The sequence below is a fragment of the Tenrec ecaudatus genome, chromosome 6 (assembly GCF_050624435.1).
Source record: "Tenrec ecaudatus isolate mTenEca1 chromosome 6, mTenEca1.hap1, whole genome shotgun sequence".
Lineage (NCBI taxonomy): Eukaryota > Metazoa > Chordata > Mammalia > Afrosoricida > Tenrecidae > Tenrec > Tenrec ecaudatus.
The window spans coordinates 160,930,865-161,002,953 of record NC_134535.1 but is presented as its reverse complement, the minus strand read 5'-3'; the positions used below and the strand labels follow the sequence as shown (position 1 = coordinate 161,002,953).

Genomic DNA, 72,089 nt, shown 5'->3' with positions numbered 1-72,089 from the left:
CCACATTTTCTTTTACGAGTCCTACCCCCATCGTCAGCATGTCCTTCCCGCTTTGTCCCCATGCCTCCTCCCCCATTACTAACATAAAGCAGCATTTGAAGCTTTACAGGCCCCTTAGTAAGCTAGGCTAAGCACAAAGGAAATGAGTCTGTCTGCTTTTCCTGAATAATAGCACCTCTTTGTTTGGCTGAACATTTTCTTCTCAAATGTCATTCTCCTCTAACCCAGCGCCCACCAATCAGTGTTGGCCTTTTCTATTACCCTCGTTGGAATCTCAGATATAAAACAAATTCAAAACAGGAGGAAAAAGCAACACACAACAAAATGGTATTATGAGAGTTAAAACAGATAAAATCATTAGCCCCGCTGGGCTGATTAAACGTCTCTGCATCACAGATTCACTATCTTTAAACAAGCTTTCTTCTGATTCTGAACCTTTTCTTTTTTATTATTTTTTTAATTAAAAAAATTTTTTTGAACCTTTTCTATAAAAGGCAAGTTTGAAGGTTTAAGGAAAGAACTGGACCATCTATGATACAGAGTGGTAAATCAGAATTGGGGGAAGTGACTATAAAAATTACACAGCGCTGAGAGAAAGAATATGTATGCCTGAAGTTTTCCATCTATAAACCAACTTGTGTACACACTTGTATGTGTCAGTGTAACTGTGCTGTAGTTGTGTGCTCTTGTGTTGATTCTGACTGAAAGGAGCCCTACAGGATGGAGCGAAACTGTCCAATAGCATTGCCAGTCTTGATGGGTAGAGATCACCAGGACTTTTTGCCTTTGGTCACTGGTGAGTTCAAACTGCCCATCTTTTCGTTAGCAGCCCAATAACTCCTTGCTCATTACACCAGGGTTCTTTGTATGACCTTACTGGTTGCTAGAAATTTGAAGTACTGCAGGTCTGTCTAAATAAGAAAGGCTGGATGAACAATCTGGAGGTGAAAACAACAGGACCGACAGTTCCGGGGGGACATGGGAGAGGGGGAGGTGGGGAGAAGGAAGTGGTGGTAACCAATCCAGGGACAAGGGAAGAACAAGTGATCCAAATCGGTGGTGAGGAGGGTGTGGGGGCCCTGATAGGGCATGATCAAGGGTAATGTAACCAAGAGGAATTGCTGAAACCCTGGTGGGGACTGAGCATGATAGTGGGACAGGAGGGAAGTCAAGGGAAATAGAGGAAAGAGCTGGGAGGCAAAGGGCATTTATAGAGGTCTAGATAAAGACATGTACATATGTAAATATATTTATATATGAGGATGGGGAAATAGATCTATGTGCATATATTTATAGGTTTAGTACTAAGGTAGCAGAAGGACATTAGGCCTCCACTCAAGTACTCCCTCAATGAAAGAATACTTTCTTCTATTAAAGTGGCATTCTATGATGCTCACCTTCCTGACACAACCGTTGAAGACAAAACGGGTGCATAAGCAAATGTGGTGAAGAAAGCTGATGGTGCCCGGCTATCAAAAGAGATAGCATCTGGGGTCTTAAAAGCTTGAAGGTTAACAAGTGGCCATCTAGCTCAGAAGAAACAAAGCCAACATGGAAGAAGCACACCAGCCTGTGCAATCACGAGGTGTTGAAGGGATCAGGTATCAGCAGATCAAAAAATCATATCATTGTGATGAGAGGGGGAGTGCAGGGTGGAGACCCAAAGCCCATCTATAGGCAACTGTACCCTTACAGAAGGGTCTCAGGGAGGAGATGAGCCAGTCAGGGTGCAGTGTAGCAACAATGGAACATACAACTTTCATCTAGGTCCTAAATGCTTCCTCCCCCCACCCCACCAACCCACTATTATGATCCCAATTCTATCTTACAAATCCGGCTAAACCAGAGGATTTACACTGGTACAGATAGGAACTGGAAACACAGGGAATTCAGGTGGATGATCCCTTCAGGACCAGTGGTGAAAGTGGCAATACTGAGAGGGTGGAGGGAAGGTGAGGTGGAAAGGCGGAACCGATTACAAGGATCTACATATAACCTCCTCCCTGGGGGATGGACAACAGAAAAGTGGGTGAAGAGAGACATCGGACAGGGCAAGATGTGACAAAATAATAATTTATAAATTATCAAGAGTTCATGAGGGATGGGGAAGTGGGGAGGGAGGGGAAAAACGAGGAGCTGATGCCAGGGCCTTAAGTGAAGAGCAAATGTTTTGAGAATGATGTGGGCAATGGATGTACAAATGTGCTTTACACAATGGATGTATGTATGAATTGTGATAAGAGTTGTATGAGCCCCTAATAAAATGACTTAAATAAAGAAATAAAAAAATTAGAAGTACTTTAATAATGCGACTGTTCTGCCCACCCTCATTCTCACACTCACATTCCCCCAATCTTACCCTAAAGACTGCTCCATTCTTATGACCACAAGTCAACAACTAAAGGCAGCTTCTGGGAACTAGCTCCCTCTCTGATGAGTCTGTGTCTGTCCCAGCTAACCCTGAAAGTCTGCTTCATCGTTTCCAGCACTTCACTTAATAAAACTCTCCTTCTAGTCATTATTTCTCTAGTATTTCGCACAGGGACAGTGATGTTAGAGTAGAAATTCAATAACTGCTTCTGAATAAGTGAACAGAACAATAAGTTCCCAAGAGGCTGATCACCGGAATGGGATGGCCTACATAATTAATAAAATATTGATCACAAGGAATCAATATCTCTGGAGCCACACTGATATTCTAGATAATTGATCAGTTATTATCATAAGTTCCCAAAGGGCTGAGCACCTCTGCTTATACCATCAAACCTAGTTCCAGAGCTGCAACACTAAGGATACAATGACTTTTGAATGTTCAATTGAACTATAAAATTGTTGTTTGGGGCAAAAAGTTTCATAAGGGAATATATATATATGTGTGTGTGTATGTGTATATATATATATATATATATATATATATATATATATATATATATCCTATGACCTTCTGTATGGGTGGAGATTAATTCCCTATGCCACTTTTCTGTATTGTTTTACTCAAACTTATACAATTTTAATGCTTTTAAAATATGTATTTTGGAAGAAGGAAGGTGAGATGGAATGAAGATGGTTCTTAACTGAGGGCATCTTACTCCTTAACCTTCTTTCCTTCTAGCAAATGAAACATTTCCCCCTGTTTTATCAGGTAATGCAAGTTCAGTATCTCATTATTAAAAATATATAAAATACAAGAAAATTTTAAAAGAAAAGAATATTTTTAAGTACCTCAAAGCTGGCCACACAGAGACATTTAAGTACATGGACCTACACAGACTTCATTTCTTCCCTCTGCATCATTTTTAATAATCCATAACTGTTCATATGCTGGTGCGATCCCTATGCATCTTAAAGTATAATACAATCTTCCATTACACACGTCATAGATATCTGTTTTGGCTAAACAATATTCTTTCTAGTCGATCAACCATAATTAACCCCTTTCCTACCATTGCTTATTTATTGTTTTTAGTTGACCCGACAGCTTCGACTGATGATGACCTTATTTGTAACAGAATGAAAAGTTGCCCAGTCCTGGGCCACCTTCAAGGTTGTTGATATGTTCGAGTCGATTAGTGTCCCTGAATCTCAGTGCGATGCATGTTCTTTGGCCCCCATTTGACCAAGCATGAGGGCCTTTTCTAGCTTGGATCTTTCCTAATGATATGTCCAAGGGAAGGTGGGTTGGAGTGCTGCGAAAGTTCTTTGAAGGAACATTCTGACTGCGGTTCTTCTAAGACTCATTTGTTTATTCTTAGGCAGTCCAGGGTATATTGAATGCTCTTCACCAGTACCACAGCTCAAAAACATTTCCTCATTTGTCTTCCCTTTTCATTATCGAACTTGTGCATGCACATAAGGCAAGTAGAAGGTAAATTTTTATTTATTTATATTTATTTAGCCTCCGAAGATCTTTTTTTATTTAAGTTTCTTTTAATGTCCTGGTACTATAAACAACATAATATAACAGTAATGCTATTAATATCATCCTATATAAAACTCCTGTGTTTGTATGCATGCATTGTTTTATTTTGTAGAGGACAGATTCTCAAAAGTAGAATTATAATACTACAGAATATGCTATTTTTTGATATTTTGATTAAAAGATCATTTTATTGGGGGCTCTTGCAGCTCGTATAACAATCCTTACATCAATTAATCAAGCATATTTGTATATATGCTCCTATCATTATTTTCTAGACATTTACTTTTTATTGAACTATTGAAATCAGCTCCTCTTTTTCCCCTCCCCCACCCTGTGACCCCTTGATAAATTATAAATTATTATTATTTTCATATCTTAAACTGACTGCTGCCTTCCTTCTCCCATGGTTTCTGCTATTCGTCCCCCTGGAGGGGGTGGTGGTGGTGTGGTTATGTGTCAATCATTGCGATCAGTTCTCCCTTCCTCCTCTCCTCTCTTCACCTTCTCCCTACCCTTCTGGTATCACTACTCCCATTCCTGTTCCTGGATTCCGTGTGTTGGGAGCTCTTATCTGTACCTGTGCACATTCTCCAGTCTACAGTGAAAGGCAGGGCTGGAGTCATGATAGTGGGGGGTGAGGAAGCCTCAAGGAACCAGAGGAATACTGTGTGTTTCATCAGCGCTATCCCGTGCCCTGGTTGACTCATCCCCTCTCTCTGACCCCTCTATGAGGGGATGTCCCACATGGGCTTTGGGCTTCCACCCCACTCATTCTCAAGTGAATTCTAACCAATAGCAACCTTATCAGTCAGAGAGATAGGACAAGGCTCCTGTTGGCCTCACAGAGAGTGAGTGTCTCAGTAATACCGTATACACATAACTATTATATGTGTCTTACTATTATGTGTCAGACTGACTTATGCTTCCAAAAGGAAACTCCAGACATCAGCTTTGTTCAAAGTATTTTGTTCATGTAGCACATTTATTTCGCTCATGAAGTTCCAAGTATTTCGTCAAAGCATAAAAATAGTTATGAAGAATCGTGGCCTTTCATCAGAATGACCCCTGAAAAGAATGTTTCTTTCCAATACAGTCCTCGAGCTCTGGTAGCTGACACGCAGGTGTTGCAAACAGCCAAATTGATGGGCGCTAGCCCACATCTTGGGAAATCTGGCGCACAGCAAGTGGCTTACAAAGCAGTATGCCCGTGGATTTTCTTCCATGATTTGCTGTTTCGTTCACTGTGGTGACTCCTTTCCCATTTACCCCTTTTGCATTTCACTGGGCGTGCTTTGTTTAATGATTTTGATTGCTGTTACGCAGAGGACAGTTGTAGAGTTGATTTTATATCTTTGATACATGGCATGTAAGAGTATATCAGTAAAAGCTCAAAAAGTGATTTTCAAAAAGGCATCTTCTAGCCCCTTAGTGTGTCTAGTGAGTCATTTCCAACTGATAGTAATCTTAGGCCTTCCTGAGCTGTAATCTTTTTGGAGGGGCTCTGGTGGCACAGTGGCTAAAGCGCTGTTAACCCATGCGATTGTGCTACCATAAAGATTTGCAGCCTTGGAACCCCTATGGTGGCAGGTATGTGTTGTCCTGTAGGTCACTGTGAGCTGAAGTCAACTCCGTGGCCAAGCGTGGGATTAACCTTTTGGAAGCAGATCCCCTGGGGTTTCTCTGCAGAGCAGGCAGCCACCTTTCATTTAGCAGCCAACCACTCAACCATCATCATGAGCAGATTCTGAATCACAGGACACTATTGGTCAGGTTAGCGCTGCCCCCACAGGGTTTCTAAGGTTGTACATCTCTCTCCTGGGGAATGGCTGGTGCATTTGAATTGCCCACATTTTGGACAGCCGCCAAACATGGTGCCATATAAAAAATAAAAACTCAATTGCCTTTGACATGTAGTCACCCTATAGGACAGAGTTGAACTGCCCCTTAGGGTTTCTGGGCAAACATTTTTTTAAATTTAATTTTATTGGTGACCCTTACAGCTCTTATCACAATCCATACATATATCCATTGTGTCAAACACATCTGTACATATGTTGTCTTCATCTTTTTATTTTATTTCTACTTGAGCCCTTGGTAGCAGCTCGTTTTTTCCTCCCTCTTCTCTTTCCCCCGTATTCCCTTGATAATTTGTAAATTCTTCATTTTTTTCATGTCTTACACTGACCGCTATCTCCCTTCACCCACTTTTCTGCTATCTGTCCCCCTGGGAGGGGGGCATATATTGATTATTGTGATCAGTTTCCCCTTACTCCCCACCTTCCCTTACCCTCCTAGTATCACTGCTCCCCTTATTGGTCCCAAGGGGTTTATCTGTTCTGGATTCCCTGTGTTGCAAGCTCTTATCTGTACCAGTGTACATGCTGTGGTCTAGCCAGATTTGTAAGATAGAATTGGGGTCATGCTAGTAGGGGGTGGGGAAGTATTAAAGAACTAGAGGAAGTTTGTGTATTTCATTGATGCTACACTGCACCCCACTAGCTCGTCTCTTTCTTGTGGCCCTTCTGACAGGGGGTGAGAAGATGCTATTTTTAAAGATTTCTTGACCATACTGAACAATATTTAAGATAAAATACAAGTTTATTTTTTCACCAGCTCTCTTTTTTATTTGAGGAGATACTTTATAATGTGCCTTATTTTACTGTCTTGAAATTATAAGATAAAGGCATTTTCGTTCTATGTCCTAAGGAACGGCTGTCTCTTCTATTCTGACAGAGAGGAGGGTACATAATTACACTCCTCTCATTCCATCACTGCAACCCTGGTAGCCTAGTGGGTTACACAACCACAAAGTCAGCAGCTTGCAAGTACCAGTCACTGTGGGAGAAAGACAAGGATTCTACTCCTGCAAGGGCAGTCTACCTGTGTTGTAGGTTTGCTCCGAGTCATAAGTAAGTCGATGGCAGTGAGGGAGTCCCATCCCTGGAACTAGCTGACTGTTCAAAGTTGAATCAAGCTTAGCGATGTGGATAATGCCATTTTCAGGCCCTTCATCCGAATGGAGCACTGACTCAAATGAGAACAGGCAGCTACAAACATCTGTGAATAACTGGAACACGGAACGCATAGACTATGAATGCAGAACAACTGGAATTGCTAAAAATGAAACGGAACCCATACAGAATAATTTCTTAGGCATTAGTGAGCTGCAGGCTCGCTATGAGTCAGAATCTACTCAATGACAGTGAGTTTTGAGTGAACTGAAATGGATTGGTATTGGCCACTTTGAATTAGACAATCATACGGTTTCCTACACCAGGAATGACAGTTTCAAGAGGAATGATGTCACATCCATCACCAAAAAGAATACTTCAAGATTTATCATGAACTACGTTGCTGTCTATAATTGGATAAGATTTCTAAACCTACAAGAAAGACCAACTAATATCACTCTTACTCAGGTTGAAACACCAGCACTGGGCGGTGTTTCATTCTCTTGTGTACAAGGTCACTATGGATGGGAACTGGCCTGATGGCACTTAACAACAACAACAACAACAACAACCTTCCTCAGTCTAAAATTGTTCAAACATGCAATCAAGATGCACTGGTAATTACTGGTCACTGGAATTCAAAAGGCTGAAAACAAAGAAGAATCAGTTGGTCGAGGGAGAAAAGTCCTTAGCGATAGAAATGAAGCTGGAGATTTGATCAAGTTTTGCCAGCTCAATGACTTCTTCATTGGAAATACCTGTCTCAATAACATGAACACGTGGACATTACACAGAAATAAAATGGATTATATCTGTGGGAAAAGATGATAGACATGGCTCAATATCTTCAGCCAAATCAAGACCATGACCCAACCGTAGAACAGGACATCAATTTCTCATGTGAAATATCAGGTGAAGGCTGAAGAAAATGAAAATAAATTCACAAGAGTCAAATTATAACCTTGAATACATCCCACCTGAATTTAGAGATCATCTCAAGAACAGATTTGCTATACTGAACACGAATGACCAAAGACCAGGTGGGTTAGGGGGTGACATCAAGAGCATCATGCACGAAGAAAACAAAAGATCATTAGAAAGACAAGAAAGAAAGGGTCAAAGCAGATGTCATAAAAAGCTCTGAAATTTGCTCTTGAATGTCAAGTAGCTAAAGCATATGGAAGAAATGCTGAAGTAACCTTGCTGAACAGAATTTTCAAGGGACAGCTCCAGAAGACAAAATAAAGCATTATAATAAAATATGCAGAGACATTTTAATAAAATGTGTGGAGTGAGAAAATCGAAAGAAAAGAACAGGCTCGATCTGAAGGAACATAAGAAAAAACTCAAGCCTCAAGTTGAACGATTGAAGGATTCTACAGGCGAAATATTGAATGTTGCAGGAAGCATCGAAAGAAAATGGAAGGAATACACAGAGCCACTGTACCAAACAGGACTAGTCAATATTTAGTCATTTCAAGAGGTTGTGGATGATCCAGTGATAGTGAAGGAAGAAGTCCAAGCTGCACTGAAGGCAAAAACACAAAGCTGCAGGAATTGACAGAAAACAATCGAAATCTTTAAACCAGCTGAGGAAGAACTGGAAGCGCCCACTCGTCTGTACCAAGAAATCTGAAAGACAACTGCCTGGCCAGCTGACTTGGACGAGATGTATATTAAGTGTCCATTCTAAAGAAAGGTGACCTAATACGATGTGAAAAGTATTGAGCAATATCATTAATATAACATGCATGTAAAATTCTGCTGAAGAGAATTAAAAAACAGATGCAGCAGTACACTAATAGGGAACTGCCAAAAATTCAAGCTGGATCCAGAAGAGGATGTAGCACAAGGGGTATCATTGCTGGTGTCACATGGATCTTGGCTGAAAGTAGACAATATCAGAAAAATAGTTACTTGTGCTTTTTTGACTCTGCAAAGACATTCACCTGCGTAGATCATAAAAACCTATGGGAATATTGTGAACAATGGGAATTCTAGAACACTTAACGATGATCATGAAAAACATGCACATTGACTAAGAGAAAGTTACTTATGCAGAACAATGGGATTGTGCATTGTTTAAAATCAGGAAAGGTAGGAGGTCAGGGTCGTATTCTTTCATCATACTTGTGTTAGACAGGGTTCTCTAGAGAAACAAAACCAGATTGCTAATAATTATATATATATATATTTATACAGATAGATAGATAACACAAGAAATGGACAGTTAAATTATATACAGATAGATAGATGTATAATACAAGAAATGAACTGATAAATTATAAAGCAGTACAAATGGCTCAGTGCAACTCACTCCCGTGAGAGTTGTGAGGCACTGGCAGTCCTTCAAGTCTTAAGGGCCGCCAGGTCGTCCTCTGTAGAGAGAGAGCTAGGCTATCCCAGCACAGACAGCAAACAGCAAGGCAGGTCACCAACAATCAGTCGCCAGCTCAAGAGATGTAAATTCCAACTGTGTGGCGAAGCAGGTCTTGAAGGAAACTCAAATTACAGTGACACAGTCTATAGGTTAGGTGTCCCACAAGTAGTGTAGCTTGCAAATTGAGGCAAAGAACAAGCAAGGCAGCCACACACTGGTCCGATGATCAAAGAGCGAGAGACAAGAAAGGCGAGGCTCAACGAGCCATTTCTCTCTCTGCCCTTCAATTAATCCCACATGTGTTCATGGGCCAGGCTGGCACAATAAACTAACTACCTCAATACTTATTCAATGGGTAGGCTGAACAAATAACATGAAAAGCTGGACTATGTGAAGAAAAATGTGGTATTCGGATTGGAGGAAGGCTCATCAACAACCTTTGGTACACAGATGACACAATTTTAGTGCTGAAAGCCAAGAGAAGTTGAAGCACAGATTGACGAAGATAAAAGGCTACATACTTCAGTATGGATTACAACTCACTGCACAGAAAACAAAAATCCTCACAAGTGGACACCAGACAGCAACATTATAAACAGAAGAGATTGAGCTAATCAAGGATTTCATTTTACTTGCATTCATAATCAATGCTTATGGAAGCAACAAGCTATAAATCAGATGATGATATACTTTGGGTAAATCTGCTGCAGAACATCTATATAAAGTGTCAGAGAGCCAAGATGTCATTCTAAGGACTAAAGTGAGCCTGCCCCAAGCTATGGTATTTTTAATTGTTTCAAAAGCATATGAAGATTGGACAATGAAAAAGGCAGGTGTCCCCTGATGCGTTTAAAGATCGTAAGTCTTTACAGAAGTAAAAGCCTCATCTTTTTCTCCTTCAGAGTGGGCAGTTGCTTTTCATCTGCTGACATTGCAGTTAGCAGCCCAGCCTACGGCGACTCTGCACCAGGGCTCCCAGGGCAAAGAACGGATGCATTTCAATTATGGTGCTGGTCAAGCATATGGACTATATGCCCGATTTTCAGAAGAGCAAACAAAAGAGGCAAAGTTGGTGTGACATTTTGCATCTTTAGACATCTTATCAGGAGAGGACAGTCCAAAAGAAGACCACCTTGGCCGAGATTGACGGACACAGAGCTGCACCAATGACTTGATCAAAACAGTAATTTTGAGGATGGTGCAGGACTGGGTAGTATTTCGTTTCTGTGGTACACAGAGTCAGTAGGAGTTGGAACCGGCTTGATGGAGCCTAACACACAGTTCTCTAAAGACAGCTGTGAGAACACATCTCCTTTTCTTTGATAACTGGGGATATAGCAATCATGAATGATTTCTTGTGTCCAAAAAAACTTAATTATGGCTCATGGCGGCCCTGTGAGTTTGAAGGCAGTAAATCTTTGCGAAAGTCGAAAATTCTCATCTTCCTCCCAAGGAGGAATCAAACCTCCTATTACGTCAGCACTTTCTCTTCTCTCCAGTGCTGCTGCCTCCCGCCACTGTTGCAGAAGGTTTCCAAAGCTGTAGTGTCCCCGTGAGCCTGAACAGACTCAATTGGGAGTGGGTTTGGTTTGGGGGTTAATCTTTACTGGGAAAGTCCTGATAGTACAGTGGCTCCACAGCTAGACAGACTGCCAACCAACCCAAAGGTCTGTATTTTGAACCCCTCCGCTGCGGTGGGAAATATGGGGCAGTCACTACACTTTTGGAGTCTATGGGGCCGTCCCACTCTCATAGGCTCTCTATGAGTCCACGCAGTGAGTTTGGTTTGGAACTCCAGGTCTACACCCCGCCTCACGCCCCCCCACCCCAGCTTTTGAGCCAACCTTTCGGTTAGCAACTGGATGCTCAATTACTGCGTCACCACGGCCCCAGTAAGAAATGCTTAATACTTGGTAACTTAAAACGTTTCTACCAGTTAGCTCAGTGATGTAGGTCCTAATAAAGAGAGAAATTGGAACTGGCCAAATTGGAACTTGCGAAATTAGAATTTCGCAAGACTTTTTCTGGTTCCAGTGCGGCAGTCTTTGGTTTTCTGCTTCTCTTGCAGCATTTGTCATATGGAGGCCTAAGGTGCCCTGGTGGCGCAGTGGTCAAGCACTCGGTCGCTAAGGAGAAGGTGGGAGGTTGGGCTCCACCAGCCCGCTCTGCAAACCTTTCAGAAAGGTTTGCCCACGGTCATCGAAGCGATCCGGACCCTATCAAACAGAATCGAACCGCACCTCGGAGCTAACGGCCTCCAAGATCAAAGCCTTGGGAACCCCTGGGGGGCAGTTCCGCTTTGTCCCGCGGCGTCCCCACAAGTCCGAATCCCGCCGTGCGGGTGGAATGTGGAGGCGGGACTCCACGTGTCCTAGCAACCGCCCCCTGCGCCCTGATTGGCTGATGCCCGGCCGCCGCCATTTTCAAACCCGGATGCCGGAGGCCGCGGCGGCTTTCTCCTGACAGGAGTTTTTTGTCCCTTTCCAAGTTGTCGGGCACGGTGCCCGCTCCTCCGGGCCTCCCGGGCACGCAGCCCACCGGCCCGCGCCGCCCCCTCTTCCACGCCATGGAGCCAGACCTGGCCAGCGAGGCGCAGCCGCCGCCGCCGCCGCCGAGGCGAAGCCGCCGGGCCTCCGCGCTCTGCGCTCCGGGCGCCTCGGGGCCTGCGGCCGACACCCCGCGGCCCGGGCCGCATCCCGACCCGAGGTAGGTGCCGCGGGCCGGCTGGGGCGACCGGGGAGCTCGGCTTTGAACAGGTGTCCGTCCTGGGGTCCCGACCGTGCCAAGTCGGTGGGGGAAGGGGCGCGAGGTGTCAGCGATCGGTGACTTCCTTCGCAGAAAAGATGGCAGCGGTCGTGCCCTGCCCCCGAAGGAGCTAGGGACCGGAGCCGTGAGGGGTCCTGCATTCAAACTGGGGAACCAGCGGTATCGGAAGGCCTGGGGGAGGCGGGGCGGATCGAGAGGCGTGGTCCGTGGGGCTGGGGGCGGGCTGGGGCACCCAGATATTCTCATTCTCTCTCCCTCCCTCCCTCCTTCCCCCGCCCTCTCTCTCTCTCCCTCTCTACCCCCCCCTCTCTCCCCTCTCCCCTCACCCCTCTCCCCTCTCCTCTCTCCTCTCTCCCCCCCTGCCATCGCGACCCTGCTGACACGTACCACCCCGTGGGCCAGGGCAGCACGGCCCCCGTGAGTGAGTTTCTGACACGGGAGCGGGTGGTTTCGAACTGCCGACCTTGCATAACCACGACGTCCCCCAGGCTGCCTGCCTGTCGCCTAAAAGCCAGGGTTAAAACGAGAAAAGCAAGAGCCCAAACGCCGTGCAAATACAGCGCAGGGTTCTGCCCTTTTGTGTAAAGAGAGGGTCTCCGAAAACCGAAATACACTTAGCAAGTGGGTCCCGAGAGGCGAGGCTGTAAATCTTCATGGGAGTAGAAAGTCGCGTCTTTTTTTCCCCCCCGTGGTGCGGCCGGGGGGTTCGAACTACGCTCATAAACAGAGTGACAGTCTACCTTGCGCTCCCTATGGGGTCACTGAGTCAGATTGCACCCCGGTTTCTTGTTTTTTAATACATGTAGTTAGCTTAGCAAACCCCACTGCCTTAGAGTGGAGCCAACTCGGAATGACCATAGCTACTTATAGTCACTAATTTGTAAGTAATTAAGATATGTCACACGCTGTGTGTTGAGAGGGTGGACATTAGATGAGGGTTTCAGAAAGCTTGGGAGAGGAACTATGTAAAAAAGTACCTTGTTTTTTCCACCTTAATATTAAAGCTGGTAGTGACTCTGTGGTAGAAAGGCCTGGTTGTCGGTTTGGGTAAAGGGTGTAGCCAAGAAAACCCTATGGAGCAGTACAACTCTGTCACACACGAGGATGCCATGCGTCAGAATCGGCTTGGTGGCAATATGGTTTTTGTGTTTGTTGACGTTTACTTTTATGGGGTTCAAAATGCTGATTGTGTAATGTTGGTCAAGTTCCTTAACACTAGGTTCACAGACATTCCTTATATGCCTATTTCTACGGATGCGTGTCAAATTGACACATGAGCGAAACCGCACGTTTTCTTTTGAAAACAACTTATTGTAGTTAAAAATAACGTAACTATACACTATTAACTTATAAATGAAACAATGTGATATTATATATTTATGTAAATGTATAATATTTAACATTAGCAACATTTGAGATCCTGGGTTCCATGTATTGTAAGGTTGCTTGGGTCGGTCCGTATGACAATCTCTGCAGCATTGTTTGTCTTTATATTTGATGTCTCTTTTCCCAGAACTTTTTGACTACGTTTATATTTATGACTGATGCAGTGCTTTCATGAATGAAACCAATGTACTGGATTAATAATTTTCATTCTTGTCAAATTGATGTGTATCCATAGTGATAGCTATACCACACAGAGAATTTCGAGACTAGAAGGCTTAGAAGAAAATCAAATTGGATTGTCCTGTTAAATGAATAAAATACAGCAAAAATGATAGGAGGTAAATGTAAACAGTTTCTGTAATTTTCTTTGAGGAAATCAAAATGCATCAAAATGATGCATTCCTTAAATCTAGTGTTAATATCTCTAAGACCTCACCTGTAAAGTGGAGATTGTAATAATAGTACCCACCTCCTGTAAAGTTAATATCTAAACTAATGAAATCATGCATGTTAAATATAATACCTCTGAGGACCCCCGGTGGCATGGCGGTTGAATATTAGTTTCTAACCAAAATGAACCCCCTAGTCATCCACGGCAGAAAGCTTTGGTAAAGTCTGCTGCAGTAAAGATTACAACCTCACAACACTGTGGGGCAGTTCTACTTTGTCCTATACTGTCTATAGGAGTTGGAATCCGCTCAACTGACAGTGGGTTTGCTTCCTGATCCCCACATGCACGATGCTGTCACTAAATGTTAGCTGCTGCTTGTCACATTTTATCCAAAAGACACATAATTCCATTAAAAAAAGAAAGAAACATAATTCCACATCTCCACCTCTTTAAAACCCTGTGGCCCACATATCTATTAGTTTAGATAAAGCACAGTTACTTACACAGTTTACATTCCACCCGTGCCTGCAAATACTGAAACCTTTCTTTGAAATAGAAAAGCACCTTACTCAACGAGGCATTTATAACTCCATCATAAATTCCTTGGCTGAGAGACATTTTCTTAGTTGTTGATTGCAGTGAACTAGATCCCAACTCAAGTGGCTCTATTTGTGCGAAGAAGTGCTTCACAGGGTTTCCAGGGCTCCAACCTTTCAGAAGCAGATTGCTAAGCCTGTCTTCAGAGGTGCCTCTGCATGGATTCAAACTGTCAACTTTTCATCAAGTAATGGAACACTTAACTGTTTTTACTACCCAGGGACTCCTGTTAGATGTTGATTTTATTGGTTTGAAATTTAAGGAAACATCTGAATATGCACTTCTTAAGCCTACACACAGATTACAGCCTACAATATTTAAGAGCTAATGAAAGAGCAAAAGAGATAGAAGTTTCTCTGAGACAGAAGTAGGCGATGTAGGAAAGACTAATGACAGGAAATGGAGAATCCAATTCTATAAAAGATTAAGTGGGGGTAATGTTTAAAATGTCTACATTTATTCAGTAATATTTGTTGAGCACTTGTCCTTTGTCAGATGTAGATTCTGGAAATTCTAGTGAGCAAAACAGATGAAAACCCTCCAGGAAGCTTAAATTCTAGTTGGAGGAGAAAGGCAATCATTAAAATTGCATTTAAAATCTCAAGTGATGCTGCCATGAAAACAATGAAGACTTGATGATGGAGAAAGGAACTTTGGCAGTTCAGCTCTAACCAGCAATTCCTGGGAGAAAGACCTGAGACACTACGTCCGCCACGATACAGCCTAGAAAACCCTCTGAGGCAGTTTCACTCTGTCCCCAAATCACCATGAATCAGAATCCACTCAAAGGCACAAGACAATAGTGAGACAGGTGAGGGGGAGAAAGCTCATGTTGCTGTTTTTTAAAAAGATCATAAGAGTCTTTCTGATACTGGTGGCATTTCAGCAGAGATCTGAAAGAATTAAGCAACTGTCCTGTGACTATTTAGGATTAGAGTGTTCTAGAAAGGGAGGGTCAGAATTGTGCTCCCCCACCCCCAAACAAAACAAAACACCTCACTGCCATAGAGACCCATAGGACACGGTAGAATTGCCGCGTGGGTTTCTGAGACTGTCACTCTTTATATAAGGAGAAAGCCTCATCTTTCTCTTGAGGTGGTTTCTGCTGACTTTGTGGTTAGCAGCCCAATAGTAGTAGCCACCAGGGGACAGTAAGTGCAAAAACTTTAACTCAACCCCCCCCAAAAGTAGACTCACTGCCATCAAGGCATTGGCAACTTGTAATGACCCTCAAGGACAGGGTAGAACTGTCCCTGTAAGTTTCCAAGACTATGATTCTTTATGAGAGTAGAAAGCCCCATCTTTCTTCCATGGAGGGGCTGGCGATTTTGAATTGCCGACTTCATGGATTGAAGCCCAATGTGTAACCACTACGCCACCAGGACTCCCCTAAGAACTTTAATAAGATAGCCATGTTCCAGAAAGCGCAGAGAAGCCAGGGTGACTAGAGTGGGGTGAAGCAAGAGGGATAATGATAGAAGATGGGTTAGAGAAATGACTGGGGCTAGAACATGTGGTAACATAAAACCGAAAAAAACAAGCTCACGGCCATTGTGTCAATTCTGACTCATAGCAGCCTTCTAGGATAAAGTAGAACTGTCAGCTGTGAGTTTCAAGACTGTAGCCTCTTTCCTGGAGTTGAAAGCCCTATCCAGAGCAGCTGGTGGTTTTCAACTGTTGACTTTCTATAGTTAGTACTCCACCAAGTAACCCACTATGCCACCAGAGTGCCTTATAATTGTATACAACAACTACCCACTACCATGGAGTCTATTTCAACTCATAGTGACCCTATAGGACAGCATAGAACTGCCCCTGTGCGTTTCCCAGACCAACTCTTTGTGGGAGTAGAAAACCTCATCTTTCTTCCATAGAGGGTTGGTGGATTCGGACTGCTGACCTTGTGATTAGCTGCCCAACATGTAACCCACTATGCCGCCAGAGTTCCTCACAGTGTGTATTAGAACCTTGCAATTTGGATGAGGCGTTTCTTTTGAGCTGTACAGCTTATAGGTAGGGACAGCTTCCTTAACCTAGCAGCCACATTTCAATGCGACTGCATTCTTATTTTCACATAGAAAGTAATTCTTCTCAAATATGGAGGCATCCTTTACACTTCTTTATTGCACTTGGATCCATTTGGTGTGTGTCCCTTATGCCTCAAAGCTTTTTCTTTCTAGTGTCAGTGACCTACTCTCCTATATTCCCATCATTAATCTTTATTCCACTTGCTTTTAAAAAAACATTACTCTGTTAGTTCATTCTGTTTGTTTTTCATTAAAAATACTTCAATTTCTTCTTTATGATTAGCTATCTCATATCTTTGTATTTCTGTATGTTTTTTTTTAAATTGGAAGACCCATCACCACCAAAAGGATCACCACTGCTTGTCTGTCAGTTGGTTGTACTGCAGTGCTTTGTGTTATGTTATGATGTTGTAAGACATGCCGCCTATACTGCAAATGTGAGTAGGGTCACCCATCAGACAGACTGGGAAGAAGGACTTGGCAATCTGCTTCTGCACGGACTGGCCAATGAAGCCTTATGAGTAGCCATGGAGCATTGTCTGTTAGAGCACAAGGAGATGAGCCCTTCAGGTTGGGAGCCACTCAAAATACAACTAATGAAGAGCTGTCTCCTCAAAATAGTCAACCTTAATGACAAAGATAAGCCAAAGCTTTCAGGATCTTCATTTGCTGATGTGACATGACTAAAAATAAAAAGAAACAGTTGTAGACATCCATTAGTAATTGTAATACACAATGTGCAAAGTGTAACTTGAGGAAAATTACAAGTCAAATGAATTGGAAAGCTTGAAGATCGATAACCCTTGGCATTAATGAACTGAAATTCATTGACAGGTATTGGCCATTTTGAATCAGACGATCATATGATTTATTTATTTAATAAATCATTTTATTGGGGTCTGATACAGCTCTTATCACAATCCATCTATCCATCCATTGTGTCAAGCACATTTGTACATTGTTGCCATCATCATTTTCAAAACACTTTCTTTCCACTTAAGCCTTTGGTATCAGCTCATTTTTCCCCTCCCTCCCCCACACTTGATGAACCCTTGATAATTTGTAGATTTTTTTGTGTGTGTCTTACACTGACTGATGTCTCCCTTCACCCACTTTTCTGTTGTCTATCCCCCTGGGAGGGGATTATATGTAGATCATTGTGATTGGTTCTCTGATCACCTTCCCCTTTACCCTCCTGGTATGGCTACTCTCAATATTGGTCCTGAGGAGTTATCTGCCCTGGATTCCCTGTGTTTCTAGCTCTTGTCTGTACCTATATACATGCTCTGGTGTAGCCAGATTTGTAAGGTAGAATTGGAGTCATTATAGTGGGGCAGGGAGGAAGCATTAAAGAACTAGAAGAAAGTTGTATTTCATCGGTGCTATACTGCACCCTGACTGGCTCACCTCCTCCTCGTGACCCTTCTGTAAGGGGTTGTCCAATTGCTACAGATGGGCTTTGGGTCTCCACTCCACACTCACCCTCATTCACAGCAATATAGATTTTTTTTCTGGGTCTTTGATGCCTGATACCTGAGCTCATCAACACCTTGTGATCACACAGGCTAGTGTGCTTCTTCCATGTGGACTTTGTTGCTTCTCAGCTAGATGGCTGCTTATTTATCTTCAAGTCTTTAAGACCCCACACACTATATCTTTTGATAGCCAGGCACCATCAGCTTTCTTCACCACATTTGCTTATGTACCCACTTTGTCTTCAGCGATCGTGTCAGGAAGGTGAGCATCATGGAATGCCAGGTTACTAGAACAGTATTCTTGCATTGAGGGAGTATTTAGTAGAGGCCCAAAGTGCATCTGCAACCTTAATAATCTAAACCTGTAAATATATGTACATTGATCTATTTCCCCATCGTCATGTAGGTAAACATATCTACATGTGTACACGCCAATCATGATTTATAATGCTGGGAATAACAATCAATAGAAATGACACTGATTCATCAAAAAGGACCTTTTAAGATCTATCAAATATCAGGAATAACAAATTGAAGAGGAATGAGACCACATTCATCATTAAAAAAAAAATTGAAGATCCATCCTGAAGTACAAAACTATCAGTGAGTGCATAATATCCATTCACTTATAAGAAAGGCTAGATGATAGATCTATTACTCAATGTTAACGCCAAAGTTAAAGAAATTGAAGATGTTTACCAACATCTGCAGACTTAAGTTGGTCAAAAAATCTTAAATCTGTGCCACCTGAATGTAATGATCACCTCATGAATAGATTTGACACACTGAATGCTAATGACTCAAGACCAGACAAGCTGTGAAATGACACTACGGATATGATACTTGATGAAAACAAAAATCTTTAAGAAGACAGGAAAGGAAAAAGATGGAAATGGATGTCAAAGAGACTCTGAAACTTGCTTTTGAACATAAAGTCACTAAAGGGAACAGAAGAAATGATGAAATAAAAGAGCTGAACAGAAAAGTTCACAGATTAACTCGAAATGACAAAAAAAAGTCTGAATTACATCTCTGCATAAAGAAGCAAAAGTTCTCACAGCTGCCCGCATAAGTGACAAATAGAGAAACTACGTTGCCACGGGCTTGATTTTACATGGACCGACAGCCACTGCTGTGGGGAAAGTCACCAGGTAATCAAGTGATATATTGCTTTGGGCAAATCTGCATGAGAATGGTTTAGTGTTAAAAAGCAAAGATGTTACTTTGAGGACTAATGTGCAGCTGAGCCAAGACATGGTATTTTCAGTCACCTGTTATACATGTGAAAATTGAATAACAAGAAAGACTAGAAGAATTCATGCCTTTGAATGATGGTGTTGGCAAGTAGTATTGAAAGTAAAAGATGACCTTCAATTAGATTGACACAGTGGCTACACCGTTGGACTCAAACATAACAATGACGGGGATAGTGCAGGACCAGGCATTGTTTTGTTCTGTTGTACAATGGGTTTCCAATAGCCAGGACTGATTGTACAGCACCCAACAACATATATGTGTTTTCAGATTGCCAGTATAGATAACATGCTATAGTATACAGTAAATGATAGCTAATGATTGTCCTGTTAAAAATGTATTGCTGTTGTTCGGGGTCTTAGAGGCTTAAAGGTGAACAAGCGGCCATCTAGCTCAGAAGCAACAAAGCCCACATGGAAGAAGCACACCAGCCTGTGTGATCACGAGGTATCGAAGGGATCAGGCATCAAATAACAAAAAATCATATTGTGAATGAGGGGGTTGTGTGGAGTGGGGACCCAAGGATATACTAGTACAGATAGCAACTGCAAACACAGGGAATTCAGGACAGATGATCCCTTCAGGACCAGAGGTGAGAGTGGTGATACCAGGAGGGTGGAGTGAAGGTGAGGTAGAGAGGGGAAACTGATAACAAAGATCTACATATAACCTCCACCCTGTGGGATGGACAACAGAAAAGTGGGTGAAGGGAGATGTCAGACAGTGTAAGACATGACAAAATAATAATTTTTAAATTATCAAGGGTTCATGAGGGAGGTGAGAGTGGGAGGGAGGGGGATAAAGGAGTTAATACCAAGGACTCAAGTAGAAAGCAAATGTTTTGAGAATGATGGTGACAACAAATGTACAAATATGCTTGCCACAATGGATGGATGTATGGATTGTGATAAGAGTTGTATGAGCCTCCAATAAAGTGATATTTTTTTAAAAAGTATTATTGTTAACCTTTATCCCATTCTATCTGATCTTTATAATAAAACCACCTTGAAGGTAAATTCAGTTTTTAAGAATGCATAATTTTTCCTTTGGTCATAATGTTGTATTATACATTTTGGAAAATGTTCATTGAGTTTCTTTTCTGCCATTTGTAATTTCAGTTTGGCTCTTATTTGTCCCAATAGAGGAGGGCAGTGACACAAATCAAAATCTCAGATAATAACATTTGACTTAAGAATGAAATTAATAAAATTTTCTTTTTGCATAGCTAATTATACTTTGTTTAGAATAAAACTAGTCTAATTTAAAAAACTGTACACTAAAAAAGAAAATGCTAAAACGATTGCAAAGGAAATAGGTTAGAGGTCAATGAAAAATCACAATGTTGTTAAATAAGAAACACAGCTTAATATTCCAACCTAGTTCCTACAGATAGTAGCTTATTTTATGCTCTAAATGTTACAGTTATTTGGATGTAGGAAAAGGGGGGTTAGACAGAGCTCTTGTTTCATATTTTAACCTTAAACTACCCTGTAAATGGATTGTACTCTGTACTGTGTATCTTCAGGAGAATCCACTTGTAATCCTATCGTTTTGTGAAATAATTTTTTTTCCCAATGTGGGCTTAAAAATAGCTGTTAAATTTTTTATGTAACCACTATGAAAATCTGTATGTGTTCCCAAGATTTTATAAAGTTGGCGCTATCTCATATACCTTCTGGACATGTTTGTTCTGAAGATTCCTTTTTTCCACGACTATTTCAAATAAACAAGCACTTGTTATTGAAATGGGAAAAAATAGCATTACTGTAAAGCCAATTATAGTTAGTACTGGAAAAATTCTTTCCCTCCGATTAGAAATAGTTTTCCAGTTTGTTAACCTGTTTAAGATTCATAAGAGCTATTTCCCTTTCCAGCATTCAGACATCAATTCCATTCCATGCTCAGTATTGTTAGTTCTAGGAAATGATTAAAAAATAGCTTTGAGCTTGTGATTCTCCATAACAACTTATTTTATACTACTTGAAAGGAAATGTTTATTTAAATACCATTATGACTACTACTTTATAACAATTGTATTAGATTAAAATAATCTTCTGAGAACTTATCATTGCTGCTTCTCAACCCAGTCCCCATCGATGACTCTTTAACCATACTGTTAGGATGTAGTAAAACTTGAGTTACAGCAGGGTTTGTGATCTAAGAACTTACATCTTCTCCGTAAATGGTTAGCATTTGTTTTTAATGTGTCTATATTATTCAGGGATATAAATGATAACTTATTTCAGGTGACTTTTTTGTTTAGCAATATTGTTCCAATATTTCATTAAAAATCATACCATTTTTCTAGCTGTCAGTTGGAGGAATATCTTCAGAAACCCTATAGCTGAGAAGACTCTAATACCAAAATATTCATAGAGTGAGCAAATAACTTGAGTAGACATTTGACTACAGAGGACATTCAAATGGCCACCAGACATATGAAAAGATACTCAGCATCCTTAGTTATCAGAGAGATGCACATCAAAACTCCAATGAAGAAGCAAGCCTTCCACCTTCCAGCATCCTTTCACACTTGACCTGGGACCGCCAGCCTTGGCTCCTCCAAATGGACCCCAACTGCTCCTGCGCCACTGGTGGCTCCTGTGGCTGCTCTGAGTCCTGCAAGTGCAAAGACTGCAGATGCACGTCCTGCAAGGAGAGCTGCTGCTCCTGCTGCCCTGTGGGCTGTGCCAAGTGTGCCCAGGGCTGCATCTGCAAAGATGCATCGGACAAGTGCAGCTGCTGCCATTGATAAGACAACCGATATGAATGTACTGGCCTGTCCAAAACCAGAGATTCTCCCTCAGATGAACCTGACCTCTTTTCTACCTCCTTTTTATTTGTACAAAATATATGAAAGATGATGATAAAAGCTGGTGACTTTAAAAAACAAAACTCCAATGAAATACCATTATACGATTATGGCTAAGATTAAAAACAAGGTCACACAAATAGAAAATAACAAATGTTGACAAGGATGTGAGGGAAACTGGAACCTTTATCCATTACTGGTTAGAATGTAGAATGGTAGGGCCAGACAGCCTTCTCCCATAGAGCAATTGTTGGTTTGGGACTACTAATCTTGCAGCTGGCAGCCTGGTGCCTTACCCACGGTGCCATCAAGGGTCCTAGAACTACCGTGTGACCCAGTGATTTCCACTACTAGGTCTATACCCCAAAGACTTGAAAACAGAGATTCAAACATCACTGTCCTTTGCAGCACTAGTCACAAAAGCCAAAAGGTGGAAACAACCTGAATGCCCATCAGCAAATGAATGATAAACAAAATATGGTACATACATAGAATGGAATACTTGTTATCAGGAGAAATGAAGTCGTGATGTAATGTACAGTATAGATGAAACTTGGAGACCTTATACTCAATAAAAGAAGTCAATCACAAAAGAGCAAATGTCTGATCTCACTTATATGAAAAGGCAAGAAAAACAAAATGTGGAGAGACTGATGTATTAGTGGTTACCAGGGACAGGAGGTTTACAGGGATAGAAAAAAATCACACTATAAAGGTAGAGTTGTACAGCCAATTATGGTAATTGCTGTCAATAACTTGTATACCTGTAAAAAGTTGAATTGGCAAAAGTTATGTAATGTATTTATGACAGTACCCTACTCCCCAAAGGAAGGTGGGGGGGATTGCTGCTGAAGCTACTTATGTCCAATCAAACACCACAAAAAATGTGTTTCCTGGTTGAGGGCCAGTTTCATTGGACACCCCATGTAAGTAAGTGGCCATTCAAAGCACATTTGTTGGAACCACAGACGAAGCAGAGTCAGGAAGAGGATATAGAATGTGTGGAGAATTGCCTTAATTCCTCCTTTGTCATGAAGCCAGAAAAATTAAATGGTACGTGGCTACTATTTCTGAGCATTTTGATCAGAGATTCCATAGAAGAAGAATCTTTGTAAAAACAAAAAACGGGGTGGGGGGAGCCCCCGGCGGGCAGTGAGCGACTGGTGGACACGTGAGGGGCTCAGGCCCCAAGCAGCGGCCCCAGGAGGCAACGCGCGGCTCGGGCCATGCAGCTGGACATGGAGCTGGAGCTGGCCACTGCCGTGCTGTCGGAGGTGGGCAACATGCTGGTGTGCGCCGCGGTGGGCACGTGGAGCGCGCTGCAGACACCCACCAACTACTTCCTGGTGTCTCTGGCGGCGGCTGATGTGGCCGTGGGGCTCTTTGCAATCACCCTTAGCTTGGGCTTCTGCACTGACTTCCACAGCTGCCTCTTCTTTGCCTGCTTTGTGCTTGTGGCTCACGCAGAGTTCCATACTTAGCCTCCTGGCCTCGGGAGCCCTGCTGGGGGTCGCGGAGCTCTTCTCAGCCTGGGAGGCGCCGGCCACCCTCAGAGATATGTGCGCCTGGGCTGCATTCCCAGACCGGACCCTGCTGGCCTCTGAGACCCCTGCGCTCACTGGGGGTGTGTGCGTCCCTATAAAGAGGCAGACGAGTCTGGTCACGAGGACCTGCTCAAGAGGAGTCATTGCTGTCCTATGGGTCCTTGCCTTTGGCATTGGACTGACCTCGTTCTTGAGATGGAACAACCAAGACAGTGCCACCAACAAGTGCACAGAGCCCTGGGATGGGACCGTGAACGAAAACTGCTGCCTTGTCAAGTGTCTCTTTGAGAATGTCATTCCCATGAGCTACATGGTACATTTCAGTTTCTTTGGCTGCGTGCTGCCCCCCTGCTCATCATGCTGGCGATCTACATCAAGATCTTCCTGGTGGCCTGCCAGCAGCTGCAGCGCACCAAGCTGGTGGACCAGTCAGGACCCCACTTCAAAGGGAGATCCATGCAGCCAAGTCCCTAGCCATGATCGTGGGGGGTTTTGCTCTGTGTTGGTTACCAGTACATGCTATCAACTGTGTCACTCTTTCAGCCAGCTAAAGATAAGCTCAAGTGGGCAATGAACGTGGCCATCCTATCACATGCCAACTCAGTTGTCAATCCCATCATCTACGCCTACCAGAACTGAGACTTCTGTTATACTTTCCACAAAATCATTTCCCGGTATGTACTCGCTCAGACAGATGCCCTCAAGAATGGGAATAGGTAGGAGGGGGCACAGTTGGCTCTTGGTATTGGCCTGTGACCTAGGCTGAGGAAATTCACAGTAAACATAGGGACATGGCCTACCTGGCTGATGCGTATTGTGAAAGATAGCTACGACTCAAGCATAGGGGCTGCCTCTCTTCAGTACTCTGCTGAAGTCAACGCACACTTGGCTAAGACATTCATCTTGTTAGCAGGCTCCAAGTGTTGACAAAAAGATTTGGGGGCATTTATGGTCCTGTTTGGCTGCTCTTACCAGGTGGATGATACTGACATGTGAATGGATTTTAAAACACACATGTGTTTTTAAAAATCTCCTTTCCTAGAAGGACATGACTGAAACCATTTTAATGTGAAACACTGTGAACTATTTTAATGGGAATCTTTGTAGTTTAGAGGCAATAGAAAAATAAAAGCTGGATATATTGGAAATGTACACTGTTCCTAGGAGGCAATCATGAAAAATATATTTCTTCCATCAAGAAACTGCTACATTCATTTAGAGAAAGGCTACTCTCTGAAGTTCTTTAGTGGACTATCTTCAGATACCAACTGTGAATCTTTGCACTTAGAGAAAACCTACTCTAGAGAGAGAGACTGAAGGAACAGGATCCCTTCTCTGCCAGACTCCATTTTCCCTTTCTCCCATCGAAAAGTTTGGCCAAGTTGCTGAAACTCAAAGTGTGAATATTTTACGGAGTAAAATGATACAACTTTGTGCATTTTATGTAAAAATGAAAATAAAACTTAAAAGGGGGGATGCAGGGGGGGAGGGGAGACTCCGGATAGGGCAAGATATGACAAAATAACAATGTATAAATTACCAAGGGCACATGAGGGAGCGGGGAGCGGGGAGGGAGGGGAAAAAAAAAAAGAGGACCTGATGCAAAGGGCTTAAGTGGAGAGCAAATGCTTTGAGAATGATTGGGGCAGGGAATGTATGGATGTGCGTTATACAATTGATGTATGTATATGTATGGATTGTGTTAAGAGTTGTATGAGTCCCTAATAAAATGTAAAAAAAGAAAAGAGGAGAAAAAAATGATGAGGGCAAAGAATGTACAGATGTGCTTTATACAATTGATGTATGTATATGTATGGACTGTGATAAGAGTTGTATGAGCCCCTAATAAATTGTTTTAAAAAAAAGGGGGGGGGGATGGAGAACAGAATTTCAGATTCTCATGGAGTCTAGGCTCTAGAGCCATGAGGACAAATGAACCTCTGAAATTATTGCCCTGAGAAAATCTTTAAACCCTACATCAAAAAATATTCTTGAGGTGTTTTCAAAACTGAACTATATAACTTAACTACTTAGGGGGAAACTATACCTTGAGAAATAGAGGAAAGAACTAGGAGGCAAAGGACATTTATAGAGGTAAATACAGGCATGTACATATGTAAATATATTTATATATAATGATAGGGTAATAGGTCTATGGGTATATATATATATATATATATATATATATATATATATATATATGTTACGTATTAAGGTAGTAGATGGACATTGGGCCTCTACTCAGATCCTTCCTCAACACAAGAACACTTTGTTCTAATAACCTGGCATTCCATGATGCTCACCTTCCCAACACTATTGCTGAAGACATGGTACATTAGAAAATGTGATGAAGAAAGCTGATGGTGCCCAGCTCTCAAATGATATGGCGTCTGGGGTCTTAAAGGCTTGAAGATAAACAAGCAGCCATCTAGCTCAGAAGCAACAGAGCCCACATGGAAGAAGCACCACCAGCCTGTGTGATTATAAGGTGTCGATGGGATCAGGTATCAGGAATCAGGCATCAAAGACCCAGAACAAAAAATCATATTGATGTGAATGAGGGGGAGGGTAGAGTGGAGACCTGAAGCCCATTTTGTAGACAATTGGACATCCCCTTACAGAAGGGTCACAAAGAGGAGATGAGCCAGTCAGGGTGCAGTATAGCACCAATGAAACATACAACTTTAGTTTTTAATGCTTCCTCCCCTCGCCCCGAACTTTCATGACCCCAATTCTACCTTACAAAACCAGCTAGACCAGAGCATGTACACTGGTACAGATAAGAGTTGGAAACACAGGGAATCCAGGACAGATAAACCACTCAGGACCAATAACGAGAGTAGCCATACCAAGAAGGTAAGAGGAGGGTGTAACTAATCACAATGATCTACTTATAACCCCCTTCCATGGTGATAGACAACAGAAAAGTGGGTGAGGGGAGACATTGGTCAGTGTAAGACATGAAAAAATAATAATAATTTATAAATTATTCAAGGGTTCATGAGGGAGGGAAGGTTGGGGATAGAGGGGAAAATGAGCTGATACCAAGGGCTCAAGTAGAAAGAATGATGGTGGCAACAAATGTACAAATGTGCTTGACACAATGGATGGATGGATGGATTGTGACAAGATCTGTACAAGCCCCCCCCCCAAATTTTTAAAGTATACCTTGAGGGTTATGCTCTTTTAAAAGTTTGTAGGATCAAATGACAATAGCAACTGGAAAGATAAGAACCTTAGGGGGCAGTGAGAGAGGAACAAGGCCGAAAAAGATGAGAATGGTTACACAACTGCAAGAATGTCATCAGCGCCACTAACTTGTGTGCGTGGAATCTGTTAAGTTGGTGTGTTTTATTGGCTTTACATTTTATTTTGTTGTGTTGTTGATGAGGGGGAAATACGATAGCATTTACCCCATTATTTTTCTGCAGTGGCAAGAATATATGAAATAATTTTGCCTTAAGTTGTTTTTGCTCCACTAAAGAGACCCTCCAAAAAATTGTGCTTCATAAATAATGAGTCTGTCTTAATCTTTCCCAAAATAAACATTTAGTAAGTATTTGGTTAAAATATCTTAAGATTTTTTTACCTCGATGTCTAATGTCTGTTCTTGGCACCATGTATTTCTGAGTATTCACACGTAAGGAGTTACTTTGGAGTTTCCAAACTATAACTGTGTCATTCCACCTAACATGCGCTGTTCCCGCTTTGAAAAAGAGACTTCCTTGTTCTAGTATGCTTTGCTCACTGCTAGTTCTTTAAATTCAGCTATTCTTCTGGGAAGCATTCCTTGACTCTTTCTCCTTGTAACCCAAATCCCTTGTGTTCCTTCTCAGAAACTACAGAAAGCAGTTATTTGACTTAACATCCCTGGTGTTTAGATAACTTATTGTGAGCAAAGAGTCCGAGAGTCAAAGGAAGCAAGTCCTCAGTTATTTAAAGTTGCTTACCTCGGTTAACACCAAATATAGGAATCACTGGTGTTCAAACATTTCAAAAGGTATGACAAAAAACCGGTGGCACTGAAGAACTTCAAGCTGTACTGAAGCATTGCTGAGTAACGGGGCTCCAGGAATTAACAGAATACTGATTGAAATGGCTTAACCAACTGATTCGCCACTGGAGGTGCTTACTCATCTACACCAACACCAATATTTACTTGTGTTTTACTGACTGTGCCAAGGCATTAGACTGTATGGATGGTAACAAATTATGTAGAACATTAAGAATGGGAATTCCAGAATACTTCATTGTGCTTTTGCAGCATCTGTATGTAGACCTCTTGATAGCTGTTTAAATGGACCAAGGAGATAGTGAATGTTCTACAATGGGCATCAGCGTTGTATCCTCTCACCATGCTTATTAAATCTGTATGCTGAGCAAATATTCTGATGAGCTGGACTACATGAAGAAGAACATGGCATCAGGATTGGAGGAAGGCTCAAGGTGCAGAGGACACCTTGCTTGCTCCAGGAAGCTTAAGAAAACTTGAAGCTTTTACTGATAAAGGTTTTTTTAAACTATGACATTTAGTATGGATTACACCTTAACATAAATAAAACAAAACCACTCACAACTAGGCCAATAAACAATCTCATGATAAATGTAAAGTGATTGAAGTTGTCGAGTATTTCATGCTACTTGGATCCACAGTCAACACTCAGGGAAGCAGTCGTCAGGAAAGTGTACCGCACTGGGCAAATAATGCTACACCAGGTCGCTTTGAAGTTATGAAGAGCCGGGATGTCACTCGGAGAACTAATGTGTGCCCTTGACCCAAGCCAGGGTACTTTCAGTTGCCTCATAGGCATGTGAAAACTGAGCAGTAAATAATGATAAATGAAGAATGGATGCCTTTGAATTATGGTGATAGCAGAGGATATGGTTAAGGCCTGTCAAAGAGCAAGCAAATCTGACTTGGGAAAAGTATCATCAGAATGCGCCTTACAAGCAAGCACGGCGAGACTCACATTTGTGGACATGTTCTCTGGAGGGTCCAATCCCTGAAGAAGGCTCTCATGATCGATAAACTAGAGGGCCAGTGTAAAAGAAGAAGACAGATTGACATAGTAGCTCCAACAATGGGCTCAAATATAGCAAAAAACTGTGTGAACGGTGCAGGACCAGGCTGTGCTGTGTTCCTGCTGAATGAAGGGTAGCTATGGGTGGAAAATCATAGTTTATAAACTGTATGTGTGTACTTTCCTTGGCTGTGCTCTGTCATTTTATGTTGTAAATTGTCTTCAATCTGGTTCCAGTTCCTGGTGACGTCCTGTGCGTCAGAGTAAAACTGCCCCAGAGGGTTTTCTAGGTTGTATGACCTTTGAGAATTAGGCTTTTCTTCTGAGGTGCCTCTGGGTGGGTTCAAACCATCAACCTTTCAGCTAGTAGTCAAGTTTTTAACCATTTGTGCCAGCAGGACACCTTTTTATTTAGTTTACTAAATCATCATTTTAAAAATTAGAACATAGAAGGGATTTAAAGCATAAATTGCATATAAAGTATATTTGTTTTATTTCTTAATATCATTTTAGTATTTCTAATATTAGAAATGGCTGTTGAATTTTTTAAAATGTGTTTGTTTTTGGTATCTACTGTGGAGTTTACTATGTCTTATTTGACCTACTGATGTAGTGTTTTGAGCCATGTATATGTTCCTAAAATACACTGCTTGTTTGGTGAATTCTTCTAATATACCCTTAATTTGTTTGCTAATTTTTAAACTACTGACGAATAAGCCTACTCTACTTTAAACAGCTTGAAATAATGAAAGGATATCTTTTTATCTGCCCAGTGCTTTATTCTTCTTAAGTTTGTTTCGATTTATTTATTGTCTGAATTTTCTGTTAACAGATACTCCCTTCGGAGAGGTAGTTCTTTCACATTTTTAACACCTGGCCCACACTGGGACTTCACTCTGGTGAGTAGATGTGTGCATTAATTTTTTAAAAACTTTTATTGTGCATTAAGTAAAGGTTTACGGAACAGATCCATTTTACATTCAACAATTCATACATACTTAGTTTCATCTTATTCATCACTGTCTTCACGGAGCATCACTTACCCAGCATTCTCCTTGTGTTTCCTATCACCATTCCGTCTTTTCTAACCCTTCTAAACTTTGTCCTTGAGTAAATTCTTCCCTTTTGATCTCAAATGATCGATTATTCTATGGTATGTGTACCTCCTAAAATTCATTCTTGAGTTGGCTTTCAGTGTGGTATACAGCTCAGTTGTCTGTATTTCTAAATTTTTTCCTAGCCAACTTTAGCAACCTGATGTAATCCTTCTAACAAGCTGGGAGGGCTTTTGTATTACAAGTAAATATTAAACACTTTGAAAAGTATTTGGTTCTATAACTCTGAATTCTCTTGACTTAGGCTAATTCTTACCAATGTTAAATTTAAGAATATAGTTTATGAAACATGAAGTTATTTTTATGCACATTCTTATTTTCAGAGTTAAATATACATAAAAGCCTCACTGCTGGATATATATAATAAATGAATTACTTTCTGTTATTAATTATCTCAAGGAGCCTAGGTTGTATAATGGTTAAATGTTAGACTACTAACCAAATGCGTGGCAGCTCAAACCCACCAGCTACTCCACAGGAGAAAGTTGAGGTAGTCGGCTTCTATAAAGATTTACACCATCGGAAATTGTATAGAGCAGTTTTATGTTATGAGTTGGAATCAACTACATGGCAGTAGGTATCAGTCAACTCAGATTTGGGAGTCTACTCTGCCATTATTAGAATGAGACTTTACTCAGGTACCTAATTTTGTGTGAACTGAAAAAAAATGTGTGTGTACTTAATAACTGTTGCCTCATTATATATTTTTTTCTACTGAAATAATTCCTTTCTTTTCTTTTTTAAAAACATTTTATTAGGGGCTCATACAACTCTTATCACAGTCCATACATATACATACATCAATTGTATAAAGCACATTCGCACATTCCCTGCCCCAATCATTCTCAAAGCATTTGCTCTCCACTTAAGCCCTTTGCATCAGGTCCTTTATTTTTTCCCCCTCCCTCATGTGCCCTTGGTAATTTATACATTGTTATTTTGTCATATCTTGACCTATCCGGAGTCTCCCTTCACCCCCTTCTCTGCCGTCCATCTCCCAGGGAAGAGGTCACATGTGGACCCTTGTAATCCGTTCCTTTCCAACCCACTCGCCCTCCACTCTCCCAGCATCGCCCCTCACACCCTTGGTCCTGAAGGTATCATCCACCCTGGATTCCCTGTGCCTCCAGCCCCTCATATGCACCAGTGTACAGCCTCTGCCCTATCCAGCCCTGCAAGGTAGAATTCGGATCATGGTAGTTGGGGGGAGGAAGCATCCAGGATCTGGGGGAAAGCTGTGTTCTTCATCGGTACTACCTCTGCCTCATCATATTTATGAAGTATGTACCAGTTAGAACATGACTCTTAGGTTTCTTTTACTTGGAAGAGCTACCAGATAAGATTACTTCTGAAATACATGTTTTGATAGGTCCGTCAATACATATTTAATTTGTATTCTTTTCTTTATTGCTATACCCTTTATGTCTGCTTTGGTAAAAGCAGAGTCTCTTGCTTTTAGTACAATGTTGTGTTTTCCTTTGAAACTTTTCCCATCTTGATTCCTTTCCCCGACTAGTTGACTAACAAATACAAACAGAAAAATTCTGGTAAAGAGCGTCTCCAAACAAATGATCGCACTAATAATGAAAAATTATCAGAGCCCTTGTGCATGGACCCCTTGTGAATGTGCAGCCATGCAGAAAAGGTGTACAGAATCCTAACGAGGGAACTGGTCACTTTGGGCATTTCGAGAGGCTTAAAGTGAGCCATCCTACAAAGGCAAAGGGGGACCTCTGTAACCAAGGAAGAGCCATGAATGGAGCGTGTCATTTGCACCCAGGGTCCTTGCACGGAAAGCCCCCTGGACCCAGACATAGAAGGAGCTGTAACCAGGGATCTGCTGATGGCAAAAGAAGGGGCTACTAACACGACAGCAGCAAAACATCACCAGGAGACAAAATAAGACAGCTGCAGTGGGCTTCCCAGCAAGAGAAGCTGTGCGTAGCGAAGTAGAATTGAGAGCACTATTCTGCACTGAAACAGGGAGACCTTGCTTGCATGCTTCTTGAGATCTTGATCTTGAGTTATAACCTCATATTACTATGATGCCCTAAAGTGTCATTGAGTTGATACTGACTCATCGTGACCCTTTTTTCAACAGAATGAAAACCTGCCCAACTGTTGCCGTGTTTGAGCTCCCTGTTGCACCCCTGTGTCAATCCATCATAGAGGGTCTTCATCTTTGTCCTTGACTGTCTACAAAGCAGGCTGTCCTTCTCTAGGGATTGATCCCTCTTGATAACATGCCCAAAGTATATGAGGCAGTGTCTTTTCATCCTTGAGCCTAAGGAGCGTTCTAGCTGTACATCTTCCAAGTTGGGTTTGTTCATTCTTCTGGCAGTTTATGTATGTTTGATATTCTTCCTTATTCTTTGTCCAGCCGTTTTTTTGCTTATTGCATATGAACAGAATCAGACAATACATGGTGCTTTTGGGAGCTCCTTTCCTATACTCATAAAAAAAATTACAGTCTTGGTAACCCACAGAGTCTGATCTACCCTGCCCTGTCGTGTTTCTGTGAGTTGGCATTGAGTCCATGGCAGTGAGTTTGATTAGAATTTAGTGGAGGGAGTCCTGGTAGCGTATTGGTTACAAGTTGAGCTGCTAAACAAAAAGATCAACAGTTCAAAACCACCAGCTACTCTGTGGGATAAAGAGTTAAAGTCTAAAAAATCCACAGGGGCAGTTCTATAGATCCTGTCCTATAGGGTCGCTGTGTTAGAATTGACTCAATGGCAGTGTACGTTTGGCAGGATTTTTTTTTTAATGTGTCTAGGCAACCCTGGTGGCGCTGTCAGGTAAGTGTTGGACCGGTAACCTCAAAGCCAGTGGTTGACACCCACAGCCACTCTGGGAGAAAGATGAGAGTACCTGCTCCTGTAAATGTTTGCAACCTATGAAACTTTGTATAGGGTTAGTGAGACTCAGAATCCACTCGATGGCAGTGGGTGGATCTGTCTAAGGGCCATCTATTTTTACTATTTTTCAAAATTTTCCCAAATGCCCTTCTCTGTCACTGCCAAAGAAAATAATCTTGCAGTCACTTGAATGCTTAAGAGCTGGATCTGTTTATACTTATTCTGAAGTATGCCCTTTTGGGAACTGACTTTTATCAGGAAGGGGCTGGGCATTGATTCTCTCACTTGTTCCCACTGAACCCATGAAAATGTAAGATTCCCTGCTTAGCAAGTACCTTCAGTATAAAAAGAATTTTTAGCTTTACTTAACTTCTCTTGGTTTCTGCTTTCTATAAATTTTAACCTGGTGTGTCAATCTGGGTACTTTAGAGAAACAAATCCACAGAAACTCATGTATGAGAGTTTTTTATAAAGGTTAAGTGCACATCAAAGAAAACATCCCAACAGTGCTACCCAAACCCACAAGTCCAACATTAACCCATATGTCCGACACCAATCTGCAAAGTCCTCCTCCATCTCGCAAAACAGACCCAATGATGCTGACTGCAGGAGGAAAGCCGAGTCAGTGAATGTGTAAGCATCTCAGCGCTGGCAGGGGTCTTCACATGGTTGCTCCAGCACCCAGGGCTGCATCGGGGTAGGTCCATGTGGCTTCTCCTCAGGGATGTCTTGCAGGAAGTGAGCCTTGCCAGCTAAAGCAGGGAACTGGCTAAGGCAGCTGCACCCTGGCCCTACCATCCCAAAGCAAGAGACCCGAGAACTAGAAAGGTGAGGCTTACCTGAGCCATTTACCCCTCTGCCCGTCCATTAACCCCACATGTGTTTATTGGCCAGGTTGGCTCAATATAAACTAACTACCTCACCTGGTCATGTTTTCCTGTTTTACTCATCCGTATGGTAATAATTTCTTTTGTAAGAATTAATACCAGACCAGTTCCAAGGTGTTGGAGATTGACGATTCCCCAAATGTCCGACTCTTCCAAGATACCACTTTGCTCCATATTCCCCCAACTCCTCCCTAGGATACATTCTCTCACACCCATGGGTTCTGAAATTCACTGTAATGTTCCACAGAAACTCACAAAACTTGAGGAAATGTCTCACGTTCTGGTGGGTGTTGTTCAGTGCAAAATCTGAAGCACAGGCTGAGTGAGCCCAAAGCAGAGTCAAGAGCCAGAAGCCAAAAATGTACAAAAATCCTAAAGCAGGTCTTCTTGCATCTACCAAAGTTCGGTCAGGAAAATAGAGGTGTGGCTTTCCAGGTGAGGCTATGCGATTTGTGTAGAACTGTATGGTGACACCATAGCATCTCCAAGGCAAAGAAAGGGTGTGGCCTGCTGCCCACTTAGTACTAAGGATATCTTCCAGGACACAGTGTGGCCTGGTTCTCACCCAGGACTAAAGGAGGGTCCTAAAGATGCCCTCAAGGAAACAAAGGATGTGTCTGGGCCCATACCCTCCACCAAGGTCTCAGTTCCATCCCACTCCAGTACTGTGTGAAGTAGAGAATGCCCTCCAAAGTGCGACCATAGCCACAGGTGTATAAAGTCCAGATCTGTCATATATCACGTAAGGAGCCATGGCTGGGAGAGCCACATTAATTGACTTCTTCTTCTTTTCTAATTGACTTCTAAGATGTTCTTTTGTACTTTAATCAGATTGTTTTATTTCAGTTAGCTAGAGGATCCAAATAACATACTATACTGGAACTGAAACCCCACGTGTGCATGTTCTTGGGTATGTCTCTTGTACAAACTGTGAGCCTCTCTCCTTCTGTATAAGGAACACTGGTGGGTTGGTGTTTACACGTTGGGCTGCTAGCCATGAGGGCAGAAGTTTGACACTCCCTGCTGCTCCATGGGAGAAAGAAGGCCTTGTACTCTGGTAAAGTTCATCTCTGGAACCCCCAGGGGCCGTTCTCCCCTGTTCCATAGGGTCACTGTGAGTCAGAAGAGACTCGATAGCAGCGAGTGTGGTTTCGGTCCTGCCATAGAAAACTACAATCCATCCACATAATTTTGATTCCAGTATTCTTAGATTTAACCGTGCTGCCTTCTTTCTACCTCACTTATTTCTCTATATAATGGATTAATTGATTTTTCTCTATTGGCAATTTTTCATTTAGTAGCTTGCAGTTGTAAGATATTATTCTGTATGTCTAAGCTGCTACTCTTAAAGTTTTAACAAGTTCTACATATATCATTTTAATTGTATATATTTTACAGTCTTTTAGAGATATGTCTCATCCCGTCCCCTCTACCTCACACATTCATAGGTACTTTTACTCCTATTGCTTCTGATACTGTTACATTTGAAATTTTAGGACCATGAATAATTGAAATCATTTTTACCCTAGCAATCATTATTTAGGCATGTACTTTTCTTGTTGTTGCTTTTGTTGTTTTAACCCGCTACTATTTCTTGTTTCCCACTTTCTTATTGCATTCACTAACAGCATTGCTGGATAATAACCAATAAAAATCAAGCTTACTGCCACCAAGTCAAGTTCAACTCATAGCAACCCTATAGAGCAGGGGATGGGGTTTCCAAGACTACAGATCCGCCTCATCTTTCTCTTGAGGCAGCCACTGGTGGGTTTGAACTGCCAACATTTGCGTGCACATTTTTCCTTCAAAGAGGTTATATGGATGATAGATTTTATGGTTTCTTACCTATCTAATAAGTGAGTGCTGTCCTTCATATTTAAATAGTAATCTGGCTTTATATGGGATTTTAGGCTCCACGTTGTATTTCTTCAAGAAAAGATATTGATCATCTAGCCTCCTTTGCTTTATTCAAGAGCAGCTAACAGAAACCAGTGTCCTTCCTTCCCTGGAAGCCTCCTTTGCTACCAGTGAAAAGTTTGCACTACTCTGATTACCAGCTCAATTTTTGTCTTAAAAGTTTTTTGGTTTTTCTTTCAAGAAAGAAAAGCTTGTAGTTAGTTCAAGGATCATTTGCTGGCCCTTAGGAGCGTTTTCCAGTTCAGTCTGTTGGGGCACCACGCCCTGGCCCCAAAGTCCACTTTCAGCATTCCCTGGGGACCTTGCCACTCCATTCCCTTGCTGTTCCGCTGCACTCCACCAGTGATTTGCCTCGGTGTGGTGGGATCAGGTCAGGTGCAATTCCCACACTGTGTCTCCGGTGCTGTCCCCTGTATCGCCCTTAGTCACTGAGGGGAATCATGTCTCATAGTGGGGCCAGCCATGTTGTTCTCTCTGTGGACTGGCTGCTCTACTCAGGAACATCATCCTCACGGCCTGGTGGGCCAGGCTGTGTTCCACTCTCCTCCTCCCCCTTCATCTGCTCCCGTGTGCTCTGATCAGCTATGTCCATCTCCCGGAGCTGCAGAATCAATGTCGTCCTTTGAGACAAATTCTTCTCGGGGGAGTCTTAAAAGTTTTGTCATACAATTTCCAGCGTAGTTTCTATCACCAAGGTAATGTTTTCCAACTGCTAATCCTTCCTCTTTGTTTCTGACCTCCACATTCCAACATACCTTGATTGCCTACTTGTTCAATTTCACATTGCACAAGTTTAAGTAGAAATCTTCAATTCCTACATGTTATTTTAATTTTATATTTTTCTTCAATATCCTATTAACAGGTCTTCATTGTATGGTGATTAACCTGTCATTGATACCATTGAACTTACAGATAGATCTTATGTTCTTTTTGACAATGAGTATTAAATTTTAATGAAGCTTACTTGTTAAAAATATAAAAACTTGCTTTGTGTGAGGCATTCATATAAATTTAATGTAAAGTTTCAATGATTAGGGAAGATCGTCACTTCAGTTTTGGTAAAAGTTTTATTGTAGCCCTGGCCTAAAAATTGCTTTTCCCCTTCATGGTACTAAAAACGCATCTTTTTTTAACATTGGCAAATTGACGCTGTAAATGTATCACTGAGAGAACCGGTCACAGAGACAGGCGTGAGCACTTTGCTTTCCTACATGAATCCCTGCACTTACGATCCACAGCCCGAGCAGCAATGATTGTTTACTTATCCTTCTATTTATAATACAACTTTAAGTTTGCTTTGTATCTTCTCTAATTTCCATGGTGTCTGCATCTGTATTCCTGCAGTTTTTCACTTTGTTTTTTAACGACTGTACTTGTGTATTATCGAACTTCTAATATTATTTTGTACCTTCACTTGCATGTCATTCATGTCATCAATATTACAAATAATCTGAAAGGTTATTTTGAGATGTGAGAGAATGGAGTTTTACTTAGGGTACTTATTCAATATTAATTGAAGACCAGAAAGCAGAGGTATGCATATGGTATTGCCACTTCTGTCACCAGTAGTGCAGAATGGAAGTAATGTGTGATTACTAGAAAGAATGCCAGAGAAAGACTGCATCTTCCAATTGATACATCTTCCTTTTTAAGTGCCATATCTTAATTACCTGAGATGGTGAGGAAAGCACATTTCCTTCCTTACTCCCGCCACCGTAGGATAGAAAATGAGTTCCTTTATTTAAAAAATAAAAAAACATTTATGTATAAAACTTTCTGCCTTTTCCTCTAATAGCTACAGACAACCCTTGACTTACATAAAGTTTTTTGGGAAAGATTTACATAAGTAAGCTTTTAAATGAAATAGACTTAATAGCAAAAGATTATTTTATCAATGGTCACTGTTTCTGAATTTCCCTCATCAAAAAATATTTCTTATGAATACAATCAAAGCATTCACGTTTTAAAAGGTATTTTTCTAATTGTATGAGATGTTTACTTAACTCCAACCAAACTTATTACCAACAAGTCAACTCCAACTCATCACAACCCTATAGGACAAGGTAGAACTAACTGTCCCTGTGAGTTTCCAAGACTGTAACTCTTTACTGGAGTAGAAAGCCCCGTCTTTCTTCTGTGGAGCAGCTGGTGTTTTTAAACTGCTGTACTTGTGGTTAGCAGCCCAACACAAAATCAATACACCACCAAGGATCTTTACTTAGTAGGGGTAAAATGCATCCCTCCTATATAAAAATTAAACTATTTTTTTCTTATAGAAAAGGAAGCGAAGAGAGAAAGATGATGATGTGGTAAGCCTTAGCAGCCTTGATCTTAAGGTAAGACCTATTGCTCTATTAAAGACATTCAAAATATATAGATAGCATTTTACTTCCATACTATTAAGAATGTTGGTTTAGGATTTCCATTTTCATAAGTTCAAAATTGAACAATTCTGGCTCTTATAAATACCTTCCTTTTACTATTCTAGTTCTTTAAGAATGAGAAGAAAACTGCCTTTCATGCAATGTTAGACTATGACGAGTGATCCAAACTCAAAACGCTAAGAGAGACCAGACCTACACTGTGTACAAAATAAAGGCGACAGGGCAACGCAATGTGTACCTCAGACACCAACTCTAAATGTCTTCTCTGACTCCAAACTGCAAATGCCTGTCTTCTTCGGACCCTAAACATTTCATTAGTTCCAAGTTTCACACAGTTAAGGATACAGTCCTCCAGGCACCCATGTCTTCCCAAGATTTCAGATGCTGTTCTTAATGTCTTTGGGTGATACAAATGGTTTATACTCTGCTACTAACCAAAAAAATCAGTGGTTTGAATCACCCAAGTAGCACCTCAAAACAAGTAATCTGTTTCCTCAAGGTTACAAGCTGCAAGAATTTTGGTCAAATCTCTATTGTTTTTTATGAAGTTCCGTTCCTGGGCTCTCGTCCACAGGGGAACTAGCAAGCTCCAAACTGTGTCCAGAGATAAGCCTCACTCACCCATACATACACCCACAGCAGCAAACACTTAGGCCACAGATTTACTCAAGCATAGAGTCACTTCAAAAGAGATGAATTGGGTCCCTCTTGGGAGTTAGGATGGACCCATTAAGCATAGATCAGATCCACTTCACTCCAGAGGTGAAGCGTGCCCCCCCTGGAGAGTTGAGGTGAGGACGTTGTCTAAGGGGATGCTTCTAGTTTTGACATGGCACTCTCAAAGGTGAGCAGGTTGCCACTCTGCATATGGTTAAGCAGCTGTCTAATTGGTTACTTTGTTCGTTCTTGGGTCTCATATCATTTCTTTTTTTCTCTCAACAATATGTTTTGTTTGTTTTGAATCTTCTGATGCCTGTTACTTAATCCTGTCAATACTTCAAGATTGCACAGGCTGGGTGTGCCTCTTCCATGTTTTACTGAATTCTTTTTTTTTTTTTAATTTTATTAGGGGCTCATACACCTCCCATCACAATCCATACATACATCAATTGTGTAAAGCACATTTGTACATTTGTTGTCCTCATCATTCTCAAAACATTTGCTCTCCACCCAAGCCCCTGGCATCAGGTCCTCATTTTTTTCCCCTCCCTCCCCCTCCCCCCTTCCCTCATGAACCCCTGATAATTTATAAATTATTATTTTGTCATATCTTGCTCTGTCCCTTCCCCCACTTTTCTGTTGTATGTCCCCCAGGGAGGAGGTCACAACATATATGATTTCTTTTAAGTTTTATCTGGGCTGCTGCATTGGGTCAGCGTGTCTCAGCATTATCTTCAAGTACAGCCCTGTGCCAGTACTTGACTGGGACCTGGCTTCAAGGTTAAGGTGTTTACCAAGCCAGCTCCCACTGAGGCCTTTGTTTTTCACTTGTTCCACGGGTCCCTTTTTTTATCCCCTTGGCAAACAGGGCAGAAGTCCCTGTTCTGTCTCTGTCACTTTTGAAGTTGTCTGGCATTGGCAACTTGGGTGACTGCTACCCATTTTCATATTATTTGTTTATATGTAACTTACCTTGGGTTCTACAGATTAATAGTTTTGCCTTTGAGAATGAGTGTTACAGAGATTGCTGCTTTGTGCCTGACTCTCGTTGTTGCAAGTTGTTCTTTTACGTAAGATTAATAGTTTGTATCAGTGTATCTTTCCATGTATTTTAGCCAAAGGCTTTGCTTTATAACTTTTTTCCTTTTTCTCATTACTATTTTATATCTGTACTGTTGGCTAGATTAATAGAGCTATTTTTATTAGAATCAACAAATGCTGCATGGATGTTACTTAAACTATTATTTCTCAGGAAACTAATATGCGGCCTATGAAGTCTGCCGTAGATAAATGAACAAAGTCCTATTCTATGAATGGGTTTTGAGCTCAAATTATAAAACAGAAATCCTAATCTAAAGAAATAGTTTTTAGAGTGTGGCCCGACTTAATATTTATACTCAAGAGCGCTTACTAAAGATATGGGTGCTATAGCAAAGCATGGTGAAGATATCATCAGTTAGTGAGTGAGTGCCCAGCTGGCCATCTGAGGTTATAAACTAGTATGTACAGATGTCAGCACAGCAGCCTAAGTGTGATCAAAAGATGCTTCATAAAATCCATGATCAAAGGAGAGGATGTATTCCAGTTAAATTCTGGGTTCTAGGTTTGCAAAAGGCTACAGTTTAAAATAGTATCCCTAAGTCCAGTTGGAGTCACCATTTAGACTCAGCCTTCATTGGGTTCTGTCTTATCATTAACCAACAATGTGAAAAACTTTGCCCTCAGGCAGGGTATGTTGGAAAGTGGATTACTGCCATGCCTCTAAAACAGCGGTCTCAGCCTGTGAGTCACGACCCCTTTGGGGGTCAAAGGACCCTTTCACAGGAGTCACCAATTCATAACAGTAGCAAAATTACAGTGATAAAGTAGCAACGAAAATAATTTTCTGGTTGGGGAGTCACCATAACATGAGGCACTGTGTGAAAGGGTCGAGGCATTAGGAAGGTTGAGAACCACTGCTCTGAACAGTCCAGGGAAGGGCAGCCTCTTGATGGGTTGTCGTCTTGATGGAAATTGGGGTACTGTGGGCTGTGCAGTCATGAATCACACCCTTGGTTGGAAGGCCATGAACCACTCTTGTCATCTGTTCTAATCAGCAGAAGTGTATGTGTCCCGATTCTGGTCCCTCTCCTTTTGCGTGAGGAATTGATGAGCCACTCAGCATGGCTTTGGGATACTTTTGTTCTTCGTGCCCTAGCCAAGTGGCTGGTTTCTGTGACTCCTTGGGCACTAACTACTATAGCCTCCTGCTGATGGGCTCCCTCATCCCGATGATTAGTCTTTGTCCTTGTCTTGTTGAAAACTTAACGAAGCTGTCTCCATAAATTAAAACCTGAAAGCAAACCCTGGGCAACACAGTTCTATGCTGAAGCACATGGGGTCACCTGGAAGCATTTAACAGCAACAGGTTTGGGTTTGTTTTTTGTGTATTTAATTCTTAAATTGACCCCAAAACAAATGAGTTGGTGGCATGGACTCATTCAATGAAAGCTGTGTTGTTAACTGTATTATAACCACTGAAAAGAAGAATGATGGAATAATTGTAAATTACACGCAAAGAAAATTTATTTCTTCATCCATATGTCGACCTACAAAATCTATTTGCAGTGCTAGCAGATAACCATCTGCATTAAGAACAATTAACATCCATCCTGATGTTCTTGTTCTTGTTATTAACAGCCATCGAATTATTTCTGACTGATATCAACTCTGTGAACCTGAGCCGCCTTCTTTACTATTGTCATGGTGAGCTCATTGTCGCAGCCACTGGCCGTCCATCTGGAGGTACAGTCACTTCATATTGCCCTTGTAGCCACCATTCCTGTGATGCAGTACAATCCTGTACTCTGTGCCTGTGGCGCTAATCCCATATTGTAGGGAGTTTTCTGCTATGCGAACAGACAAGCTTAAAGTGGGATTAAATCCCCTGGCTTTAGTAGGAGGTGTGGACCAAGGCACATCCTTTGTTTCCTTGGGAATATGGTCTGCTGAAAGACAAAAAAAATCACACCTCCATCCAAGATTCCTTTGTGATTAAGAGCCATCTTGTATGCTGAGAAAAATTCCAGGGCCATCAGAAGAGTTTGCTAGGGATTTGTCTGAAGTGGTGGAGGTCAAGACCAGAGACTATAGGACAGAATAAAGGAGCCAGGCCGAGACCAGGGGTAGAGGTAAGGAAATCTTGAATAGAACATTGTGTGCAGCACCAAGATGAGGGGACCATGCGGGAGGCAAAGGCCAAGGGACCATGTGGCTGAAAGGCTGAGGAATGGATAAAGACTTAAGTCCTAGTTAAAGAGGGGTGTTGTTGTGGACCAATGATTGTATTCTTGTTTACTGATCCTGACTTGTGGTTGCCTATTAACTGACCTAATGATAATAATATTAATTTTGTCTATAATTTTGTGTGACCAGTGCAATAAATTATAGAAGCCGTCACAGAAATAGAGTGCTGTTGGGAAGAAAAAATTGTCAGAATAGGTTAAAAAAGAAAAAAGATGGCGGGTAAAGGCACATCTGATTTCTGCCTCGTAGCAATAGGGAAGCCAAAGGAGGTCGTATATGCCCTTGGTGCCGTTTATTCCACGTCTCATTCAGGGTCTTCCTCCGCTACTTTACCATGCATCGTGTCCTTCTCCAGGAACTGTCTGTCGTTGCATGTGTCCACAGTATGTGTGATGAAGTCTTGCTCGCTTCTAAGGGGAGCATTCCTGTTATGGTTCTTTTACGCCAGATGTGTTCCTTCTTCTGCCAGTCCATGGTATTTTCACCATTCTTTGCTGGCACCATAGTCATTTATAGAAGATCCTTACAAATGTAATTGCAAAGTTGAAAAATAGATTGACAATTACATTTCACAAAATTCCAGGTAGAGGGCAGCAGAGTTTAGATTTTGCTTACCTTTAGGCCGGAATACACTTGGTGGTAGTGTATTCACTACCTACTTTCCAGTTTGTTACTGCATTTTACAGATGATAGTAAATAAAAGCAAATCATATCTAGTTTAACAAGTAGTGATTCTTCTTCAGCTCTTAATTCATCTTAAAATTCTAGACAAAGCTTTTTCCATTGAAAGAAGAAAGTAGCCTTTTGTGTATATGGAGAGGAAGCAAATGCCTTTGTCTTACTTCTGTTTTAAGAAAGGCTGCCTTAAAATCCCCATTCAAAAGGAACAGAAACCATAACTGCACTTGCTCCTTGGAATCCAGTTTTCTGTTTGCTTTAATTAAAAAGTAGCTATCTTTTCCAAAACGGCACTGTTGATTTTAAATAACCCAATTATGTTTTTTGAAGTTTATAAATTCTAGATATTCTACACACAGAAAAGATACTCAATCAATCTGTATTTTTCAGAAAGCCATATAAACAAATCTGGCATTGAGTTGGTTCGGGGTCATAGCAATCCTGTAGGACAGGGAAGAACTGCCCCGGTGATTTTCTGAAATTGTAGCTCCTTACAGGAGTCCTGGCTTTCTCCCTTGGAGTGACTGATGGTTTCAAACCGCCGACCTTGCAGTTAGCAGCCCAGCTCAGAACACTATGCCACTCGGGCTTCTACCTTTGACTCACACTGGCCCTATAGAATGACAGAACTGCCCACTTGGATTTCTAAGACTCAATCTTTATGGGCGCAGACAGCCTCATCTTTCTCCCAAAGAGCCACTGATAGGCTCAAATCATTGCGCTTGCACTTAGCAGCTCAATGTGGAACCCGCTATTCTACCATAAGTAAATAGTTGCTATTGAAAACTAGTATAGGAGTCTCTGGTGGGTCGTGCAAATGATTAAGTTTTCAGCTCCTATCGGGAAGGTTGGTTGTTCAAATCCACCCAGAGGCACCTCAAAAGAAAGGTTTGACCATCTTCTTAACCATTTAAAACTCCACGGAGGTTTTTTTTTCCCTCTGACAATGATTTTGTATTTGCTTAGCTCCACATGGCTCTACTTTTTCTATACAGAGGCTGTATGGGTTAACACTTTTTGCTGAACCCATGTTCTCAGTTCTACCCTCAATTGAATCCATGGCAACTAGTATTAAAAATATCGGTAAAGCACGGTCATCAGTTGAAAACACTTTTTTTCCTAGAGCTTGAACAGTTGTTTTTGATTATTTATATTTTTCCTGGCTTGTTACAAGAAGCCTTTAACCTCTGAACTTTCTTTATGATTGCCTTCTCTTAAGTATTTGACAATAAGTTAGTGGCTGCAATGCTGGGACTCAAGGGACTTATATTTTAAACCTAACTCTGCTGCTAACTCACTAACATCTAACATTTTCTGAAAGGACTTTTATTAAACATTTAGTGTGTATCAGAACATATTACAGTTATGATTTTATCTGGAAAGAATGTTATAATAGGAGTTGAACAGGCCAGATTAAAATCTTTATTCAACCACTGATTAACATTGGGGTGTTTGTTTTTTTTTTCATGAACTTTTTGGAGCTCCATCATATGTATCACATAAGAAATAAGATAGCAAACATAAAGCTAAGCACAGACTAGAAAGCAAATATCCCTTTTACTTTTTTACCACCAGCCATCCCCAGAAAACTGAGGAGGTTGGGTTAATGATCTGAAAGGACCTTAACTGAACATTAACTCATTCTCTCAGGCCCATCACTTAGAATACTAATTGAATGTCCACGTGTCCATTGTTCCTTTTTTAGATACTGTCTCAAACCAAAAACTGACTGCCATTGAGTTGATTCTGACACACAGTGACCCTGTAGGACCAAGGCCGGGCATTTTTACAGGAGTAGAAAGCCTCATTGTTCTTGGTTCAAACTGCTGACTTTGTGATTAGCAGCCCAATGCATAATCCACCACACCTCCATAGCTCCTTAGTTACTCTCTATGGTTGTCCAGATTATGTTTAGGCCACAAACCTGAACGTTTAGAATAAACTACAATCGTAGTGTTGATGAGCTAGGATTGTAGTGACAAGGACTACTATCTTTAGCCCTTATAGGCATATTACCAAAAACCCCACTGCCACTTAATTCAAACTCACAGCAGTTTTACCTGTAATGATGTCCACCATTACCTCCCGTGCCCTCAGCTAACCGAAACAACAACGAGGGCTAGGGCCCATATTAACTGCACAGCAGCTTCTTTCCTAACTGCTGGTCCCTTATCCCTGTTTGAAACTCTGTGACCACAACGTTTTGGCTTTATTTGCACCATTTTTAACTGACGACGCTAACTTAACCAAACTACTAGGTTCCTCTCAGGCTGTGCCTATTAACTCTGAGAACTCAAGTGGATTGTTTTTCTTACCTATAAAATCAGGGAACTAGATCCCATGACCTACAAGGTGTTGCTACTTCAGTGCCGTATAGAAATGCCTTCTATACTCAACCACTCTTGGGGGGGGGTTGTTAATTAAAGGTTTTATTAGCGTTACCTTCCCAGGTGTTCAGAATGGAATGAGAGTAAAAGGGGGCAGGGCAATCTTGGGGGAGATTGGAAGACAGAGTAAAGGGAAACTAGCCGAAAGTAAGAAAGGGAGAGCTAGAGAGGAAGAGACAGAGGGACGTGTGGCCACACGAGAAGGTGAAGAAGGAGCACTCAACCACTCTTAAGGCCATCCGTATCACATATATTGCCCAGATGTGGCCGGGTAATGGGTGGTGAAACACAACCAATGTCCATTAAGTAAGATGCGGGGTGGGGGTGGGGGGTAGGAACAAACAACAAAAAGCTCAGAGCAGACTGCTGAATTACCATCTCCTTGTATGTGGAGCACATTGATGGCTACAGACGAGCAGTATTGGTCCTTCCTACAAGAAGTAACACGGCCCTACAGATCTTACATCATTAATACAGGTGAATGTTCTTATAGTCTGGTCCATTATTTCTACCGCTCTATTTGCTCTTCAACCCCTGCAGTTGACTGTGTTTATTCCTCAGCCTCCTGTGGTATAACCTTGCCCTTTCCCCTTGCTCAGACCTCTGGAAACATAGCACTTCTTTCAGAGCACAAAAACAGCACGCTACCGCTACTTTCTCCTGTCTTCCTAACCACGCTTAACCTCAAAGGCGTCCGGCCAGAAATGGATTCTCTTCCTCCACCTCTGTAGCTCGCTCTATGACTTGTTTGGGGGTAGTTATCTGTCCAAAAGGCAAAATACAGGCAGCTATCTTGTGTTTGTTATCTTTTCTTGTGGCCTGGTTTTATACAATGGTCTGAGCACTTTAGGATCAGATATAAAACATCTTTTTTTCTCTCATCGAACCATAGAATCCAGAATAGATTTCTCAAATCCTAATACATCCTAAAAAGAGAAATTAAATTGTTTTCACAAATTACTGGCAGCATATCATTCATAGTAATACATAGTTAAAATCTTACCCTTCAAAGTAGAATACGGTGCTGTGTATTAATTAAAGAAGAAAATCTGCTTTGTAGGGGACTTACCAAAGCAACAGAAATTGTATTGTTCTATAGAGAAAAGAATTTAGACTATCCAACTATATCCAGATTAATTAATTAAAACTAGAGAAAGCCTCTGCTATATATTTCTAAAAAATACTTCACCTTTTAATATTTTTGTAACATCTATTACACAGCACATTTTAAAAAAGACTTTTCTCTAAGTCTAAGAAGTACTGAACTCTACCCTGCAAAAGAACCCAGTTATACTTTGCTCATGACTCCATAGGAGATTTCCTTCACGAAGAGGGACCTGCAGTGTATTTCTGCTGCTGGGTTTTAAAGAAAAAACAGCAGGAGCCATTTTACAGCAACAGGCAAGTGTACAGTTGTGAACATGTTTGCAGTTATGTAACTAAAAGCCAGTCCCCTGGGTAATTATAATTCTGTGGTGTATACGGGTGTTTAGCTGTGAGTTCCTACTTTCTTACCTGAAGTTATCAAGTTGTGCATAATAAATAATTCTTGGGTCAAAGGGTTTTGCAGGAAAAATATGCCTGCGACTAAAACGCGACTAGATAAGTGGAACGAGCAATTAGCCCTCTTTTGCAGTGCTTTCTGGATCAGAAGGAAAGTTCCCGCCGTCCATGAACCTAGCGCCGTGTCCCCTGCTCCTCTGACTGCAGAAAGTCCAAACGTAGTGATACAGACCTTTCCCTTCCCCAGCGAAAACGGGGACGCCCAGGTGTGCCTCCGCTGTGGGTTAGCCGGTCACGCGGCCCGGCGCCCCGCCCCCGAGGCCCGGCGCCCCGCCCCCGCGGCCCGGCGCCCCGCCCCCGGAGCGTGAGGTCGGTGTGCTTGGGCTCGGGCCGCAGACGCGGTTAGCTGCAGCGCGGGCAGGAGACGGGCCGATGGGCGCCGGGGGTGGCTGAGCGCTCCGCAGTTTGAAAGCCGGGGTGCCGCCGCGAGCCGGCTCAGGGGCGGGCGCCGTGCGGGTCGCTTGCCAGCCTGAGGATCCCTGCTGAAGCATGGTGGCGCATGATGAGCTTGGAGGTCTCCTGCCGATTAAAAGGACGATTCGAGTCCTCGATGGTAACAATCAGTCCTTCCGAGAACAAGAGGTAAGACCAAGGGCACGCTTCAGCCACAGGGAATGGTTTCTGACTTTGGGACCTTTGAAGAGCTTTCACACAAAAGAAAGTTGACAGTGTCGTTTATAACGTTTGAGCTAGCACTGTAAGCTTGGTTTGGATCTTATCCCAGTCTGAAATGTGCTCAGAAACCCAGGCACTGCCCGGTGTTTAAGCAGATGGGTTTATAGTCTACCGTGAGTGAACGCAAACTTCCATATGAAAGAAAAACAGAGTTTCAACGTATCAACTACTCGGTTTGGTTAAGTTGGTCACTTGATTCTTATTAGAATTTAGATTGTGTGGGGTTTTCTTGGTTGTTTTTAAAATAGCTTTATATTAGTACCTCACAGACTCCTAGGAACTGCTTACGGGGTGAGATGGAAAATAAGAATCTCTTCTTTGAAAGTAAATGCTAGTGAACTGCGTACAACAAAGTGCTATCTGACCTGGTGTGAGTGCTCTCTTTCCTTTCCGCATCCACTAAGTTAGCATGTACTCCCACGTTTCAGAAAGAGCTGAAAGCCCAATGATAATAACTGGAATACTTTGTCTGGATTCATTGCAGTTTTTAAAAAATATTCATGAACATTTATCAAGATAAGTCTAATGCTGTTTACACAGTTTTATGTAATCTTTACAGTTGCTTTAGTGCTATATGATATATTAGTATTGTACTAAAATTTACATAAAAATGTATATATGTACTCTATCAATTACGTATGTTAGAAATGGTGTTCCTGGATTCAGTCAACCATACACCTCCTGTCTTGATTGTGGCCATGTTTTCATGGGTGTAGACCTACCTGTGCCTTATCTTAACCATACATTTTAAATATATGCAGTTTATTGTATATTAGTCATACCTCAGTAAACTTTATTAGACATGTACAACATACACTTTTGGGTAGTTAAAGTAGCTGCCGTAGTAGGAGGTAAGCTTTTATTTGGTGTGGTTTGGCTTTGGTTTTTGTTTTGCTTGTTTGTTTTTGCACTTGTATATGCTCCAGTTTTCTTGACTTGTTTATACAGGTATTAAGCAAGTTAAATACATGCTTATCAGTGTAGCTATGGCAGCTGATCATTTTCGTCTGGACAATCAGGATCAGGAGCCATTTGTTTTTGTCTGGTATCAGACATGGCCTGCTTCGGGCACACCTTTACCGGAAAGATGAAAACCGGGACGGTGGCAGGTTTTTAGAACTAGTAACACACAGCCTTGAAGAAATGACCTCATTTGAGTATTTTTATTTCTCTCCCTACTAAATAGGGAAGAAATCCTCTCATAGCTCTTTTTTTTTTACATCTTTTTAAAAATAACTTTCTATTTTCATCCTTCTTATTTCTTGTGAAATAGGAAAGAAGATTGTTTATTCCATAATCCAAATAAATAAATCTCGACACATACAGGAACGTTAAAAAGGTTCTTGGAACAACTCCATGTCTTTGAGTCCATTTTTCCACAAACTTTTTTAAAGTCTCTTTAGTGACATCATCCTTAGAAGGAAAACTGTTTTACAAAAATCTGAAAGCATTACAAGATTTTACAGGGATTTTAACTTTTTTTGTTGTTTATAGAATGCACAGGACTTCTGAACCTACTAGTAGATTGTGTAGCTAATTAATCGTTTAATCTGAAGGCAGATTTCATATAATAATGCCTAGTTAAACTAGATGGTCTGATTAAAAATTAACCTAAATTTATGTCATGGCTGTTGGGTTGACGTTTTTCCCTCCCAAGTAGACTTTAACCCTGGTGAAAGATTATCTTTTGTACCAAGTTTCTTGAGCATGTCTGTATTCTTTGTTTATTTCCAATAATATTAAGGTTGTATTTTAAGGAGCGGGCATAGTTTGAATATCCATAACACTGTGTCCAGGACTCCAACGGAACCTTTACTTTTGGGAGTGGTAGGAGCACATAGTGCTCCCTTATCACCTCAGATAGTGTGTCTGCATTGGGTGTGCACATGTGTGTAATTTCAGCTCTCTAAAAACGTCCTAGAAATGTGTTTTGTAGCAGTGCAAATATTTAGGTTCTAATAATTAAAGCAAGGTAGTTAAAATAGTTTAACGGGGCCTCTAAAGAAAAGATATTTTTGATGGAGTTCACATGGATCAAATCCAAACCTTTTTTCAAAAGGTACAACTTTTTAACCCAATATTATAGGCAACACATGTCTGTCTGATCTACACCTCCCTTTCACAAAAGTACTCTCCATGATATCCCCCCCCCCCCACATAGTATATGTATCCTGGAATTAGTAGTATGCTATGCTAGAACCCATATTTGGTATTATGCATGTACAATCCCATCACACTTTTTTAATTGTCAAGTTATTTTATCCATTAAAACTATTTAAAGTTTTGAAATATAAACGCTAAGTGTTTCTGTGGTTTCTGCCAAATAATTTTTCAACGTGCCCTTTAAGTCAAGTAGGAAAGGTGCTATTGGATGGCCAAAAGCATATTGAAAAACTGGCATGGTACTCCCCCATCGTATTACCTGATTTAATACCACAATTTCTTACTAAACAAGACATTTAAAACTAGATATACTCTTAAGAGCAACATATCTTTTCTAGAGAAGTGAGATATGAGTTTTTAAAGAACTCTGGAGAATATTTAACCATGGACTGCTTTGCATAATTTCTTGCTACCCTAAATAAACAGCATTAAGAAGTTCATATTAGTTTCTGAAAACACTCTAGTAAATATATTTGCATTTAATTGTCTAAATCCAAATTGTTTAGATTTAATGGTATCACATAATTTTGAGTTACCAAGAAATTAGTAATTATATAGTAACAGAAATGTAAACATGGGATTTTTTTTAATCTGTAATTTGATTTTATATAAAAGACCATTATTAAAATCTTTCATCTCAGCTAAACGGGTTTCTTCTTCCAAATTCACTGGGAGAAGCACCTCTCCAAAGGCGTAAATTGACATGAAATATTTTGTGATTTATTCAGAAGTCAGATAATGTTTTACTTTAAACAAGGAAGACCAGATTTCCTGACAACTGCTTAGTTTCTAGTTAATGTTGGCATATCTGACTTTGTGAGGTAAATATATCTCCATTCAAACAGAAGACTCTTTGTACTGTCTCTACTAAGTAGAAAGGAATGCCTCATGCTAGCCCTTCTGCACATGCATGTGTCACTTCAGCCTTGCACAGATGTATATTGTAAAGGCATCTACTCATGGCCGTGGTCACCATGTGTGAGTTTACTACATAACTTGAAGGTTTATTTTTCAGTTCATTCATGACTCCATATTCCATGTTTTATTTTGCAGTTAAATTTGGGGGGGATGGTTATCTAAAACCCTACCTCCTGAGGCCTTCACGGGTTCTGAGCTCACATTGATTATCTAGAACAGAATGTCTTTGTACTGTAGTAGTTCCGATTCCTTTCTAACCTAGAAGTGTGTGCAGAGTGGAATGCAAAGGTAATGAAGTGTAGCTTTTGAAAGCCTTCTGGTAGATTTACATATTTAGGAACTTTGACGAATCTAAACTTTGCCATTGGATATTTGAATAATGTTTCATTCTTTCCAAAGACTTCTCAACTCTTTCTACCATTTTATTCTTGTTCCTCTAAGGAAATTATTTGCACTCAATTTCTTCATCCTTAAGGACTAATATTAAACATTTGATCATGTATTACATTTAAAGTCAACTTTTATGAATTTCTCCATATCAAAGAATTTTTAGAAAAAAATGTTACTTCTATTGTATTTTCAATGGAAGTTTTATGTAGTTTTCAAATATACATAGCCTTCCAAATTCTCATCAAAATTTTTTCATTAAATATAAAGGCATGAAATAGATAAAGACAGCACTGTGTATACATTACAAGGGATACACTTATTTTATGATCTTAGGTTTTAACTTAAATTCTTAAGTTTTGAGACCCTGAAAAAAAAAGTGATGCTGCTCTACTGTTATTTTTAAAGCAATACATGTATAATAAAAATTTTTTATGAAGCTTTAAAAAGTTTGTGGAAAAATGGAATTAAAGGGTAGTGGAATTTTCCCACAGATTTTTAGAAGTCACCTTGCATTTTCCCTTTAAGTTAACAAATACATGAGAGATGATCAATATATTTATAGCTTTCATTGTTGAAGTAGTAAGTGGAACATTCCCTAAGAAAGAATGTTGGCAGTAAGTAACATTTACTATGTGCCAAGTACTATTCTGAGCCCTTTCAACATATGTAATTTTCACAACAATTTTATAAGGGACTGTTGAGCCCCTATTGTACAGAAGAGAAAACTGAGGCCCAGGGAACCACCTAACAAGGGCTACAACCAGGACTTACATCCAGGCAGTCTGATTCCAGAACCATTTTGTACTCTTAACCACTATATTATGCCCTAATTAATATAGTCTGCCTATGCTTGAATACCTTCCATTGGCAGAGACCTCCTGCTTGCACAATTGACTCATTTGAATGTCAAGCATCTTTATTCTCTAACCCTGGCGCCTTCAAACTACAGCCCGCGGGCCACAGGTGGCCCGCAGAGGGCATTTATCCGGCCCGCCAGGTGTTTTTGCCCCATTTGCTTTTTTCTAAATAAGATATGTGCAGTGTGCATAGGAATTTGTACATAGTTCTTTTTATTTTTTATAGTCTGGCCCTCCAATGGGTCCGAGGGACAGTGAACTGGCCCCCTGTTTAAAAAGTTTGAGGACCTCTGTTCAGTAACCTAACGTATTTGAAATTGAAATGCTATGAAGTCTAGATTTTGCTTTGGAATATTCCAGTAGCGGCAGAGAGGAAACAAATTGTACTGAAAACTGAAGCTGAATGCTGGGTGCATGGGATTCTCTAATGCTGTTGTCTCTTTTTGTGGGGTAGAATTTATTTGTAATTGTTCTTTATATGTGAAACTAGAACCTATGGTTTTAGAATCAAATTTATTTTATTTAACTTTTTTCCTAATGGTAGTATTTGTTGCAGTCTCAAAATACTAGTCAAATATTTGGTCTTTCTTTTCTAGTTAGTTTGTTTTGTTTTTAATAAACCACTGCTTCTCCATTGAAAACAGTTCCTCTGAACTATTTTAACAAGAACAACATCCATCTTCAGAGTTCCGTGTTTCTCTGTTATATAATGTGCAAATATTGTTCTGTGAGAGCGCTTACCTTTGTCCCAACTTGTTTGAAATCGTTGAGCCTATGCATACATTCAGTATAACCTGTTTTTGTTTTTACAGGAGCCAAGCAATAAAAGAGTCCGATCTCTATCTCGGGTCTCATCCTTGGCAAACTTAATCTCTCCTGTAAGAAATGGAGCAGTCAGGCGCTTTGGTCAAACAATACAGGTAAAAAATGGCGGAGGCTAATGTGAGGAGAGGGGATCTTTTTATAGAAACCTAAACTTGGTGCTCTCCTTGAGCTGTACAAACAGATTTGAACTGTTTTACTTAAATGTGCTTTGCTTGGTGGAATATACTGGTAAAGGTATATTTGTCACTAAAACATTTGTCTAACTTGCAGCTTTTATTAGAGGAGAGACTTGAATAGTGTTTATACCCCACGAGTCATTCTGACTGCAAAGTGCTGTAGAATTATTCATTGGAACTTGAATAAATGAGTTTTCATTCATTGAGAAATTCTCAGAAGTAAGAAAAATTAACCCTCCAAATCTTATTTTCTCTTTTAAAGTCATTTACACTTCGTGGTGACAGCAGATCCCCGGCTTCTGCCCAAAAGTCATTCAGCAGGTCAACAGTCCCAACACCCACCAAAAGGAGAAACAGTGTCCTGTGGTCCGAGATGCTAGACGTCAACATGAAGGAGTCTTTAACTACCAAAGAAATCAAGCGCCAGGAGGTAGGCTTGCATTTATTATCGAGGCTACAGCTCTGAGGGCAGCGCTTCTCAACCTGTGGGTCACGACCCCTTTGGGGATCAAAGGACCCTTTCACAGGGACCGCCCGATTCATAACAGTAGCACAATGACAGTGATAACGTGGCAAGGAAAACAATGTTATGGTGGGGGGGTCACCACCACATGAGGAACTGTATGAAAGGGTCGTGGCATGAGGAAGGTTGAGAACCACTGTCTTAGGGAATACTAAAAAAAAAAAACGTATATGGGCAATGGGGCTTATACTTTCTAAACTTATCTTTTGCTAGAAGGGCAACAAACTAATAGCTTTGGCAACGTCAGCCTGCGTTTTTTATAGCTGAGCATAACACAGGCTGGGCATCACTTTGCAATTGGTGGTCATCCAATTAAACAACCCTCCTAGGTGAAATTATAAACCACTGAGGCACTTCAGGGAAGACGCTGTTTAAAACATCGGCTAAATAATGTAAATATCACTTGTATATAATTTTCTTTTTTTAAGGCGGAAATTACTTATGATGTTTGGTGTTTGTTTGTTTGTTTAAGGCAATATATGAAATGTCCCGAGGTGAACAGGATTTAATCGAGGATCTCAAACTTGCAAGAAAGGTCAGTGAATACCTTGCTTCCTGTGCGCTCTGTTGTCAGTTGCCGTTGCGTCCGCTCCGGCTCTGAGCGGCACTGTCTGCAGCGTGCAGGGTGGAGCTGTGCCAGGACGCCGCCCGCCCGGCCGAGAGCGTGCGTTGCGCGTCAGATCGCCAGACCTGTCTTCCGAGGTTCCTCTGCGTGGGAACCTCTGCATGTGCCCTAGTTATTTCATTTCATTTTGTAACTTCAAAGGGCTATTTTGCTTAAATGGAAGACTAGAAGATAACTATTGATGAGTTCCTTTTTTGTTTTAAGAGGAAGTGTTGATTGTTCATAAGATTCTGTTTGAGGATTAACATATACTTATTTCTTTGATGTGGCAAACAGATTCCACGCTAGCTTTTATAGAGTTAGTCATGTTTGTATCAAAGTATAGTTCAGCTAGCATGTTTTATTTGCTTGATCTTTTGGTGTGACGCCTTTTCCCCCTCTGACAGGCCTACCATGACCCCATGTTAAAGCTGTCGATTATGTCAGAAGAGGAACTCACACATATATTTGGTGATTTGGACGCTTACATACCTCTGCATGAAGGTTAGATAATGCTAATTAATTTTCATTGGGTGGGGGGGGCGGGGTGTCTCAATCAGAATTACATAATTTTAAATCCTAAATGTCTACTTTAGTGCTGAGTTGTTTTGAAATAAACCCATTATTTGGTATTTCTGCCTTTTCATCATTCAGATTTGTTGGCAAGAATAGGAGAAGCAACCAAGCCCGATGGGACAGTGGAACAGATTGGTCACGTCCTTGTGAACTGGGTATGTCTGAGTTGTTTGCTTCGGGGCGCTACTTGCTGATGCCCTCCTTGCAGGTGGTGATGGGTATCAGAGCATGGGGTTCGACAAGCACGCCCTCCATTGAAATGCAGCATTATTACACAGGTTTAACAGTTACAGACTCTAGTCAAAGCAAAACAAAGCTTTAGCTTCTGGGTGGTAGTGATTTATTTGTTTTACATGAATCTCCTTGAGCAGAAATCCGTCTTATATGCCACTGATTGTTTAACTCTTTCGATTGACCTTGAAGGACCAGGGGCTAGGCCTTGAGCTAATGGTAGTTACCATTTTGTGAGAGGCCAGGACAGGGAAATAAACCGTCTGAGGGAGCAATGGTTTTGATAGAGGAAGAATATTTTCAGTGCATTGGGAATTCCGGGGATGAGTCCGTATCTAAACTGAGATAGCAGAAGTAGGAGTCAGGAGTCTTTAGTGGAATAAATTGGAAAAAGGTGTTTTGGGTTGGCCCAGAGTACTCTCCCCCTCCCATAATCGCGTGCATGAGCATTTCCAGGGCTGACTGTAATATTATCAGGGTCAGTTGTGGATTTTTTGTTTCACAGTTACAGGTTTATTAATGGGAATTCATCTTTTTTCCCTCTAATTTCCCTACAGTTGCCAGGCTTGAATGCCTACAAAGTCTACTGTAGCCACCAGCTCGCAGCGAAAGCCCTCCTCGACCAAAAGAAACAAGATCCGCGAGTCCAAGACTTTCTCCAGCGATGTCTTGAGTCTCCTTTCAGTCGGAAACTAGATCTCTGGAGCTTCTTAGATATTCCTCGAAGTCGCCTGGTCAAATACCCTCTACTGATCAAAGAAATTCTTAGACATACTCCCAAAGACCACCCTGATGTTCAGCTTCTGGAAGAAGCTGTAAGTTTTTTCAAGTTTGTGCAATAGATTGTCTCAGAAAAGTATAAAATGGTGTTATCAATCATGTACATGGATTTGGCATAGTGAAGATTTGGGGGAGGTGGTTTTAAATACCCATTGCATTGGTGCACTAAGCAGTAAGAAGATGCAGTTGTGTTGCTTTTTAGCACATTTTTTATATTTCTATCGAGAGAGTGAGTCTTCATCTGATCTCTTCACTAGCTAGATGTGTTGTGACCTTGGGCAGATCACCTGACCCTGGTGGGGTTGTCTCTTCTGTGTGGTGAACTTTCTGAATTTACTGATATCTAGAGTTCCTTCGAGCTTTAAAATTCTATCATTTGAATGTGGAGGTTTTGACCCTGTTAGGGGAGGTGCCGTATAAGTCAGCATACTAAAGTTACACCATCCGTTTGGACAATTTTTAGGTACTGATAATCCAAGGAGTTCTCTCTGACATCAACTTGAAGAAGGGTGAATCAGAATGCCAGTATTACCTTGACAAACTGGAATACCTGGATGAAAAGCAGAAGGACCCTAGAATTGAAGCGAGCAAAGTCTTGCTTTGCCATGGGGCGCTGAAGAATAAGCATGGACATGTGAGTACACTGAACACAGTGTGCAGTGAGCTGTTACTCTCCTTCCCACTCTGCTTAGTTTCCTTCATACATTCTGAAGGAAGCTTATCAAATAATCACATAGTGAAAGAAGGTTACAGGGTTGGTTTGTTTCGGATTGTCTTTGATAAGGTAAACATTTTGTTTCTATAGTTACAGAATAAATAAGATGATAAATGTGTCAGTGGAGACCCAATAGTACTTTACTTTTTAGCTTTGAAGCATAAATCAACTTGTTTGGCTAGAATTCCCTTTCTAAATAAATCATTAATTCCATAATACTTAATGGAAAAGAATATCTTTTGAAAAATTTACTTTCCGAATGACAGAAGTCGTTTTTAAGCACGATTAAACACATTGCTAAAGCAGATTGCATGACTGCAGATTGGCTTTAAAATATTTGAATTGCAGAGTGCCTGCTGGAACTGAAGCACAGCCGTGGAGTGGTATTTGGATGCCTTATGAGCTCTTCTCAAGCTTGATTTATGTGGCTTGGGTTTATTTTGGAAATGTTGAAATCTGACCTCTGATTTCTATCATTGTGCTTAATTGAAATTTTATAAAGGCTTAAATTTGTGTGGAACAAAATAGAGCCGTTAACATTTTTACCAATTTGCATTTTCTGATCCCTACTTTGTTAGAAAACTGTGGCATACGATACTGGTGTTTCCAGGCATGTCGCTCCTTATAGTCAGGCCTTTGTAATGTGTGGTGTTTGCTTAGCTGATGCTTCATCTAATATTACACACCAGTTTAAAGAAAGACTGTCTAGAGTCTGAGATTAGGAAAACTTTCAAGGAGAGAGCAGGCATCGCCTTGAAATCGCCATCTTTATGAGGTTATTTATACAAGAGATATTAAATTCGATGAAAGCAATCATAATCACAACTTAATTTAATAATCTAAGTGTTATGTGAGATGCTGCATATTGACGAGCTTGGTGTCTCTGTGTTCCAGAAGCTGTACATTTTCCTGTTTCAAGACATCTTGGTTTTGACTCGGCCTGTTACGAGGAATGAGCGCCACTCTTACCAGGTTTACCGGCAGCCGATCCCTGTGCAGGAGCTGGTGCTGGAAGACCTGCAGGATGGAGATGTGAGGATGGGCGGGTCCTTCCGAGGGGCTTTCAGCAACTCAGATAAAGGTAAAAATGAAGGCTTCGAATGGTTTTAAGTAAGTCTCAGCTCAGAGCCAAAATGGATTTCATTTCAACCTGGAAGAAATCTGTGGCTTAAAAATAATAACGTTTGACATGAAAAGGGGCGTGGGGAGGACAGGGGCTATGGGATGTTCATCTCTGCATGCATGACCAAACGTGCTCATCAGGTGGTCACGTACATCATCCCTCTGACACCAGAAGCTGTAGCTGATAAGTAACCACGCCCCTGTAGCACTTCCTGACTTTCTGTCTTGTTCCATTTCTATGATTCTAGCTAAAAATATCTTCCGAGTTCGCTCCCAAGACCCCGCTCCAGGCCAGTCTCATACCCTCCAAGCCAACGACGTGTTCCACAAGCAGCAGTGGTTCAACTGCATCCGAGCAGCCATGGCCCCCTTCCAGGAGGCCGCCAGCCCCACGGAGCTCACGGGTTTGCCCGAGCTCAGCGAAGCGTGTGAGAACAGCCTGGCCACCTCCAACGTGCAGGCTCAGAGAAGGGCCTCAGCAGTGTCCACTGCCCTCCAAGCAGCCGTGGATGAGAACGCTCCCGAATGTGGGCGTCGGGTGCAGACAGCCGAGGAGAGCAAGAGTGCAAAAGCAAACCGGACGCAGGCTGGCTTCCGGAAAGCCAGGGACAGGGCCCAGTTAAGTGGCAAACGGAAAGAGACTTTGGTGTAAAGAAAACTGTGCATTCACTGATGGGGACGCTGTTTATTTATAAATGTGTACAGTTGTTTGTTGTTGTTGGTTTTGTTTTTCTTGTAATGTGAGTGTGGAAGTGTTGAAGGGGTCACTTGGTACCTGATTTAATACTTTCATTGTTTTTTGTTATCGTTCTTTTTTTAATGGCAGCTAAAATTACAGTTTTTTAAGAATATAATTTTCTTGGTTTCTTTAGCACATGAAGGCCTGGTATCTTTGGTCAAAAGAAACATGCATAAAATGGGTTTTTTTCCTATTCTGGGTTCATCACGACTTTGCAATACCATTCAATTGTGCTATTTATACTATTTGACCAAAATTAGAATTTTTTCAAGTACTGGAATTTTGCCAGTGTCTCTCTGAGAAACCTTGCATCTAAAATTTACACGGAATATATATATTTTGCAGTATTTCAAAATTTATACTGAGATGTAACTTCCTTGGAAAACAAACCATAAAACCCTTATAGGTTTTCAATTTTATCAACTGGAATGCTTTCTATGAGTTTGTTTTCTCACTGCACATTCCTCGTTTTTCATTCATTTAACCTGCCGAGTATTTAATTTTTTTTATTATAAAGTAGCTTTTAGTTATTTGCTTTTATTTTTTTACTTGATGTCCTTTCAAATCGACATGTTCTTAAAGTATTTTTCTTCGATTTAAAATGTGTGTGTACGTGTGCGTGTATATATACATACATATATATATTTTTAAATCATATTAACTTTACCAAGTGAAACCAAGCCATACTGTTTTTGAGCCAATTAAGAAAATCACAGTGATTAAAGTGTAGCATTTTGGGGTGGTGAAAGCAGATGAAATGACTTAGTATATTCTTGACTACTGAACGAAAACCATTTTAAGAACTGAGTTGAAAGTCGTAGCATGGGCTGAAAAGCAAGAAGGAAAACAGGATGATTGGTAATAGGTTTTTGTGTTTTGTTTTGTTTTAAAAGAGGGGAAAAGAGAGTAGTTTTGTGTTAACGTAGAATGTCTGGTTGTGCCAGAATGTGAACGATAGTAAAGCTCAACTTGAGGGGAGGTAGTAAGTTGTAGAAGGTTTGAGGGGAAGTGAACTTGATTTGCCTTGGTTTTCAAGACCAGCAAATACTGTGTATGGACAGAAGCGATGAGGTGTTTTGAAATCTTTACAGAGTAGATCAGTGGTGGTGGACTTATTCACAGGATAGTGAAAAAGGCTGGTGAACCTCTTCACTGCAGAATGCTATCTGACTGATAATACTTTGTATTAAAAAAGGAGGGAGAATCATAATCTTTAAAAAGGGGTAAACAGGGTGGACCCCAAACCCTGTGTCATGGCAGGTTTATAATGCCAATCAGTAAATGTTGACTATTCAAGTAAATGTTGACTATTATGTGAAATATATTTGGCCAGTGAAAATGAAAATTGGAAACGATTGTAAATAGATCACTCCAAATGATTTCTCTGTATAAATGAATTATGCAATTAAAAAAACAAAAAACCCACCAAATCACCCTAAAGCTTTCTCGCCTGTTTGTGCCGGGAGTATTTTCAGGATTGCATTGGAGTGGCATTGGAGGTCATGGCAAACTTCACTAGAGGTCGTGAAATTCATAAATACTGAAACCTTTGAGATTCAGCAAGTCTTGGGAATCCTTTATTAGGCTTTTAGGAAAAGAGTCATGAGAAATAAACAATTGTGTCGAAGGTAACGAAATAGCTGGCCTCATGATAGTAAGTGCTAATAGCAATGCAGTCGATGAATTTGGTTAGTTTCAAAATACAATTTAGGAATCCTCAGCTTTCTAATTTTGGAACTCAATTCAAATGCGGAATTCAGTTGTGATCTGAAAAGTCAAAACAAGATTTGTAGTCATTTCAAAAGGTATAGAATAACCATTCATGAGTGAACTTTGTCAACCTTTGAAGTTACAGACACAAGTTATGGTTCAAATGTTAATGAAATGGTGTTTCATCTAAAACTACCTTCCTTTGACTCCTTCAAGAGAGAAAATAAGACCTACAAATTAAATAAATATATGAAATGAATGTTCTTCGGAAATAACATCAATGTTTCGTGATCTAACTCAATAGTTCTAAAACCTGTTTGGCCTCAGAATCACTGGGTCTACTTAAAATTTTTTTAAAGGTAACCCCCCTCTACCCCTAGACATCCCTATTTCCCTGAATCACTATCTTGGGGATGAACAGGAAGACTGAATTTGTAAAGCACTCCCTCCTGGGAATTCTGATCCAGTGAGTTCCTTGGATCAACATAATCACACGTCTTCCCAGTCACCTTTACATAAATTATATATTCATGAATAACATCTATTACTATTTCCTAGTTTGTCTTCAATTATCCAGGATCCTGAAGTCTGTCCAGTTTCATTTTCATTTAACTTCTTTCAAAGAAAATGTTTATTATATGTCTTGAACAAAGTTCAAACTTTACCTGGAATGGCCTTTTTAAACTTAGTGCTCAGTCTCAGAATGTGTCATGCAAGGTTATAAAGTCATCCAAACTAAACAGCGGCGATGGCATCCTTTCAGGTCACTCTATGCATGTGTATTAACTAGAAGCACAGATATATATATATATATATACCCGTACACATAGCATGACAGACAGGGCTTCAAAAAGTTCATGGAAAAAATGATATTTTCCAATGAAACTGGTTGGTATTAAGTACTGTTAATGATGAGAAGTCAAAAACAGTCAGCGCTGAGATGCTTCCACTGCCACTGGATCCACGAGACTTTCCATTCACTGTCTTGTGCTCTTTCTTCCTGCATTGGGCGTCATTGCATGTGCTACGTGAGTCTACAGAAGAATTTATAGACTGGTAATGGACATGTGGGCTAATAGCGGATTTATGGACTTAACCTGGACTGGGCTGGGATTATTTTCTCAATATACAATTTCTCCTTGATATAAAGCTCTTTCTTATATTATACAAACATACATATATCCCTTTATCCACTGAATTTAGTTTTCCTGAGAGTGATGACTTCAAGGGTAATATAAAATCTCCCCAGATCTAGAGAAAATCTAGAGGTGTTTTTATTTGTACATTTGAGCAATCCCCAGAACCAACTGCAAGACTAAAAGCTATTATATGTGCATGATTATGGAACTCTGATTTGGACAAAACAAAAAAACCACTGCCAGGTAGTCAATTTCAACTCATAGCAACCTGAGGCTAATAGATCATTATAAGAATAGACAGCCTCTACCCAGAGCAGATGAGGGGTTTAACTGCAGTCTTTAGGTCAGCAGTCCAATGCTTGACTGCCACCCGGGTTCAATGGTACTTAATCTTACTAAAAGCATGAGCAATTTGAGACAGGCTATAGATTTTATCTAGAAGTACAGGTATATACATACACATTCCTCAAACTCAGGGCCATGCCCCAAACCTAGCTAACCATAAGGTCACCGTTCAAAACCAACAGCAGCTAATCGGGAGAAAGATGAAGCTTTCGACTCCCATTGAGTTGCAGTTTCAGAAACCCACCGGGGCAGGTCTACGTCTATAGGCTTGCTAGGGGTTGGTATTGGTCAATGCAATGAGTTTGGTTTGGATTTGATCTGGACTTGAAGCCAACATTTCCTCAAATCTGCCCTGACCAGGACGTTGCTTAGAGATTACTGATTCCCCGTGGATTCTCAAAAGTGCTAGCATTGAATCTATTGTATAAGTTGTCATCTGAAAATTGTGTTCCTCACTTCCGGTCAGTCTTCGAAGTCACATTTGTGACACACTTGATTGTTCTGATGATCATTTTCTTCGGGGTAATATACATGAAAAGGTCCAGTATCGCATTATTAGCCCTTTCTCTCTAGAAATGCCCTCCCTATCTGCCTACCCTGGAGACGGGCTACTTATGACACGCTGTATGTAATTGTGGTCTTGCATGAAAGCAAGCTCCTTTCCCACGCATGAACCCACACTCAAGTTTACCATAATGAATGGCATGTGGGGTCAAAAGTATGGGGGTCATTGGGAGCACCAATTAAGACCATAACCACATTGGATGGAAGCATTAAATATGCGTAAAGGTATAGCTTCATAAGGTTTGTCAGAAACGTTTTTTAGTTCTGCTAGTGTATGTTAAAGAATCAGTTTATAACTTTGAAGTGGTAAAAGGAAAGCATTTTCCATCTCCCCTCTACAAACTACCTCAGGGTAACCAATAGCTAATGAAGAGAAGATTGTGTAGCAGTTGCCAGCTAATAAATGAATAAGGGGGTGAAGAGCGTTGCATTGTGGGTCTTTCTTTCTCCCTTCCCGGCCATCTTGGCGGCTGCTCTTGGTTAGGGGCCGTCCAGCACCTAAGACAGGCAGATGGTGGCCACAAAGAAGATGAAAGAGTCACTGGAGTCCATGAACTCGAGGCTTCAACTCGTTATGGAAAGTGGGAAGTACGTGCTGGACTGCAAGCAGACGCTGAAGATGACCGGGTAAGGCAAAGCCAAACTGGTCATCCTGGCCAACGACTGCCCGGCCTTGAGGAAATCAGAAATGGAGTGCTACGCCATTGGGCCAAAACCGGTGTCGATCACTACAGTGGCCACAACACTGAGTTGGGCACGGCGTGTGGCAAGTACGACAGGGTGTGCACGCTGGCCATCATCGACCCCGGTGATTCTGATATCGTTGGAAGCATGTCAGAACAGACTGGTGAAAAGTAAATCCTGCAATATTTTTCTTTAAGAAAACTGGCCAGAGCTTGTTTTAAAAAATAAATGAATGAATGATGTGTGGTGGAATATCTCCACTTTGTAGCACATAATGAAAGAAGGATTTAGATGTTAATCAACAAAGGACAACCAGACACCATGTGCTTCTTGATGGAAGTCCACATTCCCACCTACCAAGCTATGCCAAGACAATCAAGCCTGGATCTATTCCACAGGAAACGGTAAGACACAATTTCTTTAAGAAAATAGGAACTGCATGAGAGAGAGCTGAAGAGGGAAGCGGTGAGTTAAGAGACCTATATCAAACCATTGCAATGCATGGTTCTGATCCAAATACACTTTTGAATTAGATAATGTGAAAAATACCCAGTATTAACTGGGCATTTGAAGCCAAATAGTTACATTCTTTGTGTATAATGATACGATTACAGTATTTCTAGAGAGAGTCTTTTTAGAATATTTACAGAGAAAATTGTATGATGTCTGGCATTTTTGTTCAAAATAATGGGGGTAGAGAAATGATAGGGGATAGAAGGCGGGGTGGGGTGGGGTGGCGATGACCATGAATCAGGAATTGCTGGAGCTGAATGAGATACATAGAAATGTATTCTACCACACTGTATGTTTGAAATGTTTCATTAAAAAGAAAAGAATTTAGGGAATTCCAAGACCCAGTAAGCTTCCACCTCCTCAACCTCTTGGCCCCCTGCATTTTCAAAATAAAGGCAGAATGTTAGCTTTTCTATCCTTTCCCACAGAAACTCAGAATATTTTGCCTAAAGCTCACGCTTGCCATCCTCCCATGAAGGCTTAGCAATGGCAGGAGAGTGTATAAGACCGACCTGGAACCTGGTTTGTTCGCTTGGCCCTTTTCCTCTTTCTTCTTTGTTCCTCTCTCTCTGCCACTGTGTGTTTTCCACCTTCTTTGACACCCAACCTAGAAACGCTGAGGCCATGGGAAAGCGGAGACCCCATGTGCGTCCCATTCTCCCAGTAAGGCGACTTCATTCCCCTTGGCCCCGGATTCGGCCAGTTTGTTGGTGGCATCCCTGTCCTTTAAGGAAGGACATCAATTTGTGGGGAAATATCATGAAAAGATACTGGAGTTTTCCCATGAGCTTTGGGAAGCCTTCTTGTATTTACACTTTTGAATAGACCAGAAAATAACATGGCAGACTTGCCCGGATTCAAAGAATTCCGAGAATCTCCCATAGAACTCAGATTTCCCCGTTGCACCTGGGGGGTGGGGCTGTGGAAAGGAGATTTGTTTTCCTCTTTCATGGAGAGGGCAAGCAGGAATCTACCAAGTTAGACCTCAAAACCCAGACAGATCATTTCGTCGGATCCTCCTTTTAACACCTGAGGAATTAGAAGCCTAAACGTGTCATGTGACTGGCCCAAGATCACTCAGCTAGGATTTGTGGCAGGGCTAAGATTGAAACCATCTTCTCTGGTACTCAAAACCATCAAGTTGATTGTGACTCATAGCGACCCAAGGGTAGAACGATCCCTATAGGACAGTGGTTCTCAACCTGTAGGTCCAGACCCCTTTGGGGGTCGAATGACCCTTTCACAGGGGTTGGCCGATTCATAACAGTAGCAAAATGACAGTGATGAAGTAGCAATGAAAATCATGTTATGGTTGGGGGTCACCACAACATGAACTGTATGAAAGGTTCACGGCATGAGGAAGGTTGAGAACCACTGCTTTAGGGCTGACAAGGCTATAAATTTTTATGGGAGCAAAAAGTCTCATCCTCCAGTGCAGCAGCTGGTGGTTTCGAACAGCTAACTTTAGGTTTGGCAGCCCAATATGTAACCCAATAGACCACTGTTCCACTCAAGAAGTTGCCACTAAAAAAGTAGAAGAAGAAGTTGCCACTTTGCTGCCAGCCCACTATAAAATTTGTCTTAGTTGACTACTGGAGACAACTTGGAAATATGAAGCACGTCATGAATGCCAGATATTGGGGAAGCTAATGCTTGGTTTCCTATGGAAAGAGGCTTCTCAAACTACTGATGGCTGATACCATCCTGTTGACGTCATGTCTCAAGAGAGCCCTATAGAAGATGGATTTGATTCCATTCCCAGAAGAATAGAAAGCCCAAATGAGAGTCCTTCTATCCACACGACACTCTATACTTTTCAAAAGAATTACAAGAACGCTGAGATAGGCAAAAGGGGTACCATTTTTCTTGTTATGTAAATGCAGAATCTGAGCCCTTAAGCTATTACCCAAGGTCACATAGCTAGGCGGTGACCCATAGGGAACTAGAAACCAGGGCTCGGCTTCCTGGTCCGCTTTTCTGCACTCAGCAGGTTTGTGATTCAGGGATTCCAGTAGATCTGCAGGGAGAAGGGGTAGTGTTTAAAAGCTGGCTCTCTGTTACCTTGTTTGGGAATGTTGGGGAGCGGGGGCGGTGGGGGGCATTAGGTACCTACAGCTGCTGTTGCTGGTTGCCTTCAGCCTCGGGCCCTAGGCTCTCTCTGGCCCTGTTCCTCCCTTCGACAGCAGGCATGCCTTTTCAGTCTGAAGTGGAAGAGGTGGTACAGGGCTTGCCAAGAGCACAGGGAGTGGAATCTGAACACAATTTGGATTCCCTCTCAGAGCTTGGTGGTGTAGTGAGGAAGCTCTGGGGTGCTAACTGAAAGGTCGGCAGTTGGGGCGCACCAGCTCTTCCATGGGGGAGCCATGTGGCAGTCTGCTTCTGTAGATTGACAGCGTAGAAACCCAATGGCAGTCTACTCTGTGCTGTAAGTTAAGGCAAGGGGTTTATGTGTTGTTATTTGGCAGGGGGTTAGAGAGAGGGATGATTTCCTTGATTAGCCTGGGTTTCACACCTGCTGCTAAAAGTGTTAAGTAGCTAAGGGACAGGGACAGGGATTGTCCCTCCCATGCCAGGGTTGCACTAGAAAACAAAGATTTACCTGGGAATCTTACACCCTGTCTTATCTTCCTCCAACACTAGACTTTGTGGGAGCTTAGGAGAGAGCCTCCGCCCTCAGATTTGCCTGTACTGGAAGTTTTGGGCTTTCAGTTAGTGTGTTAGTCCAGGTAGACTGGAGAAGCAAATTCATAGACACTCGTGTGTATAGGAAAGAGCTTCATATAGGAGAGCAATTGAATACTGAGAAAACATCCCAGCCCAGTCCCGATCGAGTGCATTAGGCTGATATTAGCCCGTATGTCCATAAATCCTCTTCGGATTCATAAAGTACCTACAGCTGTAGCTGATGGCTACCTTCAGCCCAGGCTCCCTCGGGCCTGAGCGCATGCAATGATGCCAAATACAGGGAGATCACAGGCCAGTGGCTGAGAAATCTTGTGGATCCAGTGGCAGTGTAATCATCTCAGCTCTGGCAGGGTCTCCATGTGGCTCCTCCAGCTCAGGGCACTAGAATAGTTCCATGTGTCTTGTCAGCTGCAATGTCTCCCAAGGAGGGAGCCGAGAGAGAGTGTTTCCCACCTCCAAGGAGGAATACCGGAGTTCCCAGAGTCCTCAGAAGAAGACCATGCCCACTCAGAGGCCAATATTGGCTATGACCTGATTGACAGGCTAGAATCCACCCCTTCACTCTTAATCCTCACCAACTGATATATGATTATATAACTACCACAGTTAGACTCGACCCATGTGATAAGGTGGCCCTCCAATCCCATTACACAACTAGCCACTGAAAATTGAAACCTATCTCTGTCTCCAGCTTGAGATTCAGACAAAATGATTGTGCTTCCTGGTCTCCAGCCCCACCTCCGCCTGCCATGAACAAACTCCTACTCTCCAGTGCCTGTCCTCCTTCAACCCTGATGTATGGAGCTGCTTCCAAGTTCCCCTACAGAACGCAAGTCACTCTTGGTCTAGGGATTTTCGTCTTGCCAAATATGAGCACTCTTTGTACTCTTGTGGGAGAAAAATGGGGCTTTCTACACCCAGGAGGAGGTCAGTCTCAGAAACCAGCCAAACTAATGTGTCCTATAGGGCCTATTGGGTAGCTCCTACAGGGCCTACTGCATTGACTCAATGGCAGGGAGGTTCTCTTGTTAGTTTTTTGTTTTGTTTTGAACTCTTATAGTCCTGCCAAGGCTCTGCTGAATCTACCTTGACTTTGGGGCAAGACTAGCTGCTCCCAGCAACCTTCTCTCTTACCATTTTCCAATCCATCTCTCACACGGCAACCAGAATGATCTTCATAAAGCAAAAATCAGATCATGAGAACCATCAATTCAGTAAGAAGTCAGAGATTTAAAAACGATTTTTCCATAAAATACTGATAATAAAACAAAAGTGATTTTTCCCCTGAAGTTAAATTCATACCTTTTCATCCTGAAAAGTTTAGAAAATTCAAGAAATATTCATAAATTTTGCCCAGACCCAGAGAAAAATACACCTTCAAGAGTATACGTCCTTCAAGTCCTACCTGTGGAGGCCGTAACCACAATACATATTCTACAAACACCAAATTAGCCAAATGACTCAAGCCTGTCCCTCTGAATCTGAGTCACAGCCACGTACTCGCAAGCCACAACTGTTCAGAAACATTTTGTATCCAGGCAGTGAGAACTCTCTCAGGATTGAATCCCAGAACTGGTCTGGCCTGCCCAGAGAGTACCCTGTACCTCTACCCCTAAGAATTGGGATCCAAAGGGCACTGTGCATCCCACCCTACACAATTAGTAGCAAAATAACTAGAGGGCAGAGGGAGGGAATCATTTCTGAAACCCCAGTCTCAACAGCCAAGTCCCAGTCTGGGTGAGGTGGAGAGGAAGGGATTGGACATCTGTCTGAACCTCTTTGGTCCTTGGGTCTCTGAGAGGGTCCGGGCCCTGTGTCTATGACTGTGAGATTGTTTTCAGCTACCCTGGGGCTGGCCATCCTGAAGGCAGATTCTCGTTACCTTTGCATCTTCCTGCATTTTCACTAGGGTGAGAAGCAAGATTCTCTCCTCCATCTAGAGCTACTGCTCCAGGCTTCCTCCCCAGAAGGCTTGAGCAATGAGATCACGGAATCGTCCTGCACCTCCTTGGTTGAATGTATTCATCTTTCCTTCTACAACCTGTGCTCTTCGGCTCAATTACAAGTGTCAGTTGAATGTGACTTGAAAGTTGGCACTGGGCCGCCCTCCACTCCTGGAAACTGCTCCAGGGCTGGAAAAAATGCCTATTATCTGGCTTCGTTTACCTTTGCCAAACATCAGTCATAAAACTTGCCCATCCTCTTCCCTGGCAGACTCCTCTCCAGCCCCCAACACGTACTCCAGCCCTCAGGGCCCCGCCACGTTCTGTTTCGGTCTTGGGTGCTTTCCAGGTGTGAGCTCAGCTCTCAGCTCCCCACCCAATCATCCAAAGAAACATGTGGATGCTGTGGTGGTGGGGGAAGGAGAGGGAGAGAGAGAAATACAAGGGGGCGTCAGAAAGTTTACGAAGAAATTCCATATCCTTCCATGCCATTTCCCAAAGTGCTGCTTGAAGTTGCATCCTCAGAACAAGTAGGGAGGGTCTGAGAGGGGGTAGAAGGAAAGGGAGAAGGTGGGAGGCATGCTAGAGATTGACTGATCATTTGAAGGGAAAGCAAGATGCTGGGCAGGGGTGTAGCCTTCGTTTTTCCTTCCTGTTTTCCATCATGTTTCAAATGCTATGCTGAGGGCCTTCCCATTCATGGGAGGAAGGGAGGGAGTTAGTTAAGCACTAAATGTCTTCTCTATATAATCGAAGACAGATGGCAATAAAACCAACCACCGGACAAATCTTGAGCAGTTCTCACAAACCCAGCGTATAAATAAATAGATAGCATATTATTTTTCCACAGCATCAAAGGTAAATGTGCATTTAACTGGGTGGCAGATGTAGCTGAAAACTCAAAGCAGCCTTGAAGCTCTCCTGATCGGGGCAGGCCTGTGAGTCATGCGTGTTCTTTTCAGATCTGTGCGCACTGATCTCAGTCGGCAGAGTACTTTTCCAAAACAAACTAAAAGGGCACATAAGCGTACAAACACACATCCATGCACGCTCTCTCGAACAGCAGTTGGGTAGGGGGTCCCCCTCAAAATCATAGACGTGGTTTGCCTACAGAGAAAAATCAGGGCACACCCCTGTCCACAAATGGAAAGGCTCCCCTGCAGGTTCTCCACCGTTCCAACGTTCCACCCAAGTCCTGTAGGGATGAATCTCCCAAGAACTTTCTAACGAAGTTCCTTGTTTCATTGCATTCCTAAATAAGCAAGTGCCGGTGTGAGTCTCTGCCTGCTTAATCAAACTTTTTCTAAGCCTGGAAAAGATCCGGAATCAAAGCACGCTCGGAAAAAGCACCCTAGCTCAGTGACTCTAGAATCTAGGGGTCCTCTGTAATGAGCCAAGTTCACTTATGGCTCTGTGACTGTTCACACTGTGTCCCCTACTGGAGATGCATTTGTCCCCATTTTTCTCCTCTCTCTCCCAGAAGGCTTCGCTCTCATCCTCCAAGACTTAGCCTTCAATCATCGCCTCTTTAAGGCAGCCTTCTCTGACACCCACTAGAGAACCAATCATTTCCTCCCCTGGATCCCCACACACTCCACTCGGGTATCTACTGCGGCCTCCGTGACACTTCACACATTCCGGTTTCAATGTCACCTTCTCCAGTGTAACTTTAAGCCTATTGGTCTTTCTGTCTCCCAAACCTACCACTCTTCCTGGCCCAGAGAATATGCTCAAAGCATGTTTGTTGAACAAACTGGAGGTCAAATTCCTTCAACCCTTTGTTAGCAAGAGTCAATGACCCTGTGAACCAACTAGCCAAAGACTCAGACTTCAGACCTAAGAAGGCCCTGTAAGAGCTACCATTCAAGACCATTTTTTTTTGGTTGTTGTTGTTGTTTTTTGGTTTCATCTTTTGGTATTCGTACAGCTGAGCAGTGTCTATCCATAGTATATCAAGGTGGGTCTTCATGACCAGAATACATAAGGAAATAAAAAGTGTGGCATCCAAATCTAGATCATAAAAGACATCCCTGCTTTTGCCTTGGATCACCTGCTCTGGAAGAGCCAGTTGTGTTTTGAGCTGCATAAATTACGACATCCACAACATTGTCTTCCCATCATGTCAGATGTATTTGCTCAATAGGGCAGCACATCAATCAACTAATTCGCAGGGCTGGGTGGTCCTGTGAGTTAATTAAAGGGATGCAAGGCGGAACTGGTATGGTCCCAAGGTTAAAGTGACTGCAGACGTAGCAGAAGCATCCTTCCAGAAGTTTGCGGTCTCTGGGTCGGTGTGATAATTGCAAGGTTCCCTCCTGCACTCTTGACGCCCAGCGAGTTGACGCATACGCTCATGGCCCAAGGAGAGCTCTCAGCCTGCCAGGACGCAGCGTGGAGCCTTGACTGCACATCACCAGCTAACATCATCTGAAATCCAGCTGTCACTTCCAAGGGGGCTTGACCGTTCAGGGTTGACTGTTGGGGTCTCCTTGGCTGTCAGAGGTGAGCCAACTTTCCTTTCTGGTGATGTTTTTAATAAGCAAACAAGTTCTTTCATGTCCCTCGTTACATTACGTCTACCTCCTTATCTAACTGCCACATATGTGTCCTCGTCAGAACTTTTTTTTCCTTTAACACAAGTTTCTTATCTAACGAGTACATATGTCCATTCCTAGATGATGGGTTTTGAAATTTTTATTTTATAAGGTAGTTCATATGTTTTATATATGTGAATATATTTTAAATGTCATATTCATAACAAGCCACCATGTCATGAGGATACTCCAGTAGCCTACGTGAAAAGGGAATTGCGGCTGCCTACCACCAGTCAGATTGTAAACCACATTGGAAGCCTGGCTCCTCCAGCGCCAAGTGGCGTCTTCAGATGAATGGAGCCCCGCCTAACTGACCTACGGGCTGCAAATCTTACGCAAGACGCTGTGGGACAAAGAACTGAGGCTGGCCTTTTGCATGTGGTTTCTGAAAAGAGTCTGCGTCAGTACAGTGTTCCTTATCTTTCTGAAATAGCCAGGCAAATATCAGCTACAGGGGGCCTCCCCCTGACAACTCAGCTCGGGAAAGTCGTATACGCTGATTGAATGGATCAGAACTATGCACCCAGGTCCCAACTTGCACACTCATCGATGCATGCATATTCATGAGGTCCCGATGACTCAGGGACTCTGGATCTCGAAGCTCTCCCTGGATTGGTGAGAACATACATGAGTGGGAGAGAATGGCACATCTCTGGCCACAGTGGAGACCTGTGGGAACTCCCCTGCACCTTGTCTGGGGTGTCTCTTTGCTTACAGCCTTTCTGATAATAAATGGGTATGAATGGGCCATCGGCTTCATGTATTTTGTGAACTTTTATAGAGAGTTAATGGGTCTACAGGAGCACCGAACCTAGGCCTAGCAGTACAGAGTTGATTTGTGCAGACCCAGCACTGGGTGGCTGGGGGATAAGAAAAGGCTGGCAGCCTATGAAAAAATGTTAGGTAGCTAGAGACGGGGTTGTCCCTCCCATGCCTACAGGCCCCCTAGAGGAGGTTGGAAAGGATTCAGGTGAACCTTAGCCACCCATGAAGACCCCAGCCAGGTGGGTGGTACACCTGGGTGGCCCAAACTAGGTCCAGGTGGGCTTAATTTAGCCAATGGAGTTGACCAATACCTTCAACCACACCTCCCCAACCAGAGGCTTGAAATACCCGGGTTGGTGGCGGGAAGGTTGCTCTCTTTTTACTCTGCTCCTGGTCAGAGGCAGGTGGAGGTAGGAAGCACACACACTCCACCTGGGGGGACCCCCTCAGCACCTCCCCCTCAGCACCTGCTCCAGCTCTGCTCCACATGGACATGCCCCTGCGCCGGGCCTATTCAGGGTCCACAGCCCCTCTTCCAGTGGCTGGTGGGAGGGGCCGCTCCCTCTTCCCACTCACTCTCCCCCACCAGCAGCTGCTCCTGCCATGCTGTGCGCTCTCTGGCCTCGGGTCACAGCATGTGGGTACGCAGTCCCAAGAGGTTGCCCGTGCCCAGTGGTGAGCCCCAGCGCACGCTTCCCTGAAATAGTGTGTACCCTTTTGAGACCATAAAACCCGAAACTTCTCCCGTCCTTGATAAAAACCCACTTGCATTGTAAACGGGCCTTGGTGGGATACCAAAGTATCAGCCACTGGAGAAACCTCACCGAAAGACAAAGTTCTAGCTTATTACCAAGCCCCAGGGGTCCAGAGGGGAAAGCGGGGTGGCCAGTCTAAGGTGCAAGGAGCCGGGCCTGTGGCTAGCCCGGTTACCTGACCTCTGAACGCTGGGTGAGGAGGGTGAGGGAAGGTGCGCTATAGAAGAGAGGCTCGGAGAGGTGGGGAGGCGAAGCCTGGCATCCTTTTCCGGTGGGAATTAAATGCAGGCTGAACTTTCCACTGAGTTGGTGACCAAGGGGGGGTTCGGCCACCCTCTCCCTGGGAGCTTGGTGTCTACTTCAAGCAAAGTTACTCAGCTGCGATGCTCCACGAGGAACTGTGAGATAACAGATATCTAAAGCTGGGCTAGGTCTCGGGCATCGAGTGGAACCACAGGCCACCGACAGCCAGGTTGGCCCAACGCTCTCTTGGGGCCTCTCGGGTTTAGCACGGACCAAAGAGAACAAGGAAGCAAAATCCAGGAAGGGAATTCAAGGCAGGAAACAGGAGCCTGTCACACAAACACCCATCCGACATTGCTTGTGGGCGGAGGCCTGTGCCTGCCCTCCCTCCCTGGCATCTTCCAGTGGGCACCGTGAGCAAGCGTGCTCTGAATAGCCCAGTCTTTCGCAATCTCGCTTCATTTTATAGTGGGCAGAAATGGCAGCTGACTTGCTGTTGGGGGCCATTGTGTCTCGCTGAATTCGCCGCGACCCTGTGGACAGCAGAAGGAAACACTGCAGAGTCCCCGGCCAGCCTCACCCTTGTTCTGAGGCCGTT

General features: G+C 42.1%; 1 protein-coding gene and 3 pseudogenes across 2 annotated transcripts; all 4 read left to right on the top strand.

The window, feature by feature from the left end:
• Positions 1 to 11,730: 11,730 nt before the first annotated feature.
• Positions 11,731 to 58,586, top strand: NET1 (neuroepithelial cell transforming 1). 2 transcript variants are annotated; one of them, XM_075552434.1, is made up of 12 exons: positions 11,731 to 11,956; positions 29,356 to 29,422; positions 37,577 to 37,636; positions 52,073 to 52,180; positions 52,524 to 52,691; positions 53,257 to 53,319; positions 53,796 to 53,892; positions 54,043 to 54,119; positions 54,753 to 55,010; positions 55,439 to 55,609; positions 56,585 to 56,771; positions 57,061 to 58,586. In XM_075552434.1, the coding sequence occupies exons 1-12, from the start codon at positions 11,817 to 11,819 to the stop codon at positions 57,462 to 57,464; spliced, it is 1,800 nt and encodes a 599-aa protein (XP_075408549.1). In that variant the 5' UTR covers positions 11,731 to 11,816; the 3' UTR covers positions 57,465 to 58,586. The 2 variants fall into 2 exon arrangements, with proteins under 2 accessions (XP_075408549.1, XP_075408550.1); XM_075552435.1 differs by lacking the exons at positions 11,731 to 11,956; positions 29,356 to 29,422; positions 37,577 to 37,636 and adding an exon at positions 46,597 to 46,839.
• LOC142451318 (metallothionein-2A pseudogene) lies at positions 21,713 to 21,919 on the top strand (annotated as a pseudogene).
• Positions 23,185 to 24,222, top strand: LOC142450591 (adenosine receptor A2b pseudogene; annotated as a pseudogene).
• A 3,234-nt stretch (positions 58,587 to 61,820) lies between the features above and the next one.
• On the top strand, positions 61,821 to 62,167 carry LOC142451317 (large ribosomal subunit protein eL30 pseudogene; annotated as a pseudogene).
• Positions 62,168 to 72,089: the final 9,922 nt, after the last annotated feature.

Excerpts from the sequence above, each read along its gene's own strand:
- NET1 (XM_075552434.1), top strand. The coding sequence starts at position 11,817 with ATGGAGCCAGACCTGGCCAGCGAGGCGCAGCCGCCGCCGCCGCCGCCG. Across the intron at positions 53,893-54,042 it reads TTACATACCTCTGCATGAAG|ATTTGTTGGCAAGAATAGGA; the intron begins GTTAGATAATGC and ends TTCATCATTCAG. Across the intron at positions 56,772-57,060 it reads TTTCAGCAACTCAGATAAAG|CTAAAAATATCTTCCGAGTT; the intron begins GTAAAAATGAAG and ends CTATGATTCTAG.